The 60,948-nt window shown below is 47.1% G+C and overlaps 7 protein-coding genes across 7 annotated transcripts; 5 read left to right on the top strand and 2 right to left on the bottom strand.

Moving 5' to 3' along the window:
• Window positions 1-499: 499 nt before the first annotated feature.
• Window positions 500-2,061, top strand: LOC103640659 (acetylserotonin O-methyltransferase 3). The gene is made up of 2 exons (XM_008664142.3): window positions 500-1,475; window positions 1,612-2,061. The coding sequence occupies exons 1-2, from the start codon at window positions 558-560 to the stop codon at window positions 1,909-1,911; spliced, it is 1,218 nt and encodes a 405-aa protein (XP_008662364.2). The 5' UTR covers window positions 500-557; the 3' UTR covers window positions 1,912-2,061.
• A 1,325-nt stretch (window positions 2,062-3,386) lies between these two features.
• LOC100191493 (putative lectin-domain receptor-like protein kinase family protein) lies at window positions 3,387-5,886 on the bottom strand. The gene is made up of 2 exons (NM_001136925.1): window positions 5,855-5,886; window positions 3,387-5,771 (listed from the first exon to the last, which is right to left on the bottom strand). Exon 2 carries the CDS (start codon window positions 5,757-5,759, stop codon window positions 3,492-3,494), a length of 2,268 nt encoding a protein of 755 aa, NP_001130397.1. The 5' UTR covers window positions 5,760-5,771; window positions 5,855-5,886; the 3' UTR covers window positions 3,387-3,491.
• A 4,262-nt stretch (window positions 5,887-10,148) lies between these two features.
• LOC100274766 (uncharacterized) lies at window positions 10,149-11,041 on the top strand. The gene has a single exon (NM_001149054.2). It carries the CDS (start codon window positions 10,373-10,375, stop codon window positions 10,859-10,861), a length of 489 nt encoding a protein of 162 aa, NP_001142526.1. The 5' UTR covers window positions 10,149-10,372; the 3' UTR covers window positions 10,862-11,041.
• A 91-nt stretch (window positions 11,042-11,132) lies between these two features.
• On the top strand, window positions 11,133-12,642 carry LOC103640658 (uncharacterized). The gene is made up of 3 exons (XM_008664141.4): window positions 11,133-11,249; window positions 11,698-11,870; window positions 11,983-12,642. Exons 1-3 carry the CDS (start codon window positions 11,196-11,198, stop codon window positions 12,212-12,214), a joined length of 459 nt encoding a protein of 152 aa, XP_008662363.1. The 5' UTR covers window positions 11,133-11,195; the 3' UTR covers window positions 12,215-12,642.
• A 3,446-nt stretch (window positions 12,643-16,088) lies between these two features.
• Window positions 16,089-19,142, top strand: LOC100193422 (uncharacterized). Its single transcript, NM_001138544.1, has 2 exons — window positions 16,089-16,366; window positions 18,080-19,142. The coding sequence occupies exons 1-2, from the start codon at window positions 16,270-16,272 to the stop codon at window positions 18,943-18,945; spliced, it is 963 nt and encodes a 320-aa protein (NP_001132016.1). The 5' UTR covers window positions 16,089-16,269; the 3' UTR covers window positions 18,946-19,142.
• A 2,647-nt stretch (window positions 19,143-21,789) lies between these two features.
• LOC107228384 (Scarecrow-like protein 3) lies at window positions 21,790-23,748 on the bottom strand. Its single transcript, NM_001320427.1, has one exon. It carries the CDS (start codon window positions 23,406-23,408, stop codon window positions 21,888-21,890), a length of 1,521 nt encoding a protein of 506 aa, NP_001307356.1. The 5' UTR covers window positions 23,409-23,748; the 3' UTR covers window positions 21,790-21,887.
• An 8,040-nt stretch (window positions 23,749-31,788) lies between these two features.
• LOC103640657 (BTB/POZ domain and ankyrin repeat-containing protein NH5.2) lies at window positions 31,789-35,044 on the top strand. The gene is made up of 2 exons (XM_008664140.4): window positions 31,789-32,820; window positions 33,751-35,044. Exons 1-2 carry the CDS (start codon window positions 31,918-31,920, stop codon window positions 34,720-34,722), a joined length of 1,875 nt encoding a protein of 624 aa, XP_008662362.1. The 5' UTR covers window positions 31,789-31,917; the 3' UTR covers window positions 34,723-35,044.
• The last annotated feature ends 25,904 nt before the right edge of the window (window positions 35,045-60,948 follow it).

The raw sequence follows: 60,948 nt of genomic DNA, 5'->3' as shown, positions 1-60,948 counted from the left end.
ATGAGATGAAATGTTAATGATGTGACACAATAAAGTGATATAGAGAGGAAATTTAGAGAAAACCGCTGCGGATAGACTAAACACCCCTTATTATTAGCCACGCCAGCGAACGTGACGCGACTATGTTCATTTGTCACGCCATGTCAAGTGGTGTGTAGACAACCAATCTAAGATTTTATTCATGAACGTGTTATTATTAGAGTTTTATAATCTCCACGTCTCTGCCCGCTAGCTAGATAGCTAGATTTCTAGGTGTGTTTATTTTCCTCTAAATTATATAAGTTGGATTATAGTAAAAGGATAGAAGAGTAAAATATCAATTTAGGGTTATAAATAAACTGGAATAAGGTACTTAATACTAGCTTATTTGAGCTTATTTATTTTTCTAAAGTGATATTTTGTTCTCCTATCCTTTCACCATAATATGTAGCTTCTATAATTCATGAAAACATAGCCTCTCTCGCCTATAAAACGGGGGCCAATGGATGTCCATGAACGATGAATGGCAATTGAAAAGAAAAAAAAAAGTAATCAACAACATCTATCTCATCGCCGTCATGTCGCCTTGTGCCCATGCAGAGCAGCAAGAGCCTGACGCTCCGCCTCTCCACAACGACCACCATCGCCACCAAACTTACGTGGAGCTGTACCACCACGGCCTTCACCACGTGAAGTCGTCGGCGCTGCTGTGCGCGGTTGGACTAGGCATCCCCGGCGCCATCCACCGCCGCGGCGGCGCAGCAACGGTCTCCGACCTCGTCAGCGGCACGGGTGTCCACCCGGCCAAGCGCGCGCAGCTCCGTCGGCTCATGCGCATGCTTGCCTGCTTCGGCATCTTTGGTGCCGCCGGCGGCGACGAGGGTGAGAGCGAGACCGTCTACACGCTGACCCCCGTGTCCAGCGTCCTCGTCGGTGACAAGGACAAGGAGGCATCAGCGACCTCGTCAGCGTCCTCGCCTGACATGTCGGCACTGCTCCGGCTCCTGGCGCGCCCGAGCACGTCGGTCTCCACCTTCTTCGACATGGAGGAGTGGTTCAGAGACGGCGGGACCACGACGCTCTTCGAGACGGCACTCGGCGTGGCCTCATGGAGCTTGACGAAGAGCGACGCCGCGTACAACAGAGCCATGAACGAAGCCTGCGTCGCGGACACCAGCCTGTCCATGGACATCATGCTGAAAGATACCGGCGGCTGCTGCGGAGGAGGAGGCGCCAGCAGTGTCTTCGGCGGCGGCCGGCTCACCTCGCTGGTCGATGTTGGAGGGGGCCATGGCGCCGCCGCTATTGCCATCGCTAACGCCTTTCCGCACATCAAATGCACTGTGCTGGACCTCAAACAAGTGATCGACAAGGTGCCGCCAGCTGCGGCCACCGGTACTGATCGTATCATCAATAGCACGGCGGCGACGGCGGTGCAGTTCGTCGCCGGTGACATGTTTGAGTCTATTCCACCTGCAGACGCTGTTCTTTTGAGGGTAAGTACATATCCAAGCATGTATTATATATTCCTCATCATTATTACATTATTACATACACATTAGTAGCTAGAGAGTGACTGAATGAGTGACCAAGCTATATATATAATATATAAGCATGGAATTTAATTTTCAGCATGTTTTGGACTGCTGGGATGACGAACACTGTGTGAAGATACTGGGACAGTGCAAGCGAGCAATTCCCGGCAGAGAAGCTGGAGGCAAAGTGATCATTATAAACGTGGTGGTCGGCTATGGATCACCGGACAAGCTTGTGAAGGAGACGCAGGTGCTGTTTGATATGTACATGATGCGGTACGATGGGTCCGAGCGGGAGGAGCACGAATGGAGAGAAATATTTTCGAGAGCTGGGTTCAGTGACTACAAGATCACGCCCACGTTAGGTTTCCATTCTATCATCGAGGTTTTCCCATGATGAAGGTTGTCACCATGCATTATTCTATCGTTATATAAGGTTTTCCCATGCATGAAGACCATGCATGCATGTGTATTATTACAAACCAAAAAAAACCCCAAGTGGTTACTGTTGTTCTTCATATATATAAGCAACCAAGGCAAGTCTTTAGGGTGTGTTTGTGGTTGCGGGACAGCCAGGACAGAGACGTTCCTGACGTTCCCTCTCATCCTTCCATTTTGAGGGACAACGGGGAACAACACTGGGATAGTTCTGTTCTAACCTTTAACTCTAAACGAAACAACCTTATTTGATGGATCGTCTCATCCCGTCTCGTCCTGTCATTGCAACCAAACACATCCTTAATTTATTGTGTATGTACTTGTACCGCCAGAAATGATAAAACTGAAAACCCCTGAACTGAGAATCTCGGCCGTTGCTAATTGATTAGAGAAATGCAACATGCACATGCATAAAATAATTGCATACGGAGATAAATCAAGATGCTGCTGACAAGCAATAAGGAGGAGTCACACTGACGTCGTCTGGAATTTCCATCTCACCCCATATATATATTCCAATTTATTTGTTTGCTTAAGAAATGGCATATATAGACACCCCCATGCTGGTTCACTTGCCAGCCAGACCCATGCATAGATCGAGAAATGTCCAGCTAGGTAGAGCTTTGTCCCATCCCTGCTGCACATCGAACTTATCGTCTGGTGGGAGATGCATCCCAAATGTAGCTAGCTGGACGCTAAATACCACTTAATTAAAAAGACCTTTATATAGAGAACGTATCTTGTGCGCAAGGAGCGTTGGTGCTCCCATGAGCAAAATCAATCCAGACCACACCCTCCACATCCAACGGTGCTACATCAGGGGGTTTTGTAAAATGTTCTTTGCAACTCTGTACATTTTACAAAAATCCCCCTAACGCAGCACCATTGGATGTGAAAGGTGTGGTCTGGATTGATTTTGCTCATGGGAGCAGCAGGGCCTTGTGAGCATGGGAGCAGCAGGGACTTGTTTGTATAAAAACGTTTCATCAAATGTTCTTTGCTCATGGATTGATTTTGCTCATGGAAGCTGTTACTTGCTCTAAGGATATATGAATATGACAAGTAGCTTCTTAAGCCTCGCCGTCGCACCGAACAACGAGTCTCGCCCTCGCACGGTCACATCTGTCCACCTGCTCGCTTGTGCCTTGTGAAGCCACCGAACCTGTGTCTATCTGAGGTGGCGCTATTTGTAATCCTAGGTTATAGAATGTCAAACAGGCCACCCGACACGACACTGGCACTAGCATTATTAGGCATGATACTATTAGACACAACACTGTTAGATATTATTAGTAATTATGCTGGGGCCTGTCGATACTAGCGTCTAGACATGCATCGGCCCAAACACTAGTATCATCAAATGGTGTGGAAGAAAAATCAAAACAATGAAGTATTGGGCTTCAACCCAATTAATATAAGCGAAAGCTCAAATTTATACTGGTCAGTAATGATGTCATTTAAGCCCCATATATAGACCGTGGGCAGTCCATTTCAACATTTCCCAAAAAAAAATAAGAAAGAAAGAAATGCAGAGATCTATCAGGCTCTCTCTTTTGAATCTCGGAGCAAGGCCGTGGTCGACAAGCCTCTAGAAATCTTAGAGTCGCTGCTGGTGGTGGTGGTCGTCATCGTCGTCGCAGTCGTAGTCGTAAAGGAGCCACCACTGTAGCTTTCAACGGACAAAGCTCCATAGGCACGTCCACTGACGGCGAGGTCCGACGCCGTCTTGTACATCTGCGGCGGGAGCGGCGGGAGCCTGGCGTCTTCCGCCTGCAGGATGTGCATGGCCTGTGCGATGGACGGCCGCTCGCTCTGGTCAGGGTGGGCGCACCACAGCCCGACGACCAGCACCCTCTCCATACACTGGTCGTGGCGGAGCCCGTCGCCGGTCCTCAGCCGCTGGTCCGCCGCGTCGAGGATCGCGTTCCGGCCGTACAGGCCCCACACCCACTTGAGCAGAACGAAGGGCGGCTCGTCCTGCCGCAGGACCACCGGGGCCCGGCCGGAGACGACCTCGAGGAGGACGATGCCGAAGCTGTAGACGTCGGAGTGGGTGCTCGGGTGCCGCGTGTTGACGAACTCCGGGTCGATGTAGCCCGCGGTGCCCAGCACGGCGTTGGTGGTGTGCCACCGCCCGCCGTGGTCGCCGAGCCGGGCCAGGCCGAAGTCGCCGAGCTTGGCGCTGAGCGCGTCGTCCAGCATGATGTTGCTGGGCTTGATGTCGCCGTGCACCACGCGCTGCTCCCACTCCTGGTGGAGGTACCGCAGCGCGGAGCCCAGGCCGAGGATGATCCGGTACCTCTCCGGCCACGCCAAAAAGGGGCTCTCGCTGCCGCTGTCGCCGCTGCTGCTGTGGAGGTGCCGGTCCAGGCTGCCCTGGGCCACCAGCTCGTACACGAGCAGCAGGCCGTGGCGGCTGTCGCACCAGCCCAGGAGCTGCACCAGGTTGCGGTGCTTGAGGCGGCTGATGATCCGCACCTCCGCCTCGAACTCCTTCCTCCCCTGCGCCGACGACTCAGACGAGAACACCTTGATCGCCACCGGACGCGCTTCGCCGGCGACGACGAGGTTGCCCTTGTAGACGCTCCCGAAGCCCCCGCGGCCGAGCTTGCCGTCCTCGGCGAAGTAGTTGGTGGCGGCGGCCAGGTCGCGGTACGCGTACCGGCGGGGCCCGCTGGCAGCCACTCCCCTCTCGAGCTCCGCCCTGCTGCCGTCCTGGTCTCGGTGACCGTTGTCGTCGTCGTCGTCGTCGCTGGTTCCAATTCCTCCCGACGATCTTCTCCTTCTCCTGCGTTTCCACCAGACCAGCACGGCTGCCGCTGCACACGCCAAGAGAAGCGACAACAGAGGCACCAGCACGGCGACTACCAGTGTTCCTTCTGAAGATGTCTTCTTGGGCTGCTGGGTGCTGCTGCCAGGTGTCAGAGCACGCGGCGGCGGTGCCGGTGCCGGTGCTGGTGCTTCCTGCAGAGTGGACGTGAATGACCACGACAGCACCTGGTGCTGCTCGCCGCCTTTTCCAGTCGCGGCGGAGAAGCCAACCGCGACGCGCTCCGGCAGGTAGCTTTTGAGATCGACGGTCGCGTTGACGTTGTACGACGTGTCGTAGATGGTGAGCTGGACGGCCAGGAACCTGGTGACATTCTCGTACGACACGGTGGCCACCATCTCGTAGCCGGACGTGAGGTTCCTGGTGCTGCTGGTGTCCGTGGCCGCCGTGGAGTTGAGGGAGTTGACGTCGATGCCCACGTGGCTGCCGCTGATGTCGTCGTTGGCGTGGTTGAGGAAGGTGTCGAACTCGACGGCGACGACGGTGCCGTCGCCCGTGCCGTTGGTGAAGGCCGGCATGAGGCCAAGCATGCCGCCGCTGCTGTTGGTGGGGATGCTCGACCCGAAGTGGCCGAGGAAGAACGCCATGCCGTCGCCGGGGAACGTGCTCGGGTCCCGGCTGATGAGGAAGGAGAAGGTGGTGGTGAAGCTGGCCGTCTCGCCGGTGCGGGCGTCCCACAGCGGCACCGGGTGCATGTACGTGGCCCGGCCGAGGCTGTACGTGCTGCTCTGGTCACGCCGGTTCCTCGTCAGCTCGAGCGTGTCCGGGGTGATGTACGCGTCGCCGGTGCAGTTGACCAGCTGGGAGAGGCCGGGGCTCTGGGGCTTGGAGAAGCTGAGGTCGAAAGACAGCGAGCGTGCGCGAGGGACGTGGATGGACGGCAGCAGCAGCAGCAGCAGCGTACAGAGACAGTAGATGCCGCGCGAGACGGTGGTGAGGCCCGAGGGACGGCCGGCCGGCCGCCATCGTTGCAGCATTTGGTCTGCAGTCTGGAGGAAGGCGAAGGACACATAAAAATGTTTCCGAGTACATGTACATACAATACAAGGAAGCTGCTGTTCCACCCACCCACCTCCGGACGCTAGGCTGGCGTGTATGACCGTGACACGTTTGATCGAGCCATGCAGCGTGGACTTGGTCGTCGAGCGTCTTTTCTGTGCACAGCCTGCTGCCGCCCACTACGAGACAAGCGTGGAAATATATTAGTCAGTTTCGTTACAGCTAATAATCCAACATAATAGAGGTACGGTGAAAAGGCTTTTGGGAGCACGTACGTTACTCTCTGTGTTTTGCCCCTTGTCAGAATTCATTTTGATAACTTCTCGCAAGTCATCCTCACAGCGGACAGATGAAGAGTTTGAGGGTTTTGAAATAATATAGTTTTGAAATACTATATTTCACGATTGCATATGACATAAATATTATAGTTTTAATTTACCGTAGTAAAACCACGATATTACTTAAAACCGAGATGTGTTTAGTTCCATCAGAAAACTAAAGTATTTTTGCATAGAGAACAGAAAAAACTAGGGCCATGAGTGGAGTTTTCAAAACTCCAAAAATATCACGGTTATAGGTAAACCATGGTATTTAAAATTGTGTTTTACCTGTACCAACCAAACATCTTTTTGTTTCCAATACCACAATATCATCAAATACCATAATATTGCCTCAAAATTGCAAAAATACCAAGCTTCCAAATGTGTTAGGTCATATTTAGAAGCGTAGTAATTTTGGAGTTTTGAATCAATACTACCATATTTGATAATACTATGGTATTAGAAGTAGGGTTGTGCATTCGGTCTATTAGGGTAATTCAGTTCGGTCTATTCGGGTTTGTAAAATTTTGGGTTCTGAAAAATGAGAACCGAAATGTTCAAACTAGTATACCTGAACCCAAATAGAAACCGAACCCAAATAGACTCACAATTTCGGTTTGGTCTATTCAGTCCACTGAATATACCTGAATTGTAGACAAACTAGTATCTTTTGTTAAAATATATATAATGAATAATTAATTGAAAGCACTATTATTACAACAAGTGACTATAAAAATAGCATACAAAGATATATATACTATCGTTAAGATGATATCATTATTTCTAGCTAATAAGTTCATAAATCATATAATAATACCATCACATATTAAGAGCTTTTTATATTTCAGGTTATTCGGTCTATTCGGGTTTTAAAGGTTAGGAACCGAACCCAAACCCATACCCCGAAATATAGCACATATAGGAACCGAACCCGAACCCGAATACCTGAATAGACCGAGAATTCGGTCTATTCAGGTTCGGGTTCGGGGTTCGGTTTTAAAATGTCCACCCCCTAATTAGAAGCCAAAGGTGTTTGGTTGGTGGTCCATGCAAACCACAGTTTTAAATATCATGGTTTACCTAAAAATTATTAGGGCATGTTTGGAAGTGGAGTATTTTCTCTATTTTTGAATAATAGTGTAGTATTTGAGATACTATGGTATTTTTCCAATACAATTTTTGGTATACTCTTCAAAAACTCTGTTTTTAAAATTGTTGTTTTGGCTATGGTACAGTACTTTCGCAGTTTTGGAAACTTAGCTCCAGACCAAAATTTTCAATACCGTGGTAGAAAACTGCGGGTATGTTTTGGTATTTCAAAACTGTAGCTTTCAAATACTTTATTTCCAAACTGGCCCGATATTTTTGGAGTTTTGGAAAGTCCACTCAGAACCTCGGTTTTCATTTATTCTCTCCACTCATACTTTGATTTTCCATTGGAACCAAACAGATCTCGTGGTCTGTCTGATAATGAAGTTTTTGGATAATACGGTTTTACAATACTAAGGTTTACATTTATATATGACAAAAATAATACAGTTTTAAAACCACACTATAACCACGATTTTTAAAAATACCGGGGTCAGTTTGGCTACAAGGTATTGTCCTGCTGCACAGTAAAAAACAAGACAATAAACTATGGCGTAGGGGTGGACAAGAGCCGAGCATGATAGAAACGAAAGAAAACAGGTGTGCTTGGTGAAGTTTCCAAACTCTAAAAAAACACTCCCTCCATTTTTTTTATTTGCCATTTTTACTATTTAGCGTCAAATATTAAAAGTCGGAGGTAGTACTACAGTTTTAGGTAGACTATGGTATTTGAAAACCGTGTTTTCTCAGTAACAACTGATTGTGATATCTTGGTCCTAGTGAATTGTGTGATATCTTGGTTCAAGGCTTAATAGGATTGATAGAATACTCATACCAACGAGGTGCATCTTCTTTTTCGGAAGTCTGTCTTAAACTTGGTCCAGAGCAATCTTGGGATGGATGACCAACCGAAAAGTCTTCTCAGGTTCGTATGAGTGAGAACAAAGTGCGCACACAAGAATCATGTTGGTCTATGGGGATGGTCTATGATCATAGAGGGCTGTCGAGAGTAAGTACCGCCGGTTTGGGAGTGAACGTGATGTTACAAAGGGCATTAGAGCCGTCCCTCGTGGCTTCACGGGCGTGTGTGGGCTAGGGGGTCAGACATATGGCGCATGACACATGTGGGCCTGGAGTGGTTATATGACATGTCATATGACAACACTAGATATACATGAGTGGCCAAGAGGGGAAGGTTTCTAGCTTGGGACTGACCGACGAGGACGTCATTCTTCTAAGGGGGTGGATTATGATATCCTGGCCCTAATGGATTGTATGATATCCTAGTTCAAGGCTTAATAGGATTGATAGAATACCTATACAACAAGATGCATCTTTTTTTGGAAGCCGACATCGAAAGAACCTCCAGGTTAAGTGTGCTTGGACCAGAACAATCTTGGAAAGGGTGACCGATCGAGAAGTCTTCTTGGGTGCGCAAGAGGGAGGACAAGGTGCATATAGAAGACTCGTGTTGGCCTATGGGGATGATCTATAATCCTAGAGGGCTGCCAAGGGTAAGTATCGCCGGTCCAGGAGTGGACGAGATGTTACAAATGCTATCAGAGTGGCCCCTTGTGTTTTCATGGGCGTTTGTAGGCTAGGGGTCGGGCATACGGCACATGGCACATGTGGGTTTAAAGTGGTAGTATGGCATGTCATATGACGACACTAGACACATAGGCGTGGCCAAGAGGAGGGGGTTCCCGGCTTAGGGTTGATAGACGAGGACGTCGATCTTCTAAGTGGGTGAATTGTGATATCCTGACCCTAGTGGATTGGGTGATATCCTGGTCAAAGGCTTAATAGGATTGATAGAACATTTATACCAACAATGTGCATCTTATTTTTCGAAAACCTATCTCGAAAGTACCTAATGTCAAGCGTGTTTGACCCAAAGCAATATTGAGATGAGTGACCGACCGAAAAGTCTTCTTGGTTCTTGGGTGCGTATGATTGAGGACAAAATGCACACAGAAGACTCGTGTTGGTCTGCGGGCATGTTCTAGCGCACAAAAACGGTTTTTTTTTAAGTTTTTGGTTAGTGCGCTGACCAAGGTTAATCCCTTTTGATGAAATGAGGTTTTATTGTTTAGAAAGAAAGTTGGGTAAAACCGTTTCTTTTGGCCGTTGAAAAAGGTGAGATAAATGTAATCTTCTCAAGGGGGAAAGAAGATCCATCGTCCTTAATTGGGTGCGCCCTACGAACCGAGAGCATAGACGATCATCATGCAGTTTGACACGGCCGGCGCACACACATCATGAACTCGTGAGAAGAGGTATCCGGGGGAAAAAGTCTATATGTATATTTCCTCCGCGGACTAGGACCGAGTTTACTACGGATCAAGAACAATATACCATGCGAACAATCTTTGGACAGTTCCACACAAGCATGCATGGTCGGCGGCAGGGGCCGGAGCTACACAGCTTGCAATTGGTGTCAACTGACGATGGATTTTAAAAAATCCAGTGTAAAGTAATATTTAAACACTATTTATATTATTAATGATATCAATGTGAACCAATGTTGGTACCATTAGTCCAGTGACGGAACTAGGATTTTTATATAGGTAATGAAATGCATTTCTATATTGCAACATAGATCAACCGTTGCACTATAAAATTCTTCTCTTGACCAGCGTAAGTATATATTTATTATATAGAAATAAAGCGGCATTGTAAATATGGTTTTGCTAACAGTGCCGACCAGGTCAGATGACTGATTGATCACGCCCAGCCCACGCATCCTCGATCTACGTTTGCTAGATGATAGACTTGTCTTTGTTGATACCATCTTCTTCCGCAAATCTCTAGTTAGAGAGTATTTTTATTCATCATCAATCTGCAGCTTTCGGCTCGTTTCAAATGTTTGTTATATTGAAAGAAATGGGGGAAAGAGAGAACCACGAAATGGGCCGAAAAAAGAAATTTCAAATCCTCTTTCCGGTGGGCCAACGTGACAGCCGACAATATCCACATCACGCTTCGCGATTGCCTTCTCCATCTTTGCTCCCTGGGGCGGGTCGGGGCCCACCCGCCCGCCTCGGCTGCTCAGCTCTGCTCTGCTCTGCTCCTCGCCTCCCTTCCCTTCCCTTCGCCTCCCCCAGCCAGCCAGGAATCGCCACCGGCGGAAGCCAAGCATCGTCCCAGCACCGGATCGATTCCGCCCGCCCGCCCGCCCGTCCATGGATCCGGCGGCCGAGCCGGCGGCGTGGCCGCCGTGGACGTCGCTCCTGCTGCGGGCGCTGAGCCGGCGGCGGACCTGGGTGGCGCTCTTCCTCGCCGTCTACGCCGGGCTGCTCTCGTCCTCCTGGTCCCTGCTCGCCTCCGTCCGCGCCTGGTACTACTCCGCCTCCTCGGCGTCCGCGGCGCCCGCCTGGCCCGCCGCGCTCTACGCGTCCGTCATGTACGGCGCCGTGTTCGGCCTGCTCTCCATGGCCGCCGCGCTCGCCGTCGCCGCGCCCGCCATGCTCGTCACCTGGACCACCGTCCTCGTGCTGCTCGCCTTCGCGGGCCGCCCGCGCAGGTCGCTCGTCGCCGAGGGCCGCCGCGCCACCAGGGACATCGCGGGCCTCGCGCTCCGCGTACTCCTGCGCGAGGGCAACGCCGTCGCCGCGCTCTGCGCCGCCGCAAGCTTTGCCGCGCTCCTCCTCGGCCACCGCGATCACCAGTAGTAGCTCTAAGTCTGTTGCCGTCCTCTTCTTCTCGCGCTAGATCTGCTACAACCTTACTGGTGTAGTTGTAAATTATCACACCAAGTTGTTTCAGTTACTCCACAAATTGGACACTGATGGCATCTGTAATGAATGTAGCTTGTCACATCACGCTCAGGTTCAAAAGATTATTTGGATGAGAAAAATTGACCTCAAGGCTAACTAACCTTGCACAAAGCATCCATCTGTCACTGCTAGCACAACAAATAATTCGAGTAGGGATTTCTTTCAGATGACGTGATCTTCTGTTAGGGAGAAGGATATTGGCCGCTCTGGTGGAAGCCATCTCGACAAAATGGGCATGCATTTGTGGAGCTCCAGTTTGGATCCAGCTATTACTGATGAAATCGTAAGTGTTCTTTCTCTTGTTAATTCCCCTGAGAGGCCGGACTTTATGCTTTTAATTAGCACAACAAATATTCGACTCGACTAGCATATTCTTTGAAATGATGAGTTGCATCTTTATGAAATTCCTTTCTAGTTCTTAGCTAAGTGTGTGGATTATCTGTCATGCAACGTATTTATCCTAAAATTAAAGTGTGTTATTTAATTCGTATTGTTGTATCAGCTATCTGAATTGTCCCTCGAAATTGTGAAATGGCAGTTCCCTTATAGTTTGTCAGTCAATGTACCAGTTATGATGCATGCCCATTACTACTTTATTTAGCTTGGACACAAGATTAGGATTTAGGAGGACCAACACAATGATAATGGCGACCAATCTGAAGATTAACCAATACAATGACATAAACATTACTACTTATTCTCAATCTTTTTATGGGCCCAACTGTAAACAGAAAATGCTTGAGCTCCCCTTTGTCATGGGTGCCCTTATAAAACCCCTGGCAGAGAAATTGAATGAAGATTCTTCATGCGCTGATTTTCTGGGGAAAAGCATGTTGATTTGGCTTTATGCAGCAATCTCTTGTTTGTCATCCAGCCTCCAGCCTGAGGAAAGTACCAGTGCAAGGTAGGCTTCATTGTAATTATAGGTAGATAACTCCGGTATAATATTGGATTTACAATGTGTTTGGCAAATAGATTCCTTCGCAGTCATGTAATATGATCTATTAAATTTTCAGGTATTTAAGACTTGCTGCAAGTGGCACTGACCTGTTTCCCACTGAGCATAACTGGAAGAATTTAAATAGACGAGTGAGAGATCAGTGGATAGTGATGCACAAAGATCATTATTGTTTCCCATCGAACCAGCGATTGGGCCTGCAGCAACGGGACGAGAGCGGACATGAGCGAGTGGGCCGGCACCCGGCAGTTGGGCTTCAATTCAATGAGCCAGATAGTCGGGGGAGGTAGATGATAAAAATACGTGGAGAGAAATTTTACGATAAATACTTAATAAGGTTCTTAAACCATAAAAAAACATCTCTAACCTTCTAAAATATCCTAGAGCTACTCTGGATACTACGAATCGGAATAAGAAATTTAAATTTCTTAAATTATATCTCAATGGTTCCAAAAAATAAATCTAGTTGTTAGAAAGTTGGCAATATATAGAAAACCCTAAAACGTTGCAATCGATAGCTAAATAAGTTATAAAAAACTTTTCATGACAAAAATATGAGATGCAACTAGCAAGGACGCAACATATGTTGGTGTAGAAAGCATTCATTCTCTGCATTCGTGCTAGTTGTTTATTATATTTTGTTGTGCAAAATTTTAAATACATGTTTAGATGCCAATTAGAATATGTTTAGGATTTTTCTAATATTTTTCCTATTGTGCTAGAGCTAAACTCTAGAATCTCTTAGAGATATTTTCATGAGATGCAAATATTTTAGCTGGATTTTTCATACCTCAATCTTTCTCGAGTATTTTTTATCACAAATTTAGAAGATTAGGTTTCATTTTATATGGTTTAAAAACCATATAAAATATTTACCATATTTTAAAACTAAAAGGGGACAAAACATCCTTTAGAAACATTCCAAATCAATATAGAAATATATTTTGAACAACTTTGAGAGTTCAGATGGTAAGAGCATCTCTACTAGGGAGCTCTAAAATAAAGTCCTATAAATTAAATTAGGACCACATTTAAAGTGTTTTGAGCCTCAAAAAAACTTTACTCCAACAGGTATGCCTTAAATATGGCTATTTAGGAAATAAATCATGTTATTAGAAAATAAACAATTTAAGATTAAGAGGAAATGAGGATAAAGCTCTAGGTACTATATTTAAGATCCGAGAGGTCAAGCTGTTTGATGAATTTTATGAAATAGAACTGTTGGTGGGGGATGGTTTATGGCACTGAGCCCTATATTTCAAAATAGGACTATATTTATAGATTTTTCTTGAGATATTGAAAAGTGTCCAATTTTGAAGTTTAAGGAGAAAGTTAGATTACGACGATAGTATAATAAGCAGGTAGCCTAAAAGGTGTTGAGTGAGTCCTGCTTAGTCTAATAAGAGGGGTGTTTGATTTTTTTTGACGAAGGGGCAGAGCCCCCTATTTCATTAGGAAATAGGATAAGTGTTATTACATACCACAACGATGAGATACAACCCATCACCAAAAGGAGCTCCTAGTGGAACTAACCTCTACATTCTATCATACTAGATAAGCAAAGATCAGACTCTACTAGAATCAGTTCAAGTGAAACCATAGTTTTTAAGCCAAGCTTATATACAATGGTCACATGCCAAAAGCAGCAACACAGCTAAAACACACCAGATGTATCTAACCCACCAAAATAACATCCAAACACTTGAGTTGCAGTTAACAACCAACTAGCGCCAAAAGAAGTCTTCAACCAGCAATACGACGGTCCCTCGGACACCACCCAAAAGCCCTGCTCATCGTCTCACTTGCTATCCTTCTGATTAGCCGGCTTTCTTGGACCACCATCTTTTTTTTCTTCTCTCTTTAGCGAATAGCCCAAGAATCCAGCCAAAAGCAACAGAAAAATATTATGTTAGCAGGGTCAAGTAGAACCTTCTCACCAAAAAACCAATCATTTCTGGTTCTCCAAATAGCCCAAAACATGGCACCACAACCAAAAATCAATAAGTTTGAAATTCTGTCTTTAGATTTATTCATCCATCTGTCACAAATTTCACCAATGTTTTTTGGAATGGAATCCAGATTTAGGGCAATTTGGACCACTCTCCATACAAATCTGGCAATAGAACATTTAAAAAACAAATGTTCAATTAATTTCAGACCACCACAAAAACAGCACTCACTAGATCCCTTCCAATTTATTTTTTTTTCAAGTTATCTTTTGTAAGAATTTTATTTCTTATCACCAACCAAAAGAAGACTTTAATTTTCTGTGTAACTTAGATTTCCACAAAAATCTGTAGGGAACTTTCACTTGATCAATTGAATTTTCCTTATACAAAGAATTAACAGTGAAACCTTTGTTGCCTAAGAGGGGTGTTTGATTTCTATGGACTAATTTTTAATCCCTTTATTTTATTTCATTTTACTTTAAATTTGTAAATACAGAAACTAAAATAAAGTTTTAGTTAATGTATTTTTATTTTAGTTTTTATTTTAATTTCAGTATTTAATAATTTAGAGTCTAAAATAAAATAAAATAGAAGTTCTAAATATTAGTACTCCATAGTGCTGACCGTTTCCAGCAATGCTAGGCCCGGATGGCTAGGCCCAACCAAACACGACGGCCCACGGGTCCGAATTTTTTGCATTTTAACCCCTTTTTAGAAAAAAAATCACGTTTAGACCCTAAAAAATTTTAATAGCAATTTTGGACCCTTTGCTCGGCGCCATAGGCTATGACGCCGAGGTAACACAGCTCGGCGTCATAGCCTATGGCGGCGAGGTACGTGCTACGCTGGCACACCTGGATGCCGTGGCGCCGACGTGGCACCGAGCTCGGCGCCACAGATCTTGGCGCCGAGCTCGGTTGTGTTTTAATAGTTTTGTTGGAAAGCTGTAAGCACAAATCTTGCCTAGCCCAGTTGGTAGAGCATAAGGCTCTCCACCTTGTGGTCCTGGGTTCAAGTCTCATAGTTTGCATTTCAATTTTTTTTTGTCTTTATCATTGATTTGTTTTTTTGTTTATGTCGCTGATGTGTCTATACAAATTTATTTTTGGGTACCATGATCCTCGTTTTTTTTTGGGTAAATTAAAACACGAGCAGTATAAGCATGCCCAGTGCCGCACAACCACCGTATCTCCCTCACAGTCTCACTCCCTGACGCTCGTTGCCTGCCTTATCTATAAGCTCATCGCCGTCGAGGCAGTGCTCAGCCGCTCTCTTCTATTTCTACAAGTGGTCAGGTAGTATTATTAGGGGGTGTTTGGTTGCCCATGCTAAAGTTTAGCCCGGGTCACATCAAGCGTTTGACTTTCAAATAGGAGTATGAAATATAGACCCAACCAACTGGACTAGATTCGTCTCGTCTTTTAATCTTCGGCTGAGAAATTAGTTTTATAATCCGACTACATTTAATACCCGAAACGGAGGTTCAAACATTCGATGTGACAGTGGCTAAATTTTAGTTTGGGGTAACCAAACACCCCCTTAGTATGTTGCATGGCTAATGGCCGATGGCCTGCGAGTATGGTTGGCTCTATGGGCGTATGGGCATGGCTGAGCACTGCTTATATTGAGCACTCTCTTCTTCTAAAGGAAAATACTAGCCATGCTTGCTGCGAATCGAGAGGTTTAAGTGCCATGCTTATACTGCTCGCATTTTTATTTACCCAAAAAAACGAGAATCATGGTACCAAAAATAAATTTGTATGGACACATCAGCGACATAAACAAAAAAACAAATCAATGATAAAAACAAAAAAATATTGAAATGCAAACTATGGGGCTTGGACCCAGGACCACAAGGTGGAGAGCCTTGTGCTCTACCAACTGGGCTAGACAAGATTTGTGCTTATAACTTTCCAACAAAACTGTTAAAACATAACCGAGCTCGGCGCCAAGATCCACGTCGGTGCCATGGCGTCCAGATGTGCCAGCGTAGCACGTACCTCGGCGCCATAGCCTATGGCGCCGAGCAAAGGGTCCAAAATTGCTATTAAAATTTTTTAGGGTCTAAACGTGATTTTTTTTTCTAAAAAAGGGCTAAAATGTAAAAAATTCGGCCCACGGGTGCACCTGAGGCGGCGCACGTTGCCGACTCGGCTGTCTCGTCTTCCTTGTGCTTCGCGCACTCGCCGCGCCTGCGCCCTGCGGGCAGTCTCTTCTTGCCCTTTCTCCTGTGCGCAGCCGCGGCGGACCCAATCTCGCATTCTCGCGTTCCGAGATACTGTTGTTCTTTCAGGGAGATAGATAGATTCCTACTGCTCGCCATTGGGGTTGCCTTGGCCGCGTGCCGTCCGTCGCTTCGTCGAGCTGCGTGCGGGGCGCTCCTCGTCCTCCTCACGATGGGGGGCTGGAACCGGTCGCTGTACGTGACGGGCCACCGTGACCGCTCCGCCGGCGCTTCGCGTACTCCTCTGCCTCCGCCTTCGCCTGATTACGGTACGGACGGATTCATCTCTCTTTCTCTTTGAACCCGAACCCGATGTTCCGATTTGGGTGCTATAGTCCGTGGTCTCTTAGGTTGCGATCGGATTAAAACTCGTGCGATGTCTATGTCTAGATCTACTCCTTGGTTCTCTGTTGGTCAGATGATTTGGACACTGATGGAAGCTTAGAATCAGAGTTATTATCTGTTCCTGTAGGCTTCCTTTCTAATGTGTACGGACTGTTCTTTGCACTGCGCAATGAAATGTCAGAATTGGGAGCTGAAAAATGCTATATTTGCGTGACTATCACATCTCTTGGATTGGAGGTAGGCATTCCTTTTTTAGGAATATAGGATTATAGGAATAGGAATTGGGAGGGCAGGAGCACTGCAATTGCAAGATAGCAGTGTTGTACAGCCGGGGGTTCAAATAATCCGTTCCAGCCACAGTCCTGTCTGCACAGTGCATACAGTATTTTGAAGATGCGTGGCAACACTAGTCTCTGCTGTTATATACCGCCGCCGACTTCAAAAATACTGAATGCCCGTCACGCTTCGTGGATTCAACGGTCATGACCTTCTGAATGCCTTACGCGCCATCTTTGATTTGTCTGCTTTGTCCTTTTGGGCACTTTGTCGTAACGCCTAGTATCAGTAACCGATGTCTGTTGGAATATCGGGTACTACGACTTCCGATGGGATTACTTGCTACTATCGGTCCTTCCACACATGGTGTCTGCATTTATTTTCTCAACCCTCAAGCAATCTGAGCTCAAAGTTTTCTGAACTCCTGGAAGACACATGCTCACTTTCTTCTTGCTAATGATATCATTAAATACATGGCACGATGAGTCCAGTTGTGTAGGAGGTACAGACTTGCCTTTAGAAACAATGCTGGCACTTTAGGATCAAACTCTTTTATCAAGAATTATGAATGCTCCCTTTGTTTAGCATGCAGCATGCTACATGAATACCTGTCTAATATTCCCTGCACACCCTTGATCTTCATTCATATGGATGAAGAGGAAATTGAAGACCATCCGTACAGTTAATGGGTTCATATCCTATCTTGAGTGTTGTATGAGGTCATATCATCGCGAACTTGGCTAATGAAATAAACATCTTACAGCTAATAGGCTCAGAAGCTAGTAATCCTAGAATTGGGTTATATGTATAAGGTACGTTTTAGCCTTAAGGGATATGGTTTTGGTTTTAAGGTTAGTTTCGTTATCATTCTTGATAACCACAGGATTCATAGGAGCTACTGTACTTTGGATTATGATAAAATATAAGGAAAAAGATTGACCGCAGATAATGTAGTATTATAACAAACACGGGAGCTACTCTGGTAGCATATCTGTCTAGAAGGTACCTTGAATGACGACACGATATCTTCTAAATTTATCTTTTGTTTTGGATGGATTAAAATGTTCTCCGAGGCCATAAACATGGAGGATTGAACAAGCTTTATCTCTGGCGTACTGAGCTTCTATGCGGTTAATGAACTGATTTGAAATTTTTCATTAAAAATCGGCATTCTCGCTACCAGTTTACTGAACTAATTAAAAAATTTCAAGCTGGTATCTCCCAAATTTGCACAGTGGAGTATTGATCAATCTAGCAATACGACAATTCTATTTATGTTTTCTTTTTCCTCCAGTCTGCAATAATTTCCGTGTTACATGCCGCTACCATGGATTCTTATACTCATTTTTTCATATGCGCAGGAGACAAGCACCAGCAAGTCCCATTATGGGAGAGGGAATTCTGCCGCCACGTTGGCGACATCACTTGGGAGCAGTTCTGTGAAAACAAGCAGTATGTTGGACAATTCCATAAACTCGAGCCTTGGGATGATTCAGCGGCATTTGATTGTTTCCAGAACGCAAAGGCAAGGTTCTGGGCGAGCTACCATGGCCAGCCTTCTGACATTCCTTTGCTGGACGACCCGGATCTGTACATCGACAAGGTCGACCACCAATGCGAAGTCGACCCGGAGTTGGTAGCTGATCTGGATAGCGTAGGGCTACCGTTCGAGTCGGATGATAATCCTGCCTCAGCCAAAGGGTGGACCAATGCTGGGGCCGACAACAAGTGCACCCAGAACGGGTCTGGAAACTGGGACGCCTTCGTAGAAAAGCCAGCTGAAGTCAGTAAGTGGGACTCCGAGGCCAATCTCGCATCCAACACGACTTGGGGCGGCCAGGCCAATGTAGCAACACCTGAGGCGGTTTGGAGAGGCCAATCTTTCAGTAAATGGGGCAATGATAGCAACACCAGCCGGGGTGTTCCTCTGGAGAAGCCAAGCTGGCGTGGCTGTAACAAGAACCGCTACACACCCAACAGCTGGAGCAGCAACTTTCATAGCAGACCATCCGACAATAGGTACCAGCAGCTGGAGGATCCGAGCTACACTTCTGGGACTGGAAGGAAATGGAACGGCGGCGACGGTGGCGGGTACGTCAAGCAGAGGAGCTTTAAGCACAGGAACCAGGACCAGGGGCAGCACCAGCAGCCGAGGAGTGGCAGCTGGCAGCAGGACCAAAGAGGAAGGAGCAGGCAGTGGCGTCCGGTGCACAGCAGGGCTCCCTAAAATGGTCCGGCGTCTTGATCTCGTGGCGAGAATCGCAGGTGTCTTCTCTTGTGCAGTCAGTTTTCAGCTGCTGCTGGCAAAGTGGTGCCTGTAAATAGATGTTTTTTTTTTGTTTGAGTTGTATGCTGCAGCTGCTCCTTCGCAGCTGCGTCCTTACTTTGCTTATGGTGCAATGTTAATATGTTATAATGTTAGTTAATATGGGGAGCATCACAGTTTTTGGTTCTTCTCTCTCTCAACCTAATGTTTCGATTGGAGTGGTGTCAATCCGTAGTCTGTTGGGTTGCGATCGGATTTCAACTTACTCGATGTCTAGATCTAGTCCTTGTTCTTTGTGTATCAGATGATTTGGTACTGATTCAAGCATACGATTAGAGTTAGTAATGTTAGTTAAATGAATGACACAATGATTCCTCTTGTGTAGGAGGCAGATACTTACATCTAGAACCAATGTTGCCATTTTTTTTTATCAAACTCTTGTGTCAAGAATTATGTATGTTTTCCCATATTTAGCACGTACGTGTATAACTATCTGATGTTTCGTGCTTGCCTTTGATCCTCATTGATATGAATGAAGAGTAAATGGGAGATGATTCATACAGTTGACAAGTTTATATCCTAATCTGGAGTGTTGTAAGAGGGCATAACACCTTGTAGCTATAGGAAGATGGAGAGGCGTCCTGTGCAGCACTACATACAGGGCTCCCAAGGATGATCCTGCCGCCTGATCTTTCGCCAGGCGAGATCACAGGTGGTTTCTGCAGCCAGTGTTGGGCTGGGCTGCTGCTGGGCACGAGTGGTGCCTGCGAGTACAATACAATGTTTTGTTTGTTCAAGCTGTACTGCCGTCGCTGTAGCTGTGGCCTCTGTTTACTTCTGTTGTACTAATGATGTTATTATAAATGTTAATGTTAAAATGGGAGCATGACAGTTTGGTGCAAAGATGATATACCTTTTCCGGAGCTTGTGATTTATATGCATATATTACATACCTCTTCTCATCTTTTCAGCGTAGACCTAGCGGCAGTGGCGGAGCTACATAGGGACCATTGGGTTCAGTTGACACCAATGATTTTTATCAAACCAAGGATTAATGTATATAGTTTATTGCTTGAACCCAATAAAAATTTAGTCCCGAACCCATTAACTGACTTGTGGTCAGTCCTGTTCGTGCAACATGGCTGGCTGCAAAGGATAGACCACCACCATTTAGTTTGGTGTGGTATAGTCATTATGATTTATAGTTATACATATATTCCTAAGTGAACCCATTGGCAAAATTTTCTAGCTCCGCCTCTGCCTAGCGGTGTATCACTGGAGACCACACCGAATGGAAAATATGTCATGTGCAGTTTTTGATATACATCGACGTGTCATATGCGCACTGATTATGGTGTACCGAACAGGGCACCCAGAGCTTGTAGTTCAGTTTTTAATTTTGTCTGAGTATTCGCTTGACATGCATGTCACTGGCGAGTACTCACAGAGCTTGTTTATTATGTCGTTTTGAGTTATACTCCCCCGTTTCGTTTTAGTTGTCGCTGTATAGTGCAAAATTGAACTATCCAGCGACAACTAAAAAGAAACTGAGGGAGTACTATATAGATGTGTCTAGTAGTGTAGCATGCATCGGTGTGTGGCACCTGATATGAGGCACGATAACTATTATTTAGAAACTGTCAGTAGGAGAGGAACCGACGTGTTCGGTGAAATGAAAAGGTTGGTACCGGACACGTCTAGTGCCCTCGAAAATCCTGAGTGGAGTTGTAACAAAATAGTTTGTACTTTTCAATAGCTGAAGCAATCTATTGAGAGAAAAGAAGACCATTTGTATAGTTAGGAGATTAGAGAAGTGATAATTTTACGTTAGCAACCTTTGAGAGAAACTTGTGTACATCCACCATTCACATTAGGCTTTTTATGGCTAAGTGATATATAGTCTTTTTTTTTGCTACTCTTGGTGATCGGCAACACCTAAATGACTCGGTGCTGATCGAGAGTGCATTGATCACTTAGAGAGTTTATAGGTGGCCTAACTCAAGATTTGTATACGGTTGTTAGCAATTTACTGGGTCAAAGTAGCGAAGAACCAACTCGTAGAGAGCATTTAGTCTTTGTGCGGACTGAGGAGAGCTACTTGTGTGGGTGCTTCAACAAGAACTCATGAAGAATGTCGACTTTTCAATACGTCGGCAAAAACTCGAGAAATTACTAAACTCTTGCTTTACTTTTTGTTATTATATTTGAGAAGTTTACTTTAAGTGACTGTTTCTAATTTTATTGTGATACTATAGGGTTGGTTATAGTGTGCAAAACTCTTGTAAACACGTCTGATACTCAGGATGAAGTTATTCTTGTTATTAGGTTTTAATTGTTGAGAAAAGAAACTTGAAATAAGCCTAATTTAATGTCTCCCCAATAAAACTTGTGAATGCGCTCAATTGCATCTTGACCCATAAATTAAAACGCTCTAGTTATACTTTTGTCCTTTTCCTTTATACCTCTCTGTTTCAATTTATAATTTATTCAACATTTTTACCTAAAGTTTGATGGACTCGTTTTATTTTAGGTTCAGGGGCAGGCCAGCAGCTTCACTTGAATTTCAGGTCCGTCCAACACTGCAAGGCTGCACCTGCACCGGGCCCTGGTGCTTGTATACTGTGCACGAGTCTAAAGCAAGGAGACATGAGGCCAAGAAGCAGCCTTTTTTTTTTCCTTTTCTTGTCCACCGACTTCTCATGAACTTTCCGGACTCAACTAAAGTGACGTCGTCCATGTGTTGGCGATCAGCAAACCAATTGCACACTGCAAGCAATAGTCAGATGAATTCAAAGGGAGCAAACATGGCATGAGACAGACGATCGTCGTCGAGTGATATATATGCCGATGATGTACATACATACTACATGCGATGCGATGCGATCTCAGCTAGTATTATTTGGCTACGCCGCCGGCCTCCAGGCGGAGACGGAGTAGAGCGGCTTGCGGTGCCAGCAGAAGAAGAAGGCCTTCCCGCTGGCGTCGTGCGCCACCTGGTACGCGGAGTCGTCCCCGCCGCCGCCCCACCCGCAGCTCTGCAGCAGCTTCCGCGCCTCCATCATGCCGTCGTAGCTAAGCCCGACGCGCTCCATCCCGGCGGCCTCCATCCGGCGCGCCCACCGCGCCAGCCGCTCGTGCCGCTCCTTGCGCTCCGCGCCCTCCCGCGCCACCACGCCGCGGATCTCCTCCCCGAGCACCAGCCGCTCGGCGCGCGCCCGCTCCCCCGCGCACCGGTGCGCCTGCGCCGCCGACGCGCGCTCCAGGCAGTCGAACAGCGACGCGTAGTAGTTGAGCGCCTCCTCGAACCGCTCCATGAACGTGGGCGCGTTGTGGTTCGCCTCCGGCTCCGCCACCACCATGATCTTGGGCGACAGCGCCCGCACCGCGCGCAGGAAGCTCCCCAGCTTCGGCGCCTTTTCCCTCTGCTGCTGCTGCCCAGGCACCGGCGACGACTGCGGCGAGATAGAGAGCACCGGCGAGTAGTCCGGGCTCAGCTGCAGCCGCGTGTTGAGCTCCCGCTCCAGCAGCTCGCCGAAGCTGCTGGGGCTGGAGCGCGCGATGATCTGCACCGGGGTGAGGCAGCTGCTGCCCGGGACGTGCACGTGCCTGCTGCTCCTGCCGCCGCCGGCGTCGTCGGCCGCCAGGAGGCGGTGCAGCTGCCCCACCACGCTGACGGCCAGCGCCTCGCCGGAGCGCACGCGGAGGAGGTGCCGCAGCGCGTCCGCGTCCAGGTCCTCCAGCCTGGCCTCCACGGCGCTGAACTGGAACGGGATGTCGAACGCCTCGGCCTCCCTGGCGAGCACGCAGGCCATGCTGGCCAGGAACTCCTTGGCGTCGTGCACGGCCGTGACGCGGAGGTGCGGGGGCCCCCCGCGGCGGCTGCGGAAGGCGTGGAACAGCGCGATCCACTGCACCGGGTTGGCGGCGGGGCCGGAGAGGTCGACGACGTGCACGAACCTCTCCCCCTCCATGGCCTCCAGGACGGCGTGGTTGGTGGTGAGGTAGGCCAGCTTCATGAAGGGCAGCACGTCGAAGAGGTGGCGCCGCGCGGCGGGCACCAGGTGCGCCTCCGCGGGGCTGCCCGGCCCCGTGGGCAGCAGCGCCCGCGACAGGCCTGGCACCAGGTTGAGCAGCTTCCGCGCCAGCGCGTCGGCGAAGACGGCGGCGAGGCGCTGCAGCGTGTGCGGCGCGTCCAGCGACGCCAGCTGCGTGATCTGCTCAAGGTAGAAGTTGGCGCGGTCGAAGGCGCCCGCCGCCACCTCCGCCGCGCACTGGTACAGCAGGCTGATGAGGCGCAGGCCCTGCTGGTCGTGGCTCAGCTCCTGCACCCACGACGACCCGTGCGGGTGCGGCGACGGCGTGCACAGCGACGACGCCGGAGACGACGTGGCCGACGACAGCGTGTCCTCCTGGAACATGTCCATGTCGGTTGCTTCGGACGGGCGGGGGCTTGTGGTCAATTAATGGACCGTCGCTGCTGCTGCGCTGGATATGAAGGCACCGCACGCCATTGCTGGGCTTGGACACTGGACCTTGGCGTGGCGACAAACGTGTTGGCAAGCCTGCAGGGGTCTCGAGTTCATACGTTCCGAGGTGGGTGACCTTGTCATGGAGCGCAGAAGCGACGAGGCAGGAGTGGACGCATGTGCGGCAAGGGCTAAGCCGATGTCGTCTGCATCTCGGTGGAATCACTAGGCAGCCCGGGAGATATTCGCTTGGAACTTATCTGCAGCGTTTTGGATCAGACAATTTTGCGATCAATTCAATCCCAGGCATGGCTCCAAAATCTGCATTCATGTTAATTTCGTCAGAGGACAAGAAGCAAACACTTGAGCCTTGTCAGCTTTACCACAGCAAAAACAAATGCTTGGTGATTGCAAGGTGGCCGCTTCTTGGAGAAGTCGTTCAGATTTGACGCGCATGCTTGTTTAATACTCCCTCCGTTTCTTTTTATTTGTCGTTGGATAGTGTAATTTTGTACTATCCAGCGACAAATAAAAAGAAACGGAGGGAGTAATAATAACTTGTTCTTGTTTGCAAGGAGAACATGTCCACCTAGGACTAGGAACGACGTGCGTCACAATTTCAGATCTCTTCTGCAGATCCATATGCATGGATATCCAAATCCAAATGAAGAACACAACAGAAGCACGGCAAAAAAAGGCAGCAACACCATCTTACACCAAATAGGAGAAATTCCAATGATACCTAATTCGCATGGCTTTTCAAGATGTTAAAGCTAGGTAGGAACTAAACTGATGGAGAGCAACCCAAAATTGATTTTTTTAAGAAAAGGCGGCAAGAGAATTGCCACAATTCATTTAAAGAAAGAGATCTTTTTTGAAAGGGAAAGGCAAACCAATATATTAGAAGGGAGAAAAAAAACATTACAAACTGGTACAAATCCATACAACTTAACGATCCTGCACTAGGCGGAACACTGACACTGAAACAAAGACCCGACCCCCTTGACCAGAACTGCTTAGTAAACAGACATCAAGAAAGAGGGTTAGGGCAACTAGCCGCTACAGACAAGCTAAACCTCTACCAACGAGCTCTTTCACCACCTACGCAACTTGCTCTGTCGTTCTCTGTTGTCTCTTGAAGATTCTGTTGTTTCTTTCCAACCTCCATCAGAAATAAATTAGTAAGTCATCGAAACTTTTGCTTAATTGCTTGCTACAGAGCATTCTCAGTCTATGCCACCAAGTGTACAGGTTCCCTTCTTTGGAGTACCGTCTAGGAACCGCAGATCGACCTAAGACAAGATCATGCTTCACACTTCCTTGAAGAAGGGACAATCCTTACATAGGTGCGCCGCTGTCTCAGCAGACAAATTACAAACCACCACGAAGCTAATGGGAGAACAGACACAACAAAACTGAAAAGAAGAAACAGAAGAAAACACACAGCATCCTTAAGAATGCAACAACAAACCATCCACTAAGAAAAACTAGCGCAACAACAACCTGATTCTTTCCAGATAGCAATTTAAAACTGATGCGTGTTATGAATTAAGTAACTCAGATACAGCGCCAGATCATAGTGCTGCAACTTGGGCCGGGCCGTGCCGGCCCGGCACAAGCCCGCCGTGCTTCGGGCCTCAATTAGTCGGGCCTAGCAAGCACGAAATAAAATCGGGCCGTGCCTTATCGGGCTTAGTGAGTAAAAATAAGGCCCAGCACGGCCCTAAAGCACGACGGGCTTCCGTCGGGCCGTGCTGGCCCAGGCACGGCACGCAATTTAAGCAGTAAACAAAACAAGATTACAATAAAATAAGTAGAAGTAGCTGGCCCTTCTTCAGTTGATGAGGGACAAATGGGCCTCCAAGCTTGCTTTGGATTGGAAGAAGCTAGCTGATCAGTGGATGCGGACGGGCCTATCGAACACCCAACTGAAGCATACCGACTGGGCCTCCATTTGAGCCGCACGGTCTTGAGCCAGCTCCTCCATCCTGCGTATCTTGCGCGGCAGGCCACACACGTAGTCCTGCGCGCGCCGCCCCTCGCCGGACAGGCCAGCGTCGAGCTCCGCCACCTTCCACCTGCGCACGAAATGCTCCACCATGTCGGCGTAGTCTGCCGCCGTGTACACCCCTGAGCGCCGCGCAACCGCGGAGAAGTGATCGAAGAGGCGATCGTCGCGGCCGTCGGCCATGAGCTCGCCGGGCATGGTGACCTTGGCGCGCATGACGGCGGCGAGCGCCCGCACCATGCCGTCCGGGTCTTCCTCGAAGGCCCTGTCGGACGCCCTCGTGTAGGCGGCCTCGTGGCGCCTCTCGTCGGCCGCGATGACGCCGCAGAGCTTGGCGAGGCAGGCGTCGCCGTGGAGGCCGGCCAGCCTGGCGGTGCGGGCGTGGGAGACGAAGGTGGCGCGCGCCTGGGAGATGGCTGCTCGCCGCTGGGCGCCTGGGAAGTCAGGAAGAATGGAGATGGCCGCTGGTGGCGTGGGTTAGTGGCGGCTGCTGGCGTGGGCTAGTGGCGGCTGGTGGAGAGACGAATGGACGTTGAAACCCTAAAACGTGACCGCGTGAGAAACACTAAAACGTGTCGGGCCGGCCCGAGCACGGCCCACTACGGCGTGCCAGGCTACTTGGGCCGTCGGGCCGCCAACCAGAGCACGGCCCAGCCCGTATAACGTGCCGTGCTGGCCCGTGTAATTTTTGTTCGTGCTGGGCCGGGCTTCGTGCCACTAATTTCGTGTCGGGCTCGTGCTGGCCCAGCAGGCACGGCCCAAACTTGCAGGACTACCAGATCATATCAACTTCTAAACGTACACTCTCTGGTCCCAGACTTGTTTGGCCTCCACGCCGATACAGAGTAGAGACGCGTGGAGCCCCACCCCAGCAGAAGGCCGTCGCTTTCCACCTGGTAGCGGCATGCACTCATCCCGAAGCTCGCGAGCTTGAGCTCACTCTCCCTAATGGCGCGGAAGCTGAGCGGGACGCGGCGAAACCCTGACGCGTCCATGTACATCGCCCACTGGCTGAGCCTCTCGTGCCGCTCGAGGCGGCTGGCTCCTTCGCAGAGCAGTACGTTCTTGATCTCCTCCCCCAGGACCATCCTCTCCACCTGCGCCCGGTCGCCGGCGGCACTGGCAGCCGCCACGGCGTCGAGGCTGTCGAAGAGCGCTGCGTAGTAGCCGAGCGCCTCAGCGAAGCGGGCGGAGAACGGCGGGGCGTTGTGGTTGGCGTCCTGCTCCATCACGACAACGATGCTTGGTTTGAGCCTGTGGTGGACGGCGCCGAGGAAGCTCGCCAGCGGCCTGGGTACCTGGCACTGGCACTGCGGGGACGGTGTCCGCGGATAGTTCAGGATGGAGGCCGGGCTGCGGCTGCTGCACGCCATATGCTTCAGCTGCGCGGCTGCGGTCGTTGCCATGTTCTGGAGCTGGGCGAGAGCTGAGCAGCTGGCACTGTCGTCATCAGCCGCGAGGCGCGAGCAGGCGGTGCATCTGCAGGCAACAGCTGACGGCGACCGCCTCGCCGTATTTGACCCCTAGGACGTCGCGGAAGTCGCCGCGCAAGTCCATGGTCTCCAGCCCGCCGCCGCGCACTACTAGCACGTGGTTGAACTGGAACGGGATATTGAGCCTGTGAGCCTCCTTAGCTAGCGCCGCCCTCATGCCGGCCACGAAGTCGTCGTCGTCGTGGACGACTGTCAGGCGTACTTCCGGGGGTGGCCGGCGGCCGTGGACGAAGCCGTGGAGGAGGTCGAGCCACTGGCAGGGGTGGGAGGCAGCTGAGCAGCAGGACAGGTCGACGATGCGCACAACCTTTTCGTCCTCCATCGCTTCGAGGATGGCGCGGTTGGTGGCAGCGAAGGCGGCGTGGAGGAAGGGGCTGAGGCCAGCGAAGGTACGGCGAGCGGACCGGACGCCGCCGGAGCGCTCGAAGTAGTCGGACGGGTGGATGAGGGCGCCCGCCAGGCCCTCGCAGGGGAGGAGAAGCCGGCGAGCCAGGGCGTCGGGCAGGCGCTGCAGCGGGCCGTCGGCTATCGAGGAGAGCCGCTTTATCTCGCTCAGGCTGAAGTTCGCCTTCTCCAAGGACCCCTCGCTTACGTGCGCTGCGCACTGGTACAGTGCCGGGACGAGCAGCACCAGCTCCTGCTCCTGCACAGATGGCGGCGCCATGGTTCTGATCAGTTCGGGAGGCTGCTGCTACGTTTATAGAACCGCATTCTGCATTCTGCGCCATGGATGGATGGATGGATGCAAGGCTTCTTGGAGTGGTTACCTCATGCAGTCATGCATGGTGAACACGAGGGGCTTCACAAGGTCCGCATTGGATTTTGGACCGAATACTAGGGGGCGGCCGGGCGGGGAATGTTCCCCTTGTACTTGTCTCCTTGGATTATTTACTAGTAAAGTACAAAGGGAACTGGACAAGAGCAGAGTTGGATGACGGGCCTCTCTCTCTCTCTATGTCTGCTGGGCTGAGATTTTGGGCTGCAGCCTGTGAGCCGAGTGGGCTTCGTGGGCTGGTAGCAACGAGTGGACGTCGTTGAGATTGGCATGCTGATGCTGGAGAAATTTGCTATTTTGCCACTCTCAATTTTGGTTGTCTGTTATTATGCCATCCCGTGTCTATGACTGGTGGGACCGTCTGTGTCTATGATTTGTGGGTCCGATGGCATACTGGCGAAGCCCACAAATGATAATGGCAAAATTGCCAATGGCTCGCTGATGCTGTGGTGCCTGGCTCCGACCAGAGCATGCAGATGCAGTCCCCCTTTGCTGTCACACTCCATCACTGTGACCAGTACTCCATGCATCATGCATGCATGTTGACACTACTCAAGTTACTGAGAAATCAAAACAGTCATTAGTAAATGTAGGAGTACAATAATACTACACCAGCTCCATCACATTATTAATGCCCCAAGGCCCCAACCTAGCTAGGGCACCCTCCCTCCACGCACAGAACGAACGCCTCTCTCTCTCTCTCTCTCTCTCTCTTCATCTTCGTCCGTCGTCTCCCTGACGATCATAATAGCCTCACATGCATGCATGGAAACACTATTGGAGGTCTTGCTGTAAGTATATTTACGTACGTACGTAGGCTAATATCTGTCTTGTAATCATCCCTCCTAATAGTTCAAGATTTATTGAGTTTGACTAACTTACAGTAGTGAAGATCAGAACGACGACGGCCATTTATATCATACGAGTCGATTACGAAAGCACACATTCGATTTCTTCATGCATGCATGCATGCATGCTGGTAGTATTCTTTTTTTATATAAACACACGCACGCACTGTTTGAGCTAGCTAGCGCACAGCAAACGGAATACCAGAGGCAGGCTTTTTTTGGCCGTACGTACGTACGTGTCATGGGTACTGTACAGTTGACACACCGGCCGGCCGGACGCTGTGTTTTATGGGTGTCTGCCAGAAACCAAATGCATCCATGTTCATCAATTAATTTTGATGTGCGCGCGCGCGCACACACACACTCGACAGTTCCTGTTTGCTGCATGTGTGGACTAGCTTGAAATAAAAGAGGCATACCGGTCACAGCCATCCTACGCTAGCAGCAGCTGCTAGCTAAGCTACCCCCTGGGTGTGCATGCATGACATGGCATGACATGGCTGTCTCTGTACGCCAGGACTCAGGAGATGTACGTTGCCATATAGAAATATAGGGCATGGTGTCACTACACTTGTGCGTGTGTGCATGCATGGCGGCATGTATGGAGAGCTTCTGCCACTGATGGCGACGAGGACTTTTCTTTGCCGAGTACCGAGCGATACTCGACAAAGTCTACCCGATAAAAAGTACTCGACAAAAAAAGTCATTGCCGATATACAGTTCACCGAGCTTTCTTTGCCGAGTGTCAGACTTCGCCGAGTGTTTTTTAGGTTTTGATGATGCTTCAGTTACTCAGCAAAGAGTCCGATTCTGGTAATGTGCATTCCATCACTTGCCACGCAAGATGGTGGCTGCTACCAATTAATAATGCGGCCGGCGAGTGGTGAATCATCAATGCCCTAATCCTTAAAATTAGTGCTTTCCCCGCCACATCACATCACATCACGCCTAGCAACTTGGATGCAATTTGGTTGATAAGACTACTAGTTAGTTAGACAAACAGGCTAGATCCTCCTCGCCAGCCACAGATCAGTGCCATGCATGCATGTCCATCCTAGCTAGCTGCAAGCCACAGTAGCTGTGACGCCGTCCTGCATGCATGCATGTGGCACGGTGTACAATGGCCGGTAACCAAGCACGTCTTATCTTTTTGTTTCCCTTTAGTTTGGTCTATCGACAACTTTTTTTACTTGGAAATAATATGGGGAGCCCACCTTAAGGGTCGACCGGTGTTTCATTTTCATTGGTTCTATAAACACCCTAACAAGGGCCAGTCTCCGGGCCTGAGCAAAAACTAATATGGAGGCCCGAGATCCTGTGCAGATCAGATTTTTTCCTCCTAAGAGCTTGTTCGGTTCTACCTCAATCCATATGGATTGAGGGGGATTGAGGGGGTTTTAATCCCTAGTAAGTCAAAATCCATTTTAATCCGTATCAATCCCCTCCAATCCATATGGATTGAAAATAACCGAACAAGCCCTAATAGGGCAGCTATAGTGGCCAGACCCATCCAAACCGACATAGCTGACTTTCAAAGTTGCTAGAATCTGAACCAGTTCTTTTTTCAAATTAGAGAGAAAAACAATAGATCATGTTAATCTACCAGTTGAAGAATATGCTCTTAAGCAACCCCGGCCCAATATGACATGTCTTGTAATTTATAAAAATCAAGGACTTTATGAAGCAACTAATATAGTTAAATTATCCGTCTCATCATTTGAAACCGAAAAGGTCAAATTGGGTGGAGCTAGGCATCTAGCACATTTATGCCAATGAACACTTTTGCTCGTCATTCAGGTTGAAAATGATGAGCCTATTATGTAATCGGGTTTTTTTTTGGGAGTATGATACAGTTCTTCCTATTTCATCAAAGTCACCTAGTCAAAATCCTATACTTAATAACATACTCTTAGCTTCTGTTATTGATTTTAACTAAACTTTGATTCGGTTTATAAATAAGATGTATATATCCATTGAGAGTAGCTTGGTTGTACAAATAAAACCTAGCAGGGATACTTACCACAAATTGTACCCGTCACATCTTTCTTTTATGAAAGCTCGTAATGGTTGGAGGATAGTATTTTTTTATAAATTTAGTGACGATTATAGTGAATCTGTCATGGAACATGTTAGCATATTTATTGCTTAAATAACTGAAACTAGTCCCATGAAATTATGAATGTGCACTATTTTTCTTTGTATCTTATTGATACGACTTTTGCATGGTTTATATCATTATATGCTTGTTCCTATTGGTTCATGGGTTGAGTTATAAGAAAATTTTTATGAACACTTTTATACCAGAGTTCATGAAATAAGATTGTCATATCTTAGATTGGTTCGTCAATGACATCATGACCCCATCTCTTGTTTTGTTAAACACTTTAGAGACATTAATATTTGGTGTTTCCATTTAATCATCTCTAAAAGAGATTTAGCCAAATTATCGTTCAATGGCTTGCGCTTTATTAAGAAAGAAAGACTTGAACATTATGAGTTTTCTATTATTCGAGTTACTTGTAGTTTAAATTTGAACCGTTCGAAGAAATTCAATTAAATGAGCTAACTTTAATAGATAAAGCAAACACTTTGAGAAATGTGCCAAAATTCCATATGTAGGTCTATATACTGTGGGAACGTAGTACAAAAAATTATGGGCAAAAAGAAAAAATCAAATAAATGTTGTCGAGTGTTAAAAAAGACACTCGGCAAAAGCCTTTGTTGGCGAGTGTCTGTAGAAAAGCACTTGACATAGTTAACGGCCATCAACTGTCGTCGGCTACTGACGGTGCTTTTACCGAGTGGCTTGGTGTGCCGAGAGTTGAACACTCGGCGAAACGCTCTTTGCCGGGTGTCTACCTACGCAGAGTGTACTGTTATGTTTTTGTCGAGGATGGCAATCGGCAAACCCTATTTGTACCGAGTGCCCGAGAGTATATACTCGGCAAACATCTGGTCACTCAGCAAAGAGCGCGTCTCTAGTAGTGGAATGTGCTAGTCCTTGTTGGCATAATGTGATTTGGGTCATTTCAACGACGGTTGGATTATTAGGATCTAACGTTTATTACTGCGTATGGCTATGGCCCGAGAAAAGATAAAAAGAAAACTCGTCTCCCCCAGAGAAATAGCATCTCCGGCGGGCACAGTAACTCTGCTGGTACACTGGCACCACGCTAGCTTGTCTCATTGGCAGCAGCTGGGTCAATGGTGGCCCGGGCTACCTAGCTAGCTGCCCCCCTCGTCGCTCGCCCCGGCGGCCCATCGCCATTGTGCGCGCAGCGTGCACACATCAAGGGAACTGTAGACAAGGACTGTAGCGTGGCGCTGGCGCTGGCCGCTGGCGATGGCGACGCCGGCCCCACCCACGAACTGTGTGAACCAGGCGTCGTCGTCGTGCAGGACAGAAAGCCACGCACAGCGAGCGAGCGATCTCTCCCTCCTCCATCCATCGCTCCGATCTCTTTCTCACACAACCACAGTGGAGTTACCACGGCACCACCGGCGGCCCGTAGAGGTAGCTAGCCTTTGCCCTCCTTTTCCATCGTCTTCATCCCCTCCCTCTCCCTCTCTCCCTTTTCCTCCCTCCAACAGCTGCTTTGCTTGCTTTCCGGCCCCTAGCTCCAAAACCCGCCTTCTTATCTCCGTCCTCTGGCCGTCCGTCCGGCCGGCCGGGCCGCCCGCTAGCTCCAAAAAGGCATGCAGGAGCCAGGTCTTTAGTCTTTACTACCTCTCTGGCATCGCATCGCATCGCATCGACGGGGCGACGACGTACGGCACGGCACATGAGATCATGAGCTCGGAGGACTCGCTCAAGTCCCTCTCGCTGGACTACCTCAACCTGCTCATCAACGGGCAGGCCTTCAGCGACGTGGCGTTCAGCGTGGAGGGCCGCCTGGTGCACGCGCACCGCTGCGTGCTCGCGGCGCGCAGCCTCTTCTTCCGCAAGCTCTTCTGCGGCCTCGACCCCAACCACCCGCCGCCGCCGCCCGGCGCCCGCGCGGCCGCGGCCGCGGCGCCGGAGCTCGTCATCCCCGTCAGCTCCATCCGCTACGAGGTGCTCGTCCTTGTGCTCCAGTTCCTCTACAGCGGGCAGGCCTCCGTGGCCGCGCCCAAGAGCGGGCCCCTCCCCGGGTGCGGCGCCCGCGGGTGCTGGCACACCCGATGCGGCGCCGCCGTCGACCTCGCCCTCGACACCCTTGCCGCCGCCCGCTCCTTCGGCGTCGAGCAGCTCGCGCTCCTGGTCCAGGTGGGTGGGAGTGGGATGGGCTAGCTGGGGCCTGGGGGCAGACTGGATCGATCTTAATTTCCCGTACGTGTGTGTGCGCGCGCGTGTATGGCATGGCATGACATCAATTCGAGGTCGATATACAAGTCGGATGAGCACCATCCACGGCCTGCACCTCCTGATCGATTCCCTCCTGCATGCATGCTCCAGGATCTCGAACTAGATCCCTAGGTCGTCGTCGTCATCTCTGCCACTTTCCGCGCCTTTCTGATTCCATGGGACAGGTGACAGGCATCAGGAGGAGGACGACGACCACGTACTGTGTTCTCTAGAGCCTGCGCCAGTTCTTGGCCTCCATCGTTACATTTCTGTTGATTTTTTTCTTCTTTTTATTGCTTCAGTATGTGTGGGTCGTGTCGTGTGTGTCTGTGTGTGGAATCTGAGAGGGAAGAGGATGCATATGCATGGCCAGCCGGAGGAAGGAGAGGAGAGGAGAGGGGAGGAGACGGGGCAGTGGCAGGGCAGGCAGGCTAGCTGCGTGCAGCCCAGGGACTGGAGTGGACTGGCTAGTCGTCGTCTCTGCTCCCTCACAGTCTCCTTTGCTTTTCTGCCGCTTCTTGGCCTGTCTGTACCACGTCTCCGTGTGCCATCACTTCATGGATGGATGGAATCGAAGAGCCTGCCGGCTGCCCGACTCATCTTCTTTCTTTACTACTAGGAAGGATCTTGTCACACTGTCACGCCCTTGTGCTATGTGTCTGCTCACTGCCCTTCCCTTCCTCACATCACATCCGCGCGCCATTGCAATTTGCATTCGTTCCTTGCTAGGGTTTCTTGGATTCTGAATTAGCAGAGCAGCCAGCCACCAAGCCGCTGCATTTTATGCTGCTTGCTCGCTCGTACTCTAATTAACACCTGCCTGCCTTTTGTCCTCTATCCCGCGCTGCGCAGAAGCAGCTGGAGAGCATGGTGAAGGAGGCGTCGGTGGACGACGTGATGAAGGTGCTGATGGCGTCGCGCAAGTTCGAGATGCAGGAGCTGTGGGCCACCTGCTCCCACCTGGTGGCGCGCTCGGGCCTCTCCGCCGACCTGCTCGCCAAGCACCTCCCCATCGACGTGGTGGCCAAGATCGAGGAGATCCGCGCCAAGTCCCCCGTCCCCGCCGGCGCGCCGCGCTCGCCGTTCCTCACCCACCACTACCTCCCCATCAACGCGGCGTCGTCGGCCGCCGACCGCGACCACAAGATCCGGCGCATGCGGCGCGCGCTCGACGCCGCCGACATCGAGCTCGTCAAGCTCATGGTCATGGGCGAGGGGCTGGACCTCGACGACGCGCTCGCCGTGCACTACGCTGTCCAGCACTGCGGCCGCGACGTCGTCAAGGCGCTGCTGGAGCTCGGCGCCGCCGACGTCAACTCCCGCGCCGGCCCCACGGGGAAGACCGCGCTGCACCTGGCCGCCGAGATGGTCTCCCCCGATATGGTGTCCGTGCTGCTTGACCACCACGCCGACCCCAGCGCCAGGACGCTCGACGGCGTCACCCCGCTCGACGTGCTCCGAGGCCTCACATCAGAGTTCCTGTTCAAGGGCGCCGTGCCGGGGCTCACGCACATCGAGCCCAACAAGCTCAGGCTCTGCCTTGAGCTCGTGCAGTCCGCGGTGATGGTGACCACGCGCGACGTCGACGCCGCCGGCGACGACGCCGGGGGAAGCGACGGCGGCGGCGGCGGCAACTTCCCCAGGAGCGACGCCGACGACAGCTTGGTGAGCCTGACGATGAACTCCACGCTCATGTACCAGGGCCAGGAGATGGCGGCTGCCGCGGTGGCCGCCGGTGAGGCGAGGAAAGGGAACGGCGGCGGCGGCGGCGGCGGCCGAGGGAGCCCGTCCAACTTGTACTTCCCCAATGGCGGCTTCCCATAAGTATTATATTGTGCCCTTCCCTTCTATAATCCATCGTCAAGATGATCTTTCTTCTTCTTCTTCTGTTGGATTGGATCTTTGTGAGACCATGGTGTAGCTAGCTACTAGTACTATTTATTTTGAGTAGGAGACATGCATGCGCGAGAGCAAGAATTTCATGGTATTTGATGTGGATTGTTCGATCGACGACTGTGGGAGACAAAGCAACTGTTGCTTTGTTCAAATGCTTCACTGTGATGAATCTTTGTAATGGGGCTTCAACAATAGTAGTCCAACATTACCAATTTAGAGCTAGCTTGCATGAACAAGGTTTTTTTTTAGCTGCTGCTGTTTTTACATGTCTTTATGCAATGCAGCTTTTTGGTACTGTAGTAGCCTTTGGACGCATGGCAGGAAAGCATGGTGCGAGCGAGAGCCATTCAATCGACACGGCAATGAATCCAAGTGTGGGCTTAATATAATTTGAATGATTTGCTACAGATATTGCACACACGTACGTTGCTGATTAGTCGTTATGAGAAGTACTTTCTGCATTGGTTATTCATTTAAGAAAACTACTTTTAACACTGATTATATCGAACAGTTCATTTAATTAGGATAATTACTTCTAATTGTGGATATTGGTGACCGATCAAAGGAAGTAGCTAGCTAGTACTCCCTCCATTAATCCAAGTTGTAAAATGCCCGCGTTTTTAAATTTATAGGTTTTGCAATGCACTTAAATATATATACATTATGTCTCCATTCCAATTTATAATTTATTTAATTTTTTTACGCTTAAGTTTGACCGACCTGTCTTATTAAAAAAATCATCATCATTATTATTAATTTTTACTGTGATATTGTTTAACATATGATATACTTTAAATATGGCTTTGATTTCTTTTCTTTTCTTTTCTAAATTTTTTGAATAAAATAAGTCGATCAAACCTGATAAAAAGTAAAATAAATTATAAATTTGGAGGGGAAATATAATATATGTTAAAAAATAAAAACATCTTAGAAATTGAAAGGAGAGAGTATGTGTTAACAACCCGGTTAAAACGTGAACCGTGCCGGTCCTCTAGATCTAGTAGCTTTCAAAGTAGAGACTAATAATAATGCCGCAAACGTGTACAGTGCGTGGAGTTTATTTCATGATTGCTTCCTTCTCTCACAAATTCCATCACTTAGCTTGTTGTATTCACCACTCTTCCAGGCTTACAGCTTTGTTATGCCAACAGGATTTGCTCAGTTTTACAGCAAAAAATCCTATTAAGGATAAGTAGTTCTCTAAGTAACTATTATGTAATAAGATTAAACTGGGCCTACTGTTCCTGATAAAAATATACTGCTCAAACCATAAATACTTTTTAGTACATAACTGTATATAATTATGGCATACATAGGTTCTGAAGGTTGCAGCGTTGCTTCTCCTCTCCATACTAAGGGCATGTACAATAATGAAACGGTTGAACGGTTTTCTATGTACAAGAGACAACAAAAAACTGTATGGTACAACCTTAAGCCACTGAATCATAAATGTAGTTAAGAGACAATATGTATGGAGAATTGTGTAAAGACGGATTTTTCACAAAGAACTCGTCTTTTGTATTTTTTAGTTAACCCCTAGAGACCCTTATTAAATAGGGTTGTACATAGCCTAAGGAAAAATTGCTGGAATGGCTCACTCATTTGCATAGCTAGCTACAAAATAGAATAGAAATACTTTAATATGGTGTCTTAGTTATGGAGAAAAAATTGAATAGGTTACCGTGGTTTGTCACCATCTCTTATAAATTAAATATACATATATATATATATATATATATATATATATATATATATATATATATATATATATAATCTTACGCACATGAAAAAACTATGAATATTGTTAAGATATATGTCTAGACTAATCTCTTTCTTGTACAACAAGTTCCCTAGTAAGTTGAGCTATAGAACAATTTTGTAAGAATTTGTATCAACTTATGAGTCCCAGTGTATACTCTATTGTGTAAATGCTGAGGCGACACTGAAAGTCGCCTAGAGGGGGGTGAATAGGGCGAATCTGAAATTTATAAACTTAAGCACAACTACAAGCCGAGTTAGCGTTAGAAATATAAACGAGTCCGAGAGAGAGGGCGCAAAACAAATCGTGAGCGAATATAGAGCGAGACACGATGATTTGTTTTACCGAGGTTCGGTTCTTGCAAACCTACTCCTCGTTGAGGTGGTCACGAAGACCGGATTTCTTTCAACCCTTTCCCTCTCTCAAACGGTCACTTAGACCGAGTGAGCTTCTCTTCTCAATCAAACGGGACACAAAGTCCCCGCAAGGACCACCACACAATTGGTGTCTCTTGCCTTGGTTACAATTGAGTTGATCACGAAAGAATGAGAAACAAAAAAAGCAATCCAAGCGCAAGAGCTCAAATGAACACAACAAATCTCTCTCTAATCACTAAAGCTTTGTGTGGAGTTGGGAGAGGATTTGATCTCTTTGGTGTGTCTTGTATTGAATGATGTAGCTCTTGTAAGGTGTAGAAGTGTAGAAACTTGGATGCCATTGAATGTGTGGTGGTTGGGGTATTTATAACCCCAACCACTAAAAATGGCCATTGGAAGGCTGCTGTCGCATGGCGCACCGGACAGTCCGGTACGCCACCGGACACTGTCCGGTGCGCCAGCCACGTCAGCCAGCCGTTGGGGTTCGACCGTTGGAGCTCTGACTTGTGGGGCCTCTGGGCTGTCCGGTGCGCCAACAGCGCGTGCTCTGTCCTCTGCGCGCGCAGGCGCGCATTAAATGCGTTGCAGTCGACCGTTGCGCGCGAAGTAGCCATTGCTCCGCTAGCACACCGGACACTGTCCGGTGAATTTTAGCGGAGCGCCCTCTGATTTTCTCGAAGGTAGCGAGTTGAGCTTCGAGTGCCCTGGTGCACCGGACACTGTCCGGTGGCACACCGGACAGTCCGGTGCGCCAGACCAGGATGCCTTTTGGGATGTCTTTTGCTCTCTTTGTTTGAACCCTTTCTTGGTCTTTTTATTGGCTTATTGTGAACCTTTGGCACCTGTAGAACTTATAGACTAGAGCAAACTAGTTAGTCCAATTATTTGTGTTGGGTAATTTAACCACCAAAATCAATTAGGAAAAAGGTGTAAGCCTAATTCCCTTTCAATCTCCCCCTTTTTGGTGATTGATGCCAACACAAAACAAAGCAAGTATAGAAGTGCATAATTGAACTAGTTTGCATAATTGTAAGTGCAAAGGTTACTTAGAATTGAGCCAATATAAATTCTCATAAGATATGCATGGATTGTTTCTTTATTTTTAATATTTTGGACCATGCTTGCACCACATGTTTTGTTTTTGCAAATTCTTTTGTAAATTCTTTTCAAAGTCCTTTTGCAAATAGTCAAAGGTAAATGAATAAGATTTTGAGAAGCATTTTCAAGATTTGAAATTTTCTCCCCCTGTTTCAAATGCTTTTCCTTTGACTAAAACAAAACTCCCCCTTAATGAAATCCTCCTCTTAGTGTTCAAGAGGGTTTTAAGATACCAATTTTGAAAATACTAGTTTCTCCCCTTTTTGAATACAATAAGATATCAATTGAAAAATTCATCATTTCAAGACTTTTTCTTAACTCAAATTTTGAAAATTGGTGGTGGTGCGGTCTTTTTGCTTTGGGCTAATACTTTCTCCCCCTTTGGCATGAATCGCCAAAAACGGATATTTGAGGGAAAGATAAGCCCTTTTAACTACTTTCTCCCCCTTTGGTAAATAACATATGAGTGAAGATTATACCAAAGTTGGAGAGTTGCTCAGAGCGACGGCGATGGATGAGTTATGGAGTGGAGTGGAAGCCTTTGTCTTCGCCGAAGACTCCAATTCCCTTTCAATACACCTATGACTTGGTTTGAAATTCACTTGAAAACATATTAGTCATAGTATATAAAAGAGATATGATCAAAGGTATATTCATGAGCTATGTGTGCAAAACATCAAAAAAAATTCCGAGAATCAAGAACATTTAGCTCATGCCTAAGTTTGTTAAAAGTTTGTTCATCTAGTGGCTTGGTAAGGATATCAGCTAATTGTTCCTTGGTGTTAATATATGCAATCTCGATATCCCCCTTTTGTTGGTGATCCCTTAGAAAATGATACCGAATGGCTATGTGTTTAGTGCGGCTATGTTCAACGGGATTATCCGCCATGCGAATTGCACTCTCATTATCACATAGAAGAGAAACTTTGGTTAATTTGTAACCGTAGTCCCTAAGGGTTTGCCTCATCCAAAGTAATTGTGCACAACAATGTCCTGCGGCAATATACTCGGCTTCAGCGGTAGAAAGAGTGACGGAATTTTGCTTCTTTGAAGCCCAAGACACCAGAGATCTTCCCAAGAACTGGCAAGTCCCCGATGTGCTCTTTCTATTAATTTTACACCCCGCCCAATCGGCATCCGAATAACCAATCAAATCAAATGTGGATCCCCTAGGATACCAAAGCCCAAACTTAGGAGTATGAACTAAATATCTCAAGATTCGTTTTATGGCCGTAAGGTGAGCTTCCTTAGGGTCGGCTTGGAATCTTGCACACATGCATACGGAAAGCATAATATCCGGTCGAGATGCACATAAATAGAGTAAAGAGCCTATCATCGACCGGTATACCTTTTGATCGACGGATTTACCTCCCGTGTCGAGATCGAGATGCCCATTGGTTCCCATGGGTGTCTTGATGGGCTTGACATCCTTCATCCCAAACTTGTTTAGAATGTCTTCAATATACTTCGTTTGGCTAATGAAGGTGCCCTCTTGGAGTTGCTTCACTTGAAATCCTAAGAAGTACTTCAACTCCCCCATCATCGACATCTCGAATTTCTGTGTCATGATCCTACTAAATTCCTCACATGTAGATTCGTTAGTAGACCCAAATATAATATCATCAACATATATTTGGCATACAAACAAATCATTGTCAAGAGTTTTAGTAAATAAAGTAGGATCGGCCTTTCCGACTTTGAAGCCATTAGTGATAAGAAAATCTCTTAGGCATTCATACCATGCTCTTGGGGCTTGCTTGAGCCCATAAAGCGCCTTAGAGAGTTTATATACATAGTTAGGGTACTCACTATCTTCAAAGCCGGGAGGTTGCTCAACATAGACCTCCTCTTTGATTGGTCCGTTGAGGAAGGCACTTTTCACGTCCATTTGGTAAAGCTTAAAGCCATGGTAAGTAGCATAGGCAAGTAATATGCGAATTGACTCAAGCCTAGCTACGGGTGCATAGGTTTCACCGAAATCCAAACCTTTGACTTGTGAATATCCCTTGGCCACAAGTCGAGCTTTGTTCCTTGTCACCACACCATGCTCGTCTTGCTTGTTGCGAAAGACCCACTTGGTTCCTACAACATTTTGGTTAGGACGTGGAACTAAATGCCATACCTCGTTCCTAGTGAAATTGTTGAGCTCCTCTTGCATCGCCACCACTCAATCCGAATCTTGAAGTGCTTCTTCTACCCTGTGTGGCTCAATAGAGGAAACAAAAGAGTAATGCTCACAAAAATGTGCAACACGAGATCTAGTGGTTACCCCCTTATGAATGTCGCCGAGGATGGTGTCGACGGGGTGATCTCATTGGATTGCTTGGTGGACTCTTGGGTGTGGCGGTTTTGGAACTTGTTCATCTTCCTCATCTTGATCATGGGCATCTCCCCATTGATCATTGGTCTCCTTTTGAGGTGGCTCAAATTCTTGATCTTCTCCTTCATCATTTTGAGCCTTGTCCTCATCTTGAGTTGGTGGAGATGCTTGTGTGGAGAAAGATGGTTGATCTTGTGCATGCGGTGGCTCTTCGGATTCCTTAGGACACACATCTCCAATGGACATGTTCCTTAGCGCGACGCATGGAGCCTCTTCATCACCTATCTCATCAAGATCAACTTGCTCTACTTGAGAGCCGTTAGTCTCATCAAACACAATGTCACAAGAAACTTTAACTAGTCCAGAGGACTTGTTAAAGACTCTATATGCCCTTGTGTTTGAATCATATCCTAGTAAAAAGCCTTCTACAGCCTTAGGAGCAAATTTGGATTTTCTACCTCTTTTAACAAGAATAAAGCATTTGCTACCAAAGACTCTAAAATATGAAACATTTGGCTTTTTACCGGTTAGGAGTTCGTATGATGTCTTCTTGAGGATTCGGTGTAGATACAACCGGTTGATGGCGTAGCAAGCGGTGTTGACCGCCTCGGCCCAAAACCGATCCGAAGTCTTGTATTCATCAAGCATGGTTCTTGCCATGTCCAATAGAGTTCGATTCTTCCTCTCCACTACACCATTTTGCTGTGGGGTGTAGGGAGAAGAGAACTCATGCTTGATGCCCTCCTCCTCAAGGAAGCCTTCGATTTGAGAGTTCTTGAACTCTGTCCCGTTGTCGCTTCTTATTTTCTTGATCCTTAAGCCGAACTCGTTTTGAGCTCGTCTTAAGAATCTCTTTAAGGTCTCTTGGGTATGAGATTTTTCCTGCAAAAAGAACACCCAAGTGAAGCGAGAATAATCATCCACAATAACTAGACAGTACTTACTCCCGCCGATGCTTATGTAAGCTATCGGGCCGAATAGGTCCATGTGTAGGAGCTCGAGTGGCCTGTTAGTCGTCATGATGTTCTTGTGTGGATGATGAACACCAACTTGCTTCCCTGCCTGACATGCGCTACAAACCCTGTCTTTCTCAAAATGAACATCTGTTAGTCCCAAAATGTGTTCTCCCTTTAGAAGTTTGTGAAGATTCTTCATTCCAACATGTGCTAGTCGGTGATGTCAGAGCTAGCCCATGTTAGTCTTAGCAATTAAGCAAGTATCGAGTTCAGCTCTATTAAAATCTATTAAGTATAGCTGACCCTCTAATACTCCCTTAAATGCTATTGAATCATCACATCTTCTAAAGACAACAACACCTACATCTGTAAAAAGGCAGTTGTAGCCCATTTTGCATAATTGCGAAACTGAAAGCAAGTTGTAATCTAAAGAGTCTACAAGAAAACATTGGAAATGGAATGGTCAGGTGATATAGCAATTTTACCCAATCCTTTGACCAAACCTTGATTTCCATCCCCGAATGTGATATCTCGTTGGGGATCTTGGTTTTTCTCATAGGAGGAGAACATCTTCTTCTCCCCGGTCATGTGGTTTGTGCACCCGCTATCAATGATCCAACTTGAGCCCCCGGATGCATAAACCTACAAAACAAGTTTAGTTCTTGATTTTAGGTACCCAAATGGTTTTGGGTCCTTTGACATTAGATACAAGAACTTTGGGTACCCAAACACAAGTCTTTGACCCCTTGTGTTTGCCCCCAACATATTTGGCAACTACCTTGTGAAAGGGAAATGTGCCCTTGGGCCATTTCTAAGTATTTTGGTGATTTAGTGTCCAACACAAGTGCCTAATTGTAAAAAGGTGGACAAAGTACAAATCAAGGATAAAGGTATGTTTCTCAGACTTAGTACATTGTTTTATGGACTAATGTATTATGTCTAAGTGCTGGAAACAAAAAAATCGAGTTGGAGAAGAGATGGCTCGAGCAGCCAAAGTCTGCTCAGTCTGGGTGCACCGGACTGTCCGGTGGTGCACCGGACAGTGTCCGGTGCGCCAGGCCGGCTCGAGGGAAAAGGCTGCTCTCGGGACTTCGACGGCGGTGTACGGCTATAATTCACCGGACTGTCCGGTGGTGTACCGGACTGTCCGGTGGGCCGTTCACAGGCGAACTCGTCGCTCTCGGGAATTCATCGTCGACGTACGACTATAATTCACCGGACTGTCCGGTGTGCACCGGACTGTCCGGTGAGCCAACGATCGGCCGGGCCAACGGTCGGCCGCGCAATCTGCGCGGGACACGTGGCCAAGCCAACGGCTAGAAGGGGGCACCGGTCTGTCCGGTGTGCACCGGACATGTCCGGTGCGCCAACGGCTCTCTGGCTGCCAACAGTTGACTGTGCCATTTATGCAAGGAAATCAGGCACCGGACAGTGTCCGGTGTGCACCGGACTGTCCGGTGCGCCAGTCGACAGAAGGCAAAATCAGCCTTCCTAGATTGCTCTCAATGGCTCCTAGCTGCCTTGGGGCTATAAAAGGGACCCCTAGGCGCATGGAGGAGCACACCAAGCATCTCCTAAGCATTCCTAAGCACCAAGACATCGATTCCGCGCCTTTCATTCTTTGCAATAGCGATTAGAGCTCTAGTTGAGTGGTGAACTCAGTGAGTTGTGTTGTGAGCTCTCGTTGCGACTTGTGTGCGTGGTGTTGCTGTGATTTCTTGTCTTGAGTGCGTTGCTAATCCCTCCCTTGCTCCGTGTTCTTTGTGAATTTCAAGTGTAAGGGCGAGAGGCTCCAAATTTGTGGAGATTCCTCGCAAACGGGATTGAGTAAAGCAAACAAAACACCATGGTATTCAAGTGGGTCTTTGGACCGCTTGAGAGGGGTTGATTGCAACCCTCGTCCGTTGGGACGCCACAACGTGGAGTAGGCAAGCGTTGGTCTTGGCCGAACCACGGGATAACCACCGTGCCATCTCTGTGATTGATCCTTGTTGGTTATTGTGTTTTGTTGAGGATTCCTCTTTAGCCACTTGGCAATTATTGTGCTAACGATTAACCAAGTTTTGTGGCTTAAGTTTTTAAGTTTCACAGGATCACCTATTCACCCCCCCTCTAGGTGCTCTCAATTGGTATCAGAGCCGTTCTCTTCACAAAGGGACTAATCGCCCGAAGAGATGGATCCTAAGGGGAAGGGTATCATGATCAACGATAAAGAAAAGGAATCCTTCGTCAACGAGCCAAAGGACGACAAGCCTAACGACTCCGGCTCGGGCCATAGACGGAAGGAAGGGAAGAAGAAGAAGACGAGGCGCATCAAGGAGATCGTCTACTACGACGACAGCGATGAGTCTACTTCTTCCCAAAAGGACGACGACCACAACGACTACGAGAGAAGGAAACCGGTTAATTCAAACTTTTCTTTTGACTACTCTCGTATTCCGCAAAGTTCAAATTCACATTTGCTCTCCATTCCTCTCGGCAAGCCTCCACACTTTGATGGGGAGGACTACGGATTTTGGAGCCACAAAATGCGTAGTCACCTATTCTCTCTCCATCCTAGTATATGGGAGATTGTAGAGAGTGGAATGCACTTTGATAGTTCGGATAGTCCCATGTTCATTAATGAACAAATTCATAAGAATGCACAAGCTACTACTGTTCTTCTAGCTTCATTGTGCAGGGATGAATACCACAAAGTGAGCGGCTTGGATAACGCCAAGCAGATCTGGGACACCCTCAAGATTTCTCATAAGGGGAACGACGTCACCTTGCTCACCAAGATGGAGTTGGTGGAGGGCGAGCTTGGACGGTTCGCGATGATAAGGGGCGAGGAGCCGACACAAACATACAACCGGCTCAAGACCCTTATCAACAAAATAAGGAGCTACGGAAGCACGCGATGGACGGACCACGACATCGTCCGACTGATGCTAAGGTCCTTTACCGTTCTTGATCCTCATTTGGTAAATAATATTCGTGAGAATCCCAGGTACACCAAAATGTCGCCCGAAGAAGTCCTTGGAAAATTCGTTAGCGGGCGGATGATGATCAAGGAGGCGAGGTACGTGGACGACGCCTTGAATGGTCCGATCAACGAGCCGCAACCACTTGCTCTCAAGGCAACAAGAAGCAAGGAGGCGCTACCTAGTAAGGTGGCACAAATTGAGGCTGCCGGACTTAATGATGAAGAGATGGCCCTCATCATCAAAAGATTCAAGACGGCGCTTAAGGGTCGCAAGGGATAGCCAAGCAAGACCAAAGCCAAGGGGAAGCGCTCATGCTTCAAATGCGGTAAGCTTGGTCATTTTATTGCTAACTGTCCCGACAATGATAGTGATCAGGATCAAGGGAACAAGAGGGAGAAAAAGAAGAACTATAAGAAGGCAAAGGGCGAGGCACATCTTGGCAAGGAGTGGGATTCAGATTGCTCCTCGTCCGACTCCGACAATGAAGGACTCGCCGCCACCGCCTTCAACAAGTCATCCCTCTTCCCCAACGAGCGTCACACATGCCTCATGGCAAGGGAGAAGAAGGTATGTACTCGAGACTCTACTTATGCTTCTTCAAGTGAAGACGAATCTAGTGATGAGGAAATAGATTACTCTAGCTTGTTCAAGGGATTGGATAGAAATAAAATTGATAAAATCAATGAATTGATTGATGCCTTGAATGAAAAGGATAGGCTTTTAGAAAAGCAAGAGGATTTGTTGTATGATGAACATGACAAATTTGTAGAGGCACAAAAATCCTATGCTTTAGAAGTTAAAAGAAATGAAATGCTTTCTTATGAACTATCTACGTGTCATGAAACCATTTCTACTTTACAAAGTGTTAACAATGATTTAAATGCTAAATTAGAAGTAGCAAATAAATCTAATTCTTGTGTAGAACATGTTATGATTTGCACTAGGTGTAAGGATTTTGATATTGATGCCTGTAATGGACACCTAGTTTCAATTTCGAGATTAAATGATGAAGTAGCTAGTCTTAATGCCCAACTTAAGACTAGCAAAAGTGATTTCGATAAGCTAAAATTTGCAAGGGATGCCTACACGATTGGTAGACACCCCTCAATTAAGGATGGACTTGGCTTCAAGAGGGAAGCCAAGGACTTAACAAGCCATAAGGCTCCCATCTCCGCCAAGGAGAAAGGGAAGGCCCCTATGGCAAGTAGTACTAAAAAGAACCATGCTTTTATGTACAATAATAGAAGACAGTCTCATAGGAGTTGTAATGCTTTTGATTCACATGCCTATGATTCTTATGCTATGTATGCTTCTAGTTCTTCCTATATGCATTGTAGATATATGCCTAGGAAAAATATTCATCATGTGCCTAGAAAGAATTTTGCTCATGCTCCTAGGAAAGTTATGAATGGTCCCTCTACAATTTATCATGCTTTGAATGCTTCCTTTGCTATTTGTAGAAAGGATAGGAAGATAGTTGCTAGGAAATTAGGGGCAAAATGCAAGGGTGATAAAACTTGCATTTGGGTCCCTAAGGAAATTGTGACTAACCTTGTAGGACCCAACAAGAGTTGGGTACCTAAGACCCAAAAATCGAGGAAACAGATACCAACCAAGTCGTAGACTTACCACTTGAGTATGCTCATACAGCCAAACCTTTTGATTGCAAACATTAGTAGTTAAAGCCATACTGTAATCACCCACCAACAATACAGGACGGAAAAAAACAAACTTACTGCATTTTCTTACCAGCAAAGCAAAATGCGGCCCAAGCAGCGTAGGCTTGTGAATCTCTCATCCGCCATATGTAGGTTTATGCATCCGGGGGTTCAAGCTGGATTATCGACAGCGGATGCACAAACCATATGACGGGGGAGAAGAAGATGTTCACCTCCTACGTCAAGAATAAGGATTCCCAAGATTCAATCATATTCGGTGATGGGAACCAAGGCAAGGTGAAAGGTTTAGGCAAGATTGCAATATCTAATGAGCACTCTATCTCTAATGTATTTTTAGTTGAGAGTCTTGGATATAATTTACTATCTGTTAGTCAATTATGTAATATGAGATATAATTGTTTATTTACAAATGTAGATGTGTCTGTCTTTAGAAGATGTGATGGTTCACTAGCTTTTAAGGGTGTACTAGACGACAAACTTTACTTAGTTGATTTTGCAAAAGAAGAGGCCGGTCTAGATGCATGCTTAATAGCTAAGACTTGCATGGGCTGGTTGTGGCATCGCCGCTTAGCATATGTGGGGATGAAGAACCTCCACAAGCTTCTAAAGGGAGAACACGTGATAGGTCTAACCAATGTTCATTTCGAAAAAGATAGTGATAGTCGCCTAGAGGGGGGGGTGAATAGGGTGAAACTGAAATTTACAAATATAAACACAACTACAAGCCGGGTTAGCGTTAGAAATGTAAACGAGTCCGCGAGAGAGGGCGCAAAACAAATCGCAAGCAAATGAAGAGTGTGACACGCGGATTTGTTTTACCGAGGTTCGGTTCTCGCAAACCTACTCCCCGTTGAGGAGGCCACAAAGGCCGGGTCTCTTTCAACCCTTCCCTCTCTCAAACGGCCCCTCGGACCGAGTGAGCTTCTCTTCTCAAATCAAAGCCGGGAATAAAAACTTCCCCGCAAGGGCCACCACACAATTGGTGCCTCTTGCCTTGATTACAATTGAGTGTTGATCACAAGAGCAAGTGAGAAAGAAAAGAAGCAATCCAAGCGCAATAGCTCAAAAGAACACGACAAATCTCTCTCGCTAATCACTAAAGCCTTTTGTGGAATTGGAGAGGATTTGATCTCTTTGGTGTGTCTAGAATTGAATGCCTAGCTCTTGTAAGTGGTTGAGAAGTGGAAAACTTGGATGCCATGAATGTGGGGGTGGTTGGGGTATTTATAGCCCCAACCACCAAACTTGACCGTTGGTGGAGGCTGTCTGTTTGATGGCGCACCGGACAGTCCGGTGCACACCGGACATGTCCGGTGCCCCAGCCACGTCACCAATACCGTTGGATTCTGACCGTTGGAGCTCCTGACTTGTGGGCCCGCCTGGATGTCCGGTGCACACCGGACATGTACTGTTCCATGTCCGGTGCGCCAGTATGGGCGCGCCTGCCTTCTGCGCGCGCTGCGCACGCATTAAATGCATCGCAGGTAGCCGTTGGCGCCGAAATAGCCGTTGCTCCGAGGATGCACCGGACAGTCCGGTGCACACCGGACATGTCCGGTGAATTATAGCGGAGCGGCTGCTGCGCGTTCCCGAGGCTGGCGAGTTCCTGAGGCCGCGCTTCCTTGGAGCACCGGACACTGTCCGGTGTACACCGGACAGTCCGGTGAATTACAGCGCGCCGGCCTGAGAAATTCCCGAAGGTAGCGAGTTCGAGTTGAAGTCCTCCGGTGCACCGGACACTGTCCGGTGGTGCACCGGACACTGTCCGGTGTACACCGGACAGTCTGGTGCCCCCAGACCAGAGGTGCCTTCGGTTGCCTCTTTGCTCCTTTGTTGAATCCAAAACTTGATCTTTTTATTGGCTGAGTGTGAACCTTTTACACCTGTATAATCTATACACTTGAGCAAACTAGTTAGTCCAATTATTTGTGTTGGGCAATTCAACCACCAAAATTAATTAGGGACTAGGTGTAAGCCTAATTCCCTTTCAATCTCCCCCTTTTTGGTGATTGATGCCAACACAAACCAAAGCAAATATAGAAGTGCATAACTGAACTAGTTTGCATAATGTAAGTGTAAATGTTGCTTGAAATTGAGCCAATCTAAATACTTACAAGATATGCATGGATCGTTTCTTTCTTATTTAACATTTCGGACCACGCTTGCACCACATGTTTTGTTTTTGCAAACTCTTTTGTAAATCCTTTTCAAAGTTCTTTTGCAAATAGTCAAAGGCAAATGAATAAGATTTTGAGAAGCATTTTCAAGATTTGAAATTTTCTCCCCTGTTTCAAATGCTTTTCCTTTGACTGAACAAAACTCCCCCTAAATGAGATTCTCCTCTTAGTGTTCAAGAGGGTTTTGATATATTATTTTTTAAATACTACTTTCTCCTCCTTTTGAACACAATAAGATACCAAATTGACAATTGAAAATTATATTTTGAAATTAGGTGGTGGTGCGGTCCTTTTGCTTTGGGCTCAACCTTTCTCCCCCTTTGGCATGAATCGCCAAAAACGGAATCATTAGAGCCCTTTGTTACTTTCTCCTCCTTTGGTTATGAGTAAAGAGTGAATATTATACCAAAGTAGGAGTCCTTTTGCTTTGCTCTCTCCCCCAAGGTTAGAGAGCGGCTTGGAGTGACGGCGAAGGATGAGTTACGGAGTGGAAGCCTTTGTTTTCGCCGAAGACTCCAATTCCCTTTCAATATACCTATGACTTGGTTTGAAATAGAATTGAAAACACATTAGTCATAGCATATGAAAGAGACATGATCAAAGGTAAATTTATGAGCTATGTGTGCAAGTTAGCAAAAGAAATTTCTAGAATCAAGAATATTGAGCTCATGCCTAAGTTTGGTAAAAGTTTGTTCATCAAGTGGCTTGGTAAAGATATCGGCTAATTGATCTTTAGTATTAATGTATGAAATCTCGATATCTCCCTTTTGTTGGTGATCCCTAAGAAAATGATACCGAATGGCTATGTGCTTAGTGCGGCTATGCTCGACGGGATTGTCGGCCATTTTGATTGCACTCTCATTATCACATAGCAAAGGGACTTTGGTTAATTTGTAACCGTAGTCCCGCAGGGTTTGCCTCATCCAAAGCAATTGCGCGCAACAATGACCTGCGGCAATGTACTCGGCTTCGGCGGTTGAAAGAGCGACCGAATTTTGCTTCTTTGAAGCCCAAGACACCAAGGATCTTCCCAAGAACTGGCAAGTCCCCGATGTGCTCTTTCTATTAATCTTACACCCCGCCCAATCGGCATCTGAATAACCAATTAAATCAAAAGTGGATCCCCGCGGGTACCAAAGCCCAAACTTAGGAGTATAAGCCAAATATCTCAAGATTCGTTCTATGGCCGTAAGGTGGGATTCCTTAGGGTCGGATTGGAACCTTGCACACATGCAAACGGAAAGCATAATATCCGGTCGAGATGCACATAAATAGAGTAAAGACCCTATCATCGATCGCTATACCTTTTGATCCACGGACTTACCTCCCGTGTCGAGGTCGAGATGCCCATTAGTTCGCATGGGTGTCTTGATGGGCTTGGCATCCTTCATTCCAAACTTGTTTAGAATATCTTGAGTATACTTTGTTTGGCTAATGAAGGAGCCCTCTTGGAGTTGCTTCACTTGAAATCCTAAGAAGTACTTCAACTCCCCCATCATAGACATCTCGAACTTTTGTGTCATGATCCGACTAAACTCTTCACATGTGGATTCGTTAGTAGACCCAAATATAATGTCATCAACATAAATTTGGCATACAAACAAATCATTCTCAAGTGTTTTGGTAAATAGCGTAGGATCGGCCTTTCCGACTTTGAAGCCATTAGCAATAAGGAAATCTCTAGGGCATTCATACCATGCTCTTGGGGCTTGCTTGAGCCCATAAAGCGCCTTAGAGAGCTTATAGACATGGTTAGGGTACTCACTATCTTCAAAGCCGGGAGGTTGCTCAACATAGACCTCTTCCTTGATTGGTCCGTTGAGGAAAGCACTTTTCACGTCCATTTGATAAAGCTTAAAGCCATGGTAAGTAGCATAGGCCAATAATATGCGAATTGACTCAAGCCTAGCTACGGGTGCATAGGTTTCACCGAAATCCAAACCTTCGACTTGGGAGTATCCCTTGGCCACAAGTCGTGCTTTGTTCCTTGTCACCACACCATGCTCATCTTGCTTGTTGCGGAAAACCCATTTGGTTCCTACAACATTTTGATTAGGACGTGGAACTAAATGCCATACCTCATTTCTAGTGAAGTTGTTGAGCTCCTCTTGCATCGCCACCACCCAATCCAAATCTTGTAGTGCTTCCTCTACCCTGTGTGGCTCAATAGAGGAAACAAACGAGTAATGTTCACAAAAATGTGCAACACGAGATCTAGTAATTACCCCCTTATGAATGTCGCCGAGGATGGTGTCGACGGGGTGATCTCGTTGTATTGCTTGGTGGACTCTTGGGTGTGGCGGCCTTGGTTCTTGCTCATCCTCCTTTTCTTGATCATTTGCATCTCCCCCTTGATCATTGCCATCATCTTGAGGTGGCTCATTTGCTTGATCTTCTACTTCATCAACTTGAGCTTCAACCTCATTTTGAGTTGGTGGAGATGCTTGCGTGGAGGAGGATGGTTGATCTTGTGCTTTTGGAGGCTCTTTAGATTCCTTAGGACACACATCCCCAATGGACATGTTCCTTAGCGCTATGCATGGAGCCTCTTCATCACTTATCTCATCATGATCAACTTGCTCTTCTTGAGAGCCGTTAGTTTCATCAAACACAACGTCACATGAGACTTCAACTAGTCCAGTGGACTTGTTAAAGACTCTATATGCCCTTGTGTTTGAGTCATAACCAAGTAAAAAGCCTTCTACAGTCTTAGGAGCAAATTTAGATTTTCTACCTCTTTTAACAAGAATAAAGCATTTGCTACCAAAGACTCTAAAATATGAAATGTTGGGCTTTTTACCGGTTAGGAGTTCATATGATGTCTTCTTGAGGATTCGGTGTAGATATAACCGGTTGATGGCATAGCAGGCGGTGTTGACCGCCTCGGCCCAAAACCGATCCGAAGTCTTGTACTCATCAAGCATGGTCCTTGCCAAATCCAATAGAGTTCGATTCTTCCTCTCCACTACACCATTTTGTTGAGGTGTGTAGGGAGAAGAGAACTCATGCTTGATGCCCTCCTCCTCAAGGAAACCTTCGATTTGAGAGTTCTTGAACTTCGTCCCGTTGTCGCTTCGTATTTTCTTGATCCTTAAGCCGAACTCATTTTGAGCTCGTCTTAAGAACCCCTTTAAGGTCTCTTGGGTTTGAGATTTTTCCTGCAAAAAGAATACCCAAGTAAAGCGAGAATAATCATCCACAATAACTAGACAGTACTTACTCCCGCCGATGCTTATGTAAGCAATCGGTCCGAATAGATCCATGTGTAGGAGCTCCAGTGGCTGTCGGTCGTCATGATATTTTTGTGTGGATGATGAGACCCAACTTGCTTTCCTGCTTGGCATGCGCTACAAATCCTGTCTTTCTCAAAATGAACATTTGTTAGTCCCAAAATGTGCTCTCCCTTTAGAAGCTTATGAAGATTCTTCATCCCAACATGAGCTAGTCGGCGGTGCCAGAGCCAACCCAAGTTAGTCTTAGCAATTAAGCAAGTGTCGAGTTCAGCTTTATCAAAATCTACCAAGTATAGCTGACCTTCCAACACTCCCTTAAATGCTATTGAATCATCACTTCTTCTAAAGACAGTGACACTGAAAGTCGCCTAGAGGGGGGGGTGAATAGGGCGAAACTAAAATTCTCAAAAATAATCACAACTACAAGCCGGGTTAGCGTTAGAAATATAAACGAGTCCGCGAGAGAGGGAGCAAAACAAATCGCAAGCAAATGAAGAGTGTGACACGCGGATTTGTTTTACCGAGGTTCGGTTCTTGCAAACCTACTCCCCGTTGAGGAGGCCACAAAGGCCGGGTCTCTTTCAACCCTTCCCTCTCTCAAACGGTCCCTCGGACCGAGTGAGCTTCTCTTCTCAAATCACTTGGGAATCAAACTTCCCGCAAGGGCCACCACACAATTGGTGCCTCTTGCCTCGATTACAAGTGAGTGTTTGATCACAAGAAGGAATCAAGAAAGAAAAGAAGCGATCCAAGCGCAAGAGCTCAAATGAACACTACAAATCACTCTCTCTAGTCACTAGGGTTTTGAATGGGATTGGGAGAGGATTTGATCTCTTGTTGGTGTGCTTTGCAATGAATGCTAGCTCTTGTATAGTGGTTGGAAGTTGGAAAACTTGGATGCAATGAATGGTGGGGTGGTTGGGATATTTATAGCCCCAACCACCAAACTTGACCGTTGGCTGGGCTGTCTGCTCGATGGCGCACCGGACAGTCCGGTGCACACCAGACAGTCCGGTGCCCCCTGCCACGTCATCACTGCCGTTGGATTCTGACCGTTGGATCTTCTGACTTGTGGGCCCGCCTGGGTGTCCGGTGCACACCGGACAGGTACTGTTTGCTGTCCGGTGTGCCAGTATGGGCGCGCCTGACTTCTGCGCGTGCAGAGCGCGCATTAAATGCGCGGCAGAGAGCCGTTGGCGCGGAGATAGCTGTTGCTCCGGAGTCGCACCGGACAGTCCGGTGTACACCGGACAGTCCGGTGAATTATAGCGCGAGTGCCTCCGGAAATTCCCGAAGGTGGCGAGTTGGCGTTGGAGTCCTCTGGTGCACCGGACACTGTCCGGTGGCACACCGGACAGTCCGGTGCGCCAGACCAGAGGTGCCTTCGGTTGGCCCTTTGCTCCTTTGTTGAATCCAAAATTTGATCTTTTTATTGGCTGAGTGTGAACTTTTAACACCTGTATAATCTATACACTTGGGCAAACTGGTTAGTCCAATAGATTTGTGTTGGGCAATTCAACCACCAAAATTAATTAGGGACTAGGTGTAAGCCTAATTCCCTTTCAATCTCCCCCTTTTTGGTGATTGATGCCAACACAAACCAAAGCAAATATAGAAGTGCATAATTGAACTAGTTTGCATAATGTAAGTGTAAAGGTTGCTTGGAATTGAGCCAATATTAATACTTACAAGATATGCATGGATTGTTTCTTTCTTAGATAACATTTTGGACCACGCTTGCACCACATGTTTTGTTTTTGCAAACTCTTTTGGAAATCCTTTTCAAAGTTCTTTTGCAAATAGTCACAGGTAAATGAATAAGATTATGCAAAGCATTTTCAAGATTTAAAATTCTTCTTGCCTTGTTTCAAATGCTTCTCCTTTGACTGAACAAAACTCCCCCTAGAAGAGATCCACCTCTTAGTGTTCAAGAGGGTTTTGATATATCATTTTGAAATACTACTTTCTCCCCCTTTTTGAACACAATAGGAAAATCAATTGATAAATATTCAACACTAGGTTTTTTTGAAATCGGTGGTGGTGTGGTCCTTTTGCTTTGGGCTCATTTCTCCCCCTTTTTGGCATGAATCGCCAAAAACGGAATCATTAGAGCCCTCGAAGTGCTATCTTCCCCTTTGGTCATAAATAAATGAGTTAAGATTATACCAAAGGCGAAGTCCGGTCCTTTAGCTTTGGGCTCTTACTCTCTCCCAAAGACGAAGTCCTTTTCTTTGATGCTCATTTCTCCCCAAAGAATAGAGAGTTGCTTGGAGTGATGGCGAAGTATGAGTTACGGAGTGGAAGCCTTTGTCTTCGCCGAAGACTCCAATTCCCTTTCAATATACCTATGACTTGGTTTGAAATACTCTTGAAAACACATTAGTCATAGCATATACAAAAGAGATATGATCAAAGGTATACTTGTGTGCTATGTGTGCAAACTAGCAAAAGAAATTTCTAGAATCAAGAATATTGAGCTCATGCCTAAGTTTGGTAAAAGTTTGTTCATCAAGTGGCTTGGTAAAGATATCGGCTAATTGATCTTTAGTGTTAATGTATGAAATCTCGATATCCCCCTTTTGTTGGTGATCCCTAAGAAAATGATACCGAATGGCTATGTGTTTAGTGCGGCTATGCTCGACAGGATTGTCGGCCATTTTAATTGCACTCTCATTATCACATAGCAAAGGGACTTTGGTTAATTTGTAACCGTAGTCCCGCAGGGTTTGCCTCATCCAAAGCAATTGAGCGCAACAATGACCTGCGACAATATACTCAGCTTCGGCGGTTGAAAGAGCGACCGAATTTTGCTTCTTTGAAGCCCAAGACACCAAGGATCTTCCCAAGAACTGGCAAGTCCCCGATGTGCTCTTTCTATTAATCTTACACCCTGCCCAATCGGCATCCGAATAACCAATCAAATCAAATGTGGATCCCCGAGGGTACCAAAGCCCAAACTTAGGTGTATAAGCCAAATATCTCAAGATTCGTTTTACGGCCGTAAGGTGGGATTCCTTAGGGTCGGATTGGAATCTTGCACACATGCAAACGGAAAGCATAATGTCTGGTCGAGATGCACATAAGTAAAGCAATGAACCAATCATCGACCGGTATACCTTTTGATCCACGGACTTACCTCCCGTGTCGAGGTCGAGATGCCCATTGGTTCCCATGGGTGTCTTGATGGGCTTGGCATCCTTCATCCCAAACTTGTTTAGAATGTCTTGAGTGTATTTGGTTTGGCTAATGAAGGTGCCCTCTTGGAGTTGCTTCACTTGGAATCCTAAGAAATACTTCAACTCCCCCATCATAGACATCTCGAATTTCTGTGTCATAATCCTACTAAACTCTTCACATGTAGACTCGTTAGTAGACCCAAATATAATATCATCAACATAAATTTGGCATACAAACAAGTCATTTTTGAGAGTTTTTGTAAAGAGTGTAGGATCGGCCTTTCCGACTTTGAAGCCATTAGCAATAAGAAAATCTCTAAGGCATTCATACCATGCTCTTGGGGCTTGCTTGAGCCCATAAAGCGCCTTAGAGAGCTTATAGACATGGTTAGGATACTCACTGTCTTCAAAGCCGGGAGGTTGCTCAACATAGACCTCTTCCTTGATTGGTCCGTTGAGGAAGGCACTTTTCACGTCCATTTGATAAAGCTTAAAGCCATGGTAAGTAGCATAGGCTAATAATATGCGAATTGACTCAAGCCTAGCTACGGGTGCATAGGTTTCACCGAAATCCAAACCTTCGACTTGGGAGTATCCTTTGGCCACAAGTCGAGCTTTGTTCCTTGTCACCACACCATGCTCATCTTACTTGTTGCGGAAGACCCATTTGGTTCCTACAACATTTTGATTAGGACGTGGAACCAAGTGCCATACCTCGTTCCTTGTGAAATTGTTGAGCTCCTCTTGCATCGCCACCACCCAATCCGAATCTTGTAGTGCTTCCTCTACCCTGTGTGGCTCAATAGAGGAAACAAACGAGTAATGCTCACAAAAATGTGCAACACGAGATCTAGTAGTTACCCCCTTATGAATGTCGCCGAGGATAGTGTCGACGGGGTGATCTCGTTGTATTGCTTGGTGGACTCTTGGGTGTGGCGGCCTTTGCTGTTCATCCTCCTTGTCTTGATCATTTGCATCTCCCCCTTGATTATTGCCGTCATTTTGAGGTGGCTCATTTGCTTGATCTTCTACTTCATCAACTTGAGCTTCATCCTCATTTTGAGTTGGTGGAGATGCTAGCGTGGAGGAGGATGGTTGATCTTGTGCATGTGGAGGCTCTTCGGATTCCTTAGGACACACATCCCCAACCGACATGTTCCTTAGCGCTATGCATGGAGCCTGTTCTTCACCTATCTCATCAAGATCAACTTGCTCTACTTGAGAGCCGTTAGTTTCATCAAACACAACGTCACATGAGACTTCAACTAGTCCAGTGGACTTGTTAAAGACCCTATATGCCCTTGTGTTTGAGTCATAACCAAGTAAAAAACCTTCTACAGTCTTAGGAGCAAATTTAGATTTTCTACCTCTTTTAACAAGAATAAAGCATTTGCTACCAAAGACTCTAAAATATGAAATGTTGGGCTTTTTACCGGTTAGGAGTTCATATGATGTCTTCTTGAGGATTCGGTGTAGATATAACCGGTTGATGGCGTAGCAAGCGGTGTTGACTGCTTCCGCCCAAAACCGATCCGAAGTCTTGTACTCATCAAGCATGGTTCTTGCCATATCCAATAGAGTTCGATTCTTCCTCTCCACTACACCATTTTGTTGTGGAGTGTAGGGAGAAGAGAATTCATGCTTGATGCCCTCTTCCTCAAGAAAGCTTTCAATTTGAGAGTTCTTGAACTCCGTCCCGTTGTCGCTTCTTATTTTCTTGATCCTTAAGCCGAACTCATTTTGAGCCCGTCTCAAGAATCCCTTTAAGGTCTCTTGGGTTTGAGATTTTTCCTGTAAAAAGAATACCCAAGTAAAGCGAGAATAATCATCCACTATTACAAGACAATACTTACTCCCGCCGATGCTTATGTACGCAATCGGGCCGAATAGATCCATGTGGAGTAGCTCAAGCGGCCTGTCGGTCGTCATGATGTTCTTGTGTGGATGTTGGGTTCCAACTTGCTTCCCGGCTTGACATGCGCTACAAATCCTGTCTTTCTCAAAATGAACATTTGTTAATCCTAAAATGTGTTCTCCCTTTAGAAGCTTATGAAGATTCTTCATTCCAACATGGGCTAGTCGGTGGTGCCAGAGCCAACCCATGTTAGTCTTAGCAATCAAGCAAGTGTCGAGTTCAGCTCTATCAAAATCTACCAAGTAAAGCTGACCCTCTAACACTCCCTTGAATGCTATTGAATCGTCACTTCTTCTAAAGACAGTAACACCTATATCAGTGAATAGACAGTTGTAGCCCATTTGACATAATTGTGAAACGGAAAGCAAATTGTAATCTAATGAATCAACAAGAAAAACATTGGAAATAGTATGGTCAGGTGATATAGCAATTTTACCCAATCCTTTGACCAAACCTTGATTTCCATCCCCGAATGTGATAGCTCGTTGGGGATCTTGGTTTTTCTCATATGAGGAGAACATCTTTTTCTCCCCTGTCATGTGGTTTGTGCACCCGCTGTCGAGTATCCAACTTGAGCCCCCGGATGCATAAACCTACAAAACAATTTTAGTTCTTGACTTTAGGTACCCAAACGGTTTTGGGTCCTTTGGCATTAGACACAAGAACTTTGGGTACCCAAACACAAGTCTTGGAACCCTTGTGTTTGCCCCCAACAAACTTGGCAACTACCTTGCCGGATTTGCTAGTAAGCACATAAGAAGCATCAAAAGTTTTAAATGAAATAGCATGATCATTTGATGCAATAGGAGTTTTTTTCTTAGGCAACTTAGCACGGGTTGGTTGCCTAGAGCTAGATGTCTCACATTTATACATAAAAGCATGATTAGGGCCAGAGTGAGACTTCCTAGAATGAATTCTCCTAATTTTGCTCTCAGGATAGCCGGCAGGGTACAAAATGTAGCCCTCGTTATCCTGAGGCATGGGAGCCTTGCCCTTAACAAAGTTAGACAAGTTCTTAGGAGGGGCATTAAGTTTGTCATTGTCTCCCTTTTGGAAGCCAATGCCATCCTTAATGCCAGGGCGTCTCCCATTATAAAGCATGCTACGAGCAAATTTAAATTTCTCATTTTCTAAGTTGTGCTCGGCAATTTTAGCATCTAGTTTTGCTATATGATCATTTTGTTGTTTAATTAAAGCCATATGATCATGAATAGCATTAACATCAACATCTCTACATCTAGTACAAATAGTTACATGCTCAAGAATAGATGTAGAGGGTTTGCAAGAATTAAGTTCAACAATCTTAGCATGAAGAATATCATTTTTATCTCTAAGATCGGAAACTGTAACTTTGCAAACATCATAATCTTTAGCCTTAGCAATTAAATTATCATTTTCTACTCTAAGGCTAGCAAGAGAAATATTCAATTCTTCAATCCTAGCAAGCAAATCATCATTAATATTTTTAGAATTGAAAGTTGAACCAATGCAAACATGAGAATCAACCTTAGCATTTAAACTAGCATTTTCATTCCTAAGGTTGTCAATCATCTCACGGCAAGTGCTTAGCTCACTAGATAATTTTTTCACATTTTTCTACTTCTAGAGCATAAGCCTTTTTAACCTTAACATGTTTCTTGTTTTCTTTAATTAGACAATCCTCTTGGGAGTCCAAAAGGTCATCCTTTTCATGAATAGCACTAATCAATTCATTTAGTTTTTCTTTTTGCTCCATGTTAAGATTGGCAAAGAGAACACGCAAATTATCCTCCTCATCACTACCATTATCATCACTAGAAGACTCATATTTAGTGGAGGAGTTAGATTTAACCTTCTTCCGTTTGCCGTCCTTTGCCATGAGGCACTTGTGGCCGACGTTGGGGAAAAGAAGTCCCTTGGTGACGGCGATGTTGGCGGCGTCCTCGTCGGAGGAGGAGTCGCTTGAGCTTTCGTCGGAATCCCACTCCCGACAAACATGGGCATCGCCGCCCTTCTTCTTGTAGTACTTCTTTTTCTCCTTTCTTCTCCCCTTCTTGTCGTCGCCTCGGTCACTGTCACTTGATATAGGACATTTAGCAATAAAATGACCGGGCTTACCACATTTGTAGCAAACCTTCTTGGAGCGGGACTTGTAGTCTTTTCCCCTCCTTTGTTTGAGGATTTGGCGGAAGCTCTTGATGACGAGCGCCATCTCCTCATTGTCAAGCTTGGAGGCGTCGATTGGTTATCGACTTGGTGTAGCCTCCTCCTTCTTTTCCTCCGTCGCCTTGAATGCGACGGGTTGAGCTTCGGATGTGGTGGAATCATCAAGCTCGTTGATCTTCCTCGAGCCTTCGATCATGCACTCAAAACTTACAAAATTCCCGATAACCTCCTCGGGGGTCATTTTAGTATATCTAGGATTACCACGAATTAATTGAACTTGAGTGGGGTTAAGGAAAATGAGAGATCTTAGGATAACCTTAACCATTTTGTGGTCATCCCACTTGATGCTCCCAAGGTTGCGCACTTGGTTCACCAAAGTCTTGAGCCGGTTGTACATGTGTTGTGGCTCTTCCCCTTTGCGAAGCCGGAACCGACCGAGCTCCCCCTCGGTCGTTTCCCGCTTGGTGATCTTGGTGAGCTCATCTCCTTCGTGCGCGGTTTTGAGCACATCCCAAACCTCCTTGGCGCTCTTCAACCCTTGAACTTTGTTATACTCCTCTCTACTTAAAGAGGCGAGGAGTATTGTTGTCGCTTGAGAGTTGAAGTGCTCGATTTGGGCCACCTCATCCTCATCATAGTCTTTATCCCCTACGGATGGTACCTGTGCACCAAACTCAACAACATCCCATATACTTTTGTGGAGTGAGGTTAGATGAAATCGCATTAAATCACTCTACCTAGCATAATCTTCACCATCGAAAGTTGGTGGTTTGCCTAATGGGACGGAAAGTAAAGGTGCATTTTTAGAAATGCGAGGGTAATGTAGGGGGATCTTACTAAACTTCTTACGCTCTTGGCGTTTAGAAGTTACGGAGGGCGCATCGGAGTCGGAGGTCGATGTTGATGAAGTGTCGGTCTCATAGTAGACCACTTTCCTCATCCTTTTGTGCTTGTCCCCTCTCCGATGTGGCTTGTGGGAGGAAGATCTCTCCTTCTTTTCTTTGTGGTGCGAAGAAGATTTCTTCTCCTTTCCTTTGTTGGAGGAGCTCTTCTTCTTCTCCTTCCTCTTGGTGCGGGACTCTTCCGATGAAGTGCTCCCGTGGCTTGTAGTGGGCTTTTCGCCGGTTTCCATCTCCTTCTTGGCATGATCTCCCGACATCACTTCGAGCGGTTAGGCTCTAATGAAGAACCGGCCTCTGATACCAATTGAAAGTCGCCTAGAGGGGGGGTGAATAGGGCGAAACTGAAATTCTCAAAAATAATCACAACTACAAGCCGGGTTAGCGTTAGAAATATAAACGAGTCCGCGAGAGAGGGAGCAAAACAAATCGCAAGCAAATGAAGAGTGTGACACGCGGATTTGTTTTACCGAGGTTCGGTTCTTGCAAACCTACTCCCCGTTGAGGAGGCCACAAAGGTCGGGTCTCTTTCAACCCTTCCCTCTCTCAAACGGTCCCTCGAACCGAGTGAGCTTCTCTTCCCAAATCACTTGGGAATCAAACTTCCCGCAAGGGCCACCACACAATTGGTGCCTCTTGCCTCGATTACAAGTGAGTGTTTGATCACAAGAAGGAATCAAGAAAGAAAAGAAGCGATCCAAGCGCAAGAGCTCAAATGAACACTACAAATCACTCTCTCTAGTCACTAGGGTTTTGAATGGGATTGGGAGAGGATTTGATCTCTTGTTGGTGTGCTTTGCAATGAATGCTAGCTCTTGTATAGTGGTTGGAAGTTGGAAAACTTGGATGCAATGAATGGTGGGGTGGTTGGGGTATTTATAGCCCCAACCACCAAACTTGACCGTTGGCTGGGCTGTCTGCTCGATGGCGCACCGGACAGTCCGGTGCACACCGGACAGTCTGGTGCCCCCTGCCACGTCATCACTGCCGTTGGATTCTGACCGTTGGAGCTTCTGACTTGTGGGCCCGCCTGGGTGTCCGGTGCACACCGGACAGGTACTGTTTGCTGTCCGGTGTGCCAGTATGGGCGCGCCTGACTTCTGCGCGTGCAGAGCGCGCATTAAATGCGCGGCAGAGAGCCGCTGGCGCGGAGATAGCCGTTGCTCCGGAGTCGCACCGGACAGTCCGGTGTACACCGGACAGTCCAGTGAATTATAGCGCGAGTGCCTCCGGAAATTCCCGAAGGTGGCGAGTTGGCGTTGGAGTCCTCTGGTGCACCGGACATGTCCGGTGGTGCACCGGACACTGTCCGGTGGCACACCGGACAGTCCGGTGCGCCAGACCAGAGGTGCCTTCGGTTGGCCCTTTACTCCTTTGTTGAATCCAAAATTTGATCTTTTTATTGGCTGAGTGTGAACTTTTAACACCTGTATAATCTATACACTTGGGCAAAC

This window comes from Zea mays, chromosome 10, assembly GCF_902167145.1.
Source record: "Zea mays cultivar B73 chromosome 10, Zm-B73-REFERENCE-NAM-5.0, whole genome shotgun sequence".
In the NCBI taxonomy this organism is placed as follows: domain Eukaryota; kingdom Viridiplantae; phylum Streptophyta; class Magnoliopsida; order Poales; family Poaceae; genus Zea; species Zea mays.
The sequence above is the reverse complement of the archived record's forward strand: the minus strand, read 5'-3'. Positions and strand labels throughout refer to the sequence as shown.

Bases quoted from the DNA above. Each gene is read 5' to 3' on its own strand.
- LOC100193422 (NM_001138544.1), top strand. From the start codon at position 16,270: ATGGGGGGCTGGAACCGGTCGCTGTACGTGACGGGCCACCGTGACCGC. The intron at 16,367-18,079 runs GTACGGACGGAT...TCATATGCGCAG, and splicing joins TCCGCCTTCGCCTGATTACG to GAGACAAGCACCAGCAAGTC.
- LOC107228384 (NM_001320427.1), bottom strand. From the start codon at position 23,408: ATGGACATGTTCCAGGAGGACACGCTGTCGTCGGCCACGTCGTCTCCG.
- LOC103640658 (XM_008664141.4), top strand. From the start codon at position 11,196: ATGGGCATGCATTTGTGGAGCTCCAGTTTGGATCCAGCTATTACTGAT. The intron at 11,250-11,697 runs GTAAGTGTTCTT...AACTGTAAACAG, and splicing joins CAGCTATTACTGATGAAATC to AAAATGCTTGAGCTCCCCTT. The intron at 11,871-11,982 runs GTAGGCTTCATT...TTAAATTTTCAG, and splicing joins GAGGAAAGTACCAGTGCAAG to GTATTTAAGACTTGCTGCAA.
- LOC100191493 (NM_001136925.1), bottom strand. From the start codon at position 5,759: ATGCTGCAACGATGGCGGCCGGCCGGCCGTCCCTCGGGCCTCACCACC.
- LOC100274766 (NM_001149054.2), top strand. From the start codon at position 10,373: ATGGATCCGGCGGCCGAGCCGGCGGCGTGGCCGCCGTGGACGTCGCTC.
- LOC103640657 (XM_008664140.4), top strand. From the start codon at position 31,918: ATGGCGACGCCGGCCCCACCCACGAACTGTGTGAACCAGGCGTCGTCG. The intron at 32,821-33,750 runs GTGGGTGGGAGT...CGCGCTGCGCAG, and splicing joins AGCTCGCGCTCCTGGTCCAG to AAGCAGCTGGAGAGCATGGT.
- LOC103640659 (XM_008664142.3), top strand. From the start codon at position 558: ATGTCGCCTTGTGCCCATGCAGAGCAGCAAGAGCCTGACGCTCCGCCT. The intron at 1,476-1,611 runs GTAAGTACATAT...TTTAATTTTCAG, and splicing joins CAGACGCTGTTCTTTTGAGG to CATGTTTTGGACTGCTGGGA.